This window comes from Epithele typhae, assembly GCF_022376455.1.
Source record: "Epithele typhae strain CBS 203.58 chromosome Unknown BXZ73scaffold_121, whole genome shotgun sequence".
Taxonomy (NCBI): Eukaryota; Fungi; Basidiomycota; class Agaricomycetes; order Polyporales; family Epitheliaceae; genus Epithele; species Epithele typhae.
This window is the reverse complement of record NW_025954312.1, coordinates 6,872-77,998: the sequence shown is the minus strand read 5'-3', so window position 1 is coordinate 77,998 and position 71,127 is coordinate 6,872. Positions and strand designations below refer to the sequence as shown.

The 71,127-nt window shown below is 58.5% G+C and overlaps 2 protein-coding genes and 1 non-coding gene across 3 annotated transcripts; 2 read left to right on the top strand and 1 right to left on the bottom strand.

Moving 5' to 3' along the window:
• Positions 1 to 21,138: 21,138 nt before the first annotated feature.
• On the top strand, positions 21,139 to 22,509 carry BXZ73DRAFT_82548 (uncharacterized protein; the record flags this gene model as incomplete). The annotated part of the gene is made up of 1 exon (XM_048023729.1): positions 21,139 to 22,509. One exon carries the CDS (start codon positions 21,139 to 21,141, stop codon positions 22,507 to 22,509), a length of 1,371 nt encoding a protein of 456 aa, XP_047871634.1.
• A 7,535-nt stretch (positions 22,510 to 30,044) lies between these two features.
• Positions 30,045 to 30,142, top strand: BXZ73DRAFT_t203. Its single transcript has one exon. It is a non-coding gene; the product is annotated as a tRNA-Cys (tRNA).
• A 17,015-nt stretch (positions 30,143 to 47,157) lies between these two features.
• On the bottom strand, positions 47,158 to 48,641 carry BXZ73DRAFT_107703 (uncharacterized protein; the record flags this gene model as incomplete). Its single annotated transcript, XM_048016984.1, has 5 exons — positions 47,158 to 47,469; positions 47,544 to 47,635; positions 47,791 to 47,819; positions 47,879 to 47,902; positions 48,412 to 48,641. 5 exons carry the CDS (start codon positions 48,639 to 48,641, stop codon positions 47,158 to 47,160), a joined length of 687 nt encoding a protein of 228 aa, XP_047871633.1.
• Positions 48,642 to 71,127: the final 22,486 nt, after the last annotated feature.

The window sequence follows — 71,127 nt, the reverse complement described above, 5'->3', positions numbered from 1 at the left end:
ATGTCCGATTCTCACCCTCGGGCGACGTCTTCGCTAGTGTCGGCTCGGACTCGAAGGTGTTCCTCTACGATGGAAAGACGGGCGACGTAGTCGCGGAGCTCACGGACAGCCCGCATACAGGCAGCATTGTAGGCCCGCATGCCTCATACTCCGCACCCGAGTTCTGATCTCGCCGGTAGATGGCGTGCGGCTGGAGCCCCGACAGCAAGTCGCTCGTCACCTCTTCCGCAGACTGCACAGTGAAGCTCTGTACGTCCCTCGTACTCTTTCTTCTCATTCTCAACTGACGTCTCAACCCACAGGGGACATCGACGCTAAGAAGGTCAAGACCACCTGGTCCCTCGGTCCTGGGGTGAGCAACCAGCAGGTCGGCAACACATGGACCCCCGGCGACGACATCGTCTCGCTCTCCATGTCCGGCGATCTCAACCTATTCGACGCCCGCACGGCCTCCGCGGCCCCCACTCGCGTCCTCCACGCCCCGCAGAAGGCGGTCACCGCGGGGCTCAGGGCGCCGGGCGGGAGCGCCACGTTCCTCGTTGGCACCGCCGACGGCCGCGTGCTCGCACACGACGGCGCCGAATACGCGTATGCGGGCGGCGAGGCGCACGCGAGCCTCGTCGCCGGGTTCGCCGCCGCCCCGGGCGGCACCGTGCACTCGGTCGGCGTGGACGACAAGCTGCGTGAGCTCGAGGGGACCACCTACACGTGAGTCTCGATCTGCGGCTGCTCGAGGTCGGTCTGACGAGCGGCGTCTCTGCGCTGCAGCCCCGCGTCGCTCTCGACGGGCGCGCAGCCGAAGGGGGTCGCTGTTGCAGGAGACGGCACCGTGCTCGTCGCGGAGGTCGCCGCGGTCGAGGCCGTGCGCTCGAACCAGAAGGTGTTCGAGCTGCCGACCAAGTTCGCACCGAGCGCGATTGCGGCGGTGGGCGACGTCGTGGCTGTCGGCGGCGAGGTGCGTGGCCGTGCGCTTCTCGGGGGGCTGCACTTCAGATGACCGAGCCGGGTCGTCTTTTTCTTTTCTCTCTGTAGGACCAGAAAGTGCGCCTGTACTCGTGGGATGGCAAGGTGCTTAAAGAGGAGGCGACGCTCGAGGGGAACAAGGGCCCCGTCAGCGCGCTCGCGTTCACGCCCGACGGGCAGCACCTCGCAGCTGGTGATGTACGTTCATTCCTCCCTTTATTTTTTTCCCCAAGAAGCGCGCACTCACGCCGCTTGCAGTCTACCGGCAAGATCGTCCTCTTCGACGCCCCGAAGCGGAGCATGGTCACCGGCCGCTGGTCGTTCCACACCGCACGCATCAACTCGCTCGCGTGGGCGCCCGACGGGCAGCACCTCGCCTCGGGCTCGCTCGACACGCATGTGTACGTCTGGTCCGTGCCGAAGCCGATGAAGAACATCGCGCTCAAGAACGCGGGCCCCGGCGGCGTGAACTCGGTGTGGTGGATGAGCACGACTGGCCTGGCGAGTGCCGGCGCGGACGGGTGCGTGCGCACTTGGGAGGTGACGTTCCACTGAGAAGCGGGAGATGGAAAACGGATGGATGGATGAACGGGAGACGAAACTGAGGCTCACGAAGGACAGCTGGTAGCTTGTACAATTAGGATGGACATTATAGCGCTTGGTTTTGAGACACGCACGAAAGAGAGGCAGCAAACATACAGCATTTGCGATCAATTTACAATGCGGTCGTTGGACAGTCGTATGCACGGGAAAGCAGGTACGTAGAATGGCAGGAGACGGCAGCAGGGCGGGTTCGGGTGGCAAGGGCGGATGCGGCGTTTGGTGGGTGCAAGGGGTACAACAGATACGGCGACTACAGATGCGGTCATCATGCATGCATCACAGCTCGGTGGGGGCGCGGGGAGGGGCGCTCAGTCAAGGTCGGGCTTCTTCTCCTCCTCCTCAGCCTTGGTCTCCTCCTCAGCCTTGGTCTCTTCCTCGGCCTTGGTCTCGGCGGGCTTGTCCTCGACGGCATCGAAGTTCTCAACGAGGTCGGGAACGTCGTCGTCGTCGTCGTCGTCGTCAGCATCACCGGTAGGTGGCCGCTGCTGGGACTGCTGGATGGCCTGGTAGGACTCGGCGAGCTTGCGCAGGGACGCGAGCGAGTCGGGACCGAGCTGGTTGAGAATGCCGGGGACGAGCTCGGTGAGCTCCTTGACGTGGCCGGCGCCGTAGACGGCGAAGGTGTTGGCGGAGACGGCGGCGTGCACTGCGGGGAAATGAGAACATGGTTCGCGAGAAGTGGGGAAGCATAGACGAGGGCAGCACTGAGGAACCGATGCCTTGGCGGACCCAAAGTACCGCGCCTCTCTCGCAGCGCTGCATAGTTGTCCGTCCAGAAGAGCCTGCAAACAAGTACGATGGACAATCGCCGATGCTTACAGTCCATCTGGACGTTCACGCGCCGCGCGAAAGCCTAATCCAAGGACGCTGGTTCTGAGGATAGGGGCCGCACGTGCGGAGGGCTCTGGTTCGCGCAGAGGATGGGGGGTGGAAGAGGATGATTATGGAGAGACGTACCTTTGGGTGCGCTGAAGTGGAGGACGTTGCCGTCCTCGCGGAACATATTGACCTCCTCGACGCCAGGGATGGGCTGCACGTTGAGCTTCTTAAGGGCGCCCTGGAGTTTTTTGTCGTCCTGCGCGCCCGAAGGCTTCGTCTTGCGGACGATCTTGCGGCGCATGGTGCCCTTGCCACCTGCGGGGGCACACACGCGTGAGCGGCGGCGGACGCGGGCAGAGAGAGGTGCGGGACGGCGGAGGAGGGTGCGGGGACGGCCATCGGGAGACGAGCGACGCACCGATCCTGTTGGCCGCGGCCTGGGCCTGCAGCTTGGCCAATTTTGCGGGGTCCATGGTGTTGATGGTCGGGGATCGGGGCGGTCGACTGGAGCTGAGGCGGCGCGGATGGGTTTCGTGCTCTGCTCGCCGTTTGGGTACGCGCAAATCATTAAGGTTTGCGCGTCAACACGCCCAAACAATGCCCCAGCCACGCCCGGCCAGCCGGCCCGGCGCCTGCACACCCCTCTCCCAAACTGGAACCTCGATGGCCTTCTTCCTCCGCCCGGCAACCGTCGCAGACGTCGTGAGTCCCCCGCCCCGATGCCCACGATGGCGCTCATCTGCCGCTGCAGGACGCGATCCTCAAGCTCGTCGTCGCTCTCGTGTGTGCTCTCTGTCCGCCATGCGGCGCACCCGCTCACCCGCTCGCGCTCTAGGCCGTGTATGAGAAAGAGCCAGATGCCGTGAAGGCCACTCCCGAACTTGTGCGCACATTTACCACTCTTGAGGCCAAAAATCTGACCCAACCGCAGTACAGGAAGAACCTGTTTGAGACGCCATACGCTCACACCATCCTCGCCGTCTCGGGGACCCCGGACTCGCCGGGAGAGGCCATTGGCCTGGCGATGTACTTCTTCAACTACTCGACATGGACCGGCAAGCCCGGGATATACGTGCGCATATCTGCGGCCAAAGCGTGCAGATTCTGATGCACACTACCTGGGTATGCAGCTCGAGGATCTCTTCGTCGATCCATCCTACAGAGGCAAGGGCGTCGGAAAGGCGCTCTTTGGCGAGCTCGGCAAGGTCGCGGAGGCAAAGGTTCATCCCCCTATTTTCGGCCCCTCTACGCGCGCTCATAGTTGTCCCAGGACTGTGCTCGCATCGATTGGCAAGTGCTCAAGGTGAGTCATTGGGCGGTGACTCGACCTTCGGCCATAACCAATTCATACTCATGTGACGACTGTCCGTTTGTAGTGGAATCAGCCGTCAATTGACTTCTATGAGAAGGCCCTCGGAGCTACAGCCATGTCCGAATGGATGGGGATGCGCCTAGAAGGGAACCAAATCCAGAACTTGCGGCAGTTTCAAGTATGATAAACCTTGAACCCCACACAAGATTGCATGTATCATAAATGTATTAGTGTCACCACTATTTGCAGATTACTTTTACTCTCCTTCGGACACCGGCCGCCCCCAGGTGCGCAGCCGACCTCCCTTCGCAGCCCGTCTCAGGAAGAGCCAGCTATGTATGAAGGACTATAGCCCATACGAGGGTGCCTAATTTGATCAGTCTCCAAAGGTAGTCCGTGAAGTTCACTATACTCGATGCAATGGCAGCAGATCTGGTGAGCTAGTCCATCTGTCATCTGCGCAGCATACTTCATCTATTGCAGTTCTTCCATAAAGAGGTGGGTTGTCTGTGAGGATGTTTGGATGTTGTTTGGATACTTGATGATTTTGATAATGATGATTCCGGCCCGAATTACCCGTCGTCTCCATGGCATCTTCGTACGTCCGTCTCCGTCTACTTCGACATCTTGGGACGACCAATCTGGATTTCTCCCACTCCTCCGGTCGCACCTTCCCGACATTCTCGTCCAGTGTACGAATTTCAGCCTCATCGTCAACGGCGCATCCGACTTCTATCGGCGGGAAATCCCCGCTCTGGTTTTCGAACGCTTTTCTCCGATACGCCGCGACGGCTCAGGGTGCGACGAAAGACTCCGTCGTGGTAGATCAAACCTCACGCCCTCGGAGGTATGATGACCGTACACGCTTCGTTTCCATAATGAGGAGATCGCCATATCTACCAGGTGAGGGAAGTTAGCGCTTTGGTTGCTCTATTCACCGGATATTCACGCCGATCTGTCATCCATACCTGTTGGATCCGTCAAGACGACGTCGTGGGCCTTCGCCGCCAACAAACTGGACGCCAGGTGGACCATTGAAATCGGCGCCTGTATTCAACACTATGCGACTTTGCGAGTGGAACGTCATAGGATGCCTATATGCATCGGAGATGGCTTGGCTCACCTGCAAGTCTTCGACGCCTCCCTCGCAAGGTTGAGAGTTCTCTTGCCTCAGGTATGTGTCTCTCGCAGTTGTTCTTTCTATTGGAGCCGTTTTTTACGCCAAACGAGCGGACGTGAAGCATTGGACATGGCTTTTGGCGGATCGATTCTCGTGAGACGAAAGCCGATGCTGTGTCAACCGGAAAAGCGTCTGGTATCAATGCCAATCGCCACTACGCTCGGTTGTCTGTGAAAGGCGTCGCCGTTCATGCGATGTCCAAGCTTGCATGTGAGCAGTACTGGGTCACCTTGCGTTGATGGAAGGACGAGCCCGAGGTTTTCGCCAACGCGGCCATGCATATAGGGGTGGCCTTTCTCACACGTCCTCATTTCAGAGCCCGCCCATCATGAAAGATGTCACTCGGAACATGACGCATCAAAATCAGCAATCCGTTGCGAGCTTCCGGGGCCACAAATCAAACCTCAGCTTCTCGGAGTCGCAAAGGCCCGGTGTCCATCGTGCCTATGGAGACGCCGGCGTATACACTACATGAGGTAAAGCGTGTGGACTAGCATCCCGGATGCTGTATTTCCTTGATTTTCACGCAGATCTGTCATCATAATCTGTCAAGACGATGGCGTTGGCTCTCAACCGCCGACGAATCGGGGCACCCTTGATCGGCCCGCGGATAGCTGTAGTCAATACTACGCTACTTTATCACTGGATGCGATAGCTGCGCTCATGTAACCACTCAAATATCGCCGACGCCTGCCAGAAACCACCGTTCCGGCCTTCACCTTCGTCCCCATCCCTTTTGTCTTCCTTTCTTCTTCGTCGCCATGTTTGCAGCTGCGCTGCTCATTGTTTCTCTTCTGCCCACGACCATCCTTGGGCTTCCGGCCTACAACCCTCATGTCAAAGTCGTCCGCCGACAGTTGACCGGCCCTCCATCCGGCTTCATCAAGAGCGGAGACACCAACAACGATGACCTCATTACACTCAGCCTTGCCCTGCCGCAGAGCAATGTATCTGGCCTCCACGCTGCCGTGCTTGCCGTCAGCGATCCATCCAGCGCGAACTACGGCAAGCACTACTCCAAGGCTGACGTACGTACTAGCTACATCTCTGCTGATCATCTATACTGAGTTTTCTGTAGGTAGACGCTCTGGTCGCCCCCAAGCCGGAGTCGGTCGCGGCCGTGACCAGCTGGTTGAACAAGAACGGTATCGCGGCCAACACGACCACGGGCGCGGGCGACGTCCTCCGCTTCACCATCCCAGTCTCTCAAGCGAACACACTACTCGATGCCCAGTTCAAGTCCTACGTCCACACGGAGACAAACACTACGACGATCCGCACGCTGTCCTATGCGCTCCCCGCGGCGCTGCAGGAGCATGTCGCCTACGTGTACCCCACTACGCAGTGAGTACAGTGGTTTTGCAGTCGTTCGACCACTCATCGCTTTGCAGCTTCCTCCCGCCAGTTTCCAAGTCTGCGTTCTCAATCAAGGGGGATAAGCTGAGGCGGAGCAGGCGTCAGTCGAAACAGTCTCCCCGGCTGAAGCGGCAGAACATTCCAGATTTTTGCGAGACCGAAGTCCACCCGGTGTGCCTGCAAGAGTTGTACAATGTTCCCACCGACCCGGCGACGCAGAGCAGCAACACGCTCTTTGTTGCTGGCTTCGGCGCCGAGATCGGCACTCAGCAAGACCTTGAGGTACGTGTTCTGGGTCTGTGACAATGCATGAAATCTGATCGTGTCATCTTGCAGACGTTCCTTTCGGCCGACCGCCCTGACATCGACCCAAACCAGCAGATACAGTTTCTGTCTGTGGACGGTGTCCAAAACTTCAACGGTGGAACTGCCGAAGGAGTACGTCCCTTGAGAGTATCCAGCGAGCATAATTTAACAGTCCGCCTCAGAGTCTTGATATTCAAACGGTGGTTGGCCTGGCGACGAACGTGCCCGTTACCTACATATCTATTGGGAGCCCCGACACCACCTTCTTCTCGTTCTTCGACATGGTCGCCTTCATGCTCCAGCAGGATATCACTCCGAGTGTCTTCTCGATGAGCTACGGTTCGAATGAGTCCCCCGACTCTGAGACCGTTGGTTTCTCAGAGGTTGCAGAGTAAGTCCTCCCCAACTGATCATCGCCGAGTCGGCGCTGATGAGTGGCAAACAGGACGATCTGTAACGCCTACGCCCAGCTCGGTCTGCGTGGCACCTCGGTCCTCGTCTCTTCGGGTGACGAAGGTGTCGCGGGTGCCCTGAGCGGCGAAGCGTCATGCCTTCCAGACGGGTCCTTCCGTCCGTCCTTCCCCTCCACCTGCCCATTGTGAGTCTCCTTCCTGACTTCCTTTCCTCTTGCTGAGCCGGCGACTTCAGCGTCACCTCCGTCGGGGCAGCCCAGAGCATCCCCGAAGTCGCCGCCCCGTACTCCTCCGGAGGGTTCTCCATCGTCTTCCCGCGCCCGTCCTACCAGGACGACGCCGTGACCGGCTACCTGAACGCGCTCGGGACGACGAACCAAGGCCTCTTCAACACCACCGGCCGCGCGTTCCCCGACATCTCCGCCCAGGGCACCAACTACAGCATCTCCATCAACGGCGTCACCCAGCTCGTCTCCGGCACCTCCGCCGCCGCCCCTGCCGTGGCCGCGATCGTGTCCCTGCTGAACGACCGGCTGCTCAGCGCGGGCCAGCCCCCGCTCGGCTTCCTCAACCCCCTCCTGTACGCGGCCGCGGCGCAGGGCGCGATAAACGACGTCGTGGGGGGCAGCAACCCGGGCGGGGACGACTCGAACGGGTGCGGGACGAACGGCTTCCCGGCGCTGCAGGGCTGGGACGCGGCGACGGGCTTGGGCACGCCGAACTTCGCGGCGCTGCTGCAGCTCGCGCTCGCGGACCCGACCCGGACGCCGCCGGACGTGCCGACGAGCTCGCTCGCGCCGATCGATACTGCGTCGTTCTTCGCGCAGCAGACGGCGGCGAGCGTGCCAGTGAGCCGGGTCACGCAGGTGGTGGGTCAGGCGATCGCGCAGGGCAAGTTCGTCGAGCTGCTGCTTGGGGTGTAAGGGAATGGACGTGATATTGTGCGGTCGCTAGTGGCGAGTCGTTTTTCAAGGAAGTTATCGTTGTGCTATCGTATTGGAACCCGGCTTTATGTAATGCCTAATGCAAACGCCTGTGTGATGTATGGCAGCCTGAGCAACTACAAATACACTATGAGGCCTGCTAAGGAGTTAAATGTCGGACAATGGGAACGTCCCGGCTATGGTGCACTCCGCCAACTGATGACGTCATGCTCGCGAGTGATGTCGATCTCAACAACTAAGGCCGAGGCCCTTTGCGAGTTCAACGCGGCCATGTCGACTCCAGGGTGGCGGATACCGCAGCGTCGTACGGCCGACGTAAGGCCTGTGGCTTGAGGTGTCATCGCGAGCTTGTTGCTTCTGGGAATTCTGCCATCAGGTGAGGAAGATCGCAAACTCGCAAATGGTCGACTAGATGATTGTGGATAGTAATTCCTCGAGATGCCTCCGAGGATGAGGAATGGCGGCCTGTAGGCGGTTGCTGTCCAAGTATTTTAATAACGTTACTGTAGCTTGGGTTGGACGGACACACTTACTAAGGGCTCTTATCCCGTATTGAGGGTCATGGGTTCTCGCCATCGGCAGGCGGCGATTCCGACATGGATCCAAATTCGACTCCAGGGCGGTAGGTGTGAAAGCGTCGGGTTGTCGATGTATCGCTTTCTTGGTCTGAGGGACTCGCGAGATCTTCATGAGACCGCGGACGTTCCGTAGTACGCTGTTCCTCCCGTTCCGTAGTGGGGACAGCCTCGTCTCGGGAGGCGCGATCAGAACGGGCCAAAAGCTCGCGTTCCTGTCGCGATATCGTTCGTCGGGCGCGCGACGCGAAGGACCAGGGCGACTCGTCGATGCGGTCCGAATCCGAGTCGACCTCCACAGAGTCCTCGGCAGAGGCGTCCGCAGAGATGTTGCCTTCTTCATCTTCGGAAACCTGAGCCGATTGGGTAACCGAGTCCGGATTGTCCGAGTCGACATCGTCATGTGCGATGGATTGCCCAACGTCGATGTCCATGACGAAGCACGAGACATCGCCCGCGTGCTCGTCGTCGCCTCGGATATCCGGCCCCCAGCTGTTGAACCGTATCTCGAGCCCGGGCCACGCACGGCTGCGTGTGCTGCCCTCTCCCGCCCATTCATCTACATTGATGCCTTCGCGCTTGGTGATGTCATCTACGCCACGCTTGACCTGCAGATCCGCTACGAAGCCTGCCACGTTCTCCGTAACGATCTCAACGACCAGAGGAGGCTTGTGAATCGACTCGCGTTTCCACGCGCTGGGGAGGATCGGGGGATTGGAAAGATGGAGCACGATTGCTAACGACCCGGCAGAGTCGCTGTGAAGTTGGAGAACCCGCCAGTCGCCTTCGGAGCTGAGTGTGATGGTGTCGCTGGGGATATCATGATGGAACCCTTCGGCGGTTAGGCGGTTCTGTGCCCAACGAGGTATTGTGATTTGACAAGGTCCAGTGAAGATTCGGGCGGTTATGTCGTCGCTGGTGAGAGCCATCCCTTCGTGTAGGAAATGGATAGACTGGGCAACAGCATCGAGGCGGCGGTACAGAACGTGGACGGGTTTGATGGAAGCTTCAATGTTTCTCAGGACGGAGCGCGGGAGGAGCAGAAGACGAGGATTGTAGACCATAACGCTTCCGTCGAATAACAAGGACGTCGTGAAACGATATCCACCGACGAGAAATTGACTAGGCCCTCTCGGAGACAAGATAAGGGCGATCCTGTGGCCTTGCGCAGTTTCGCATGCAAGTAGAGCCATTTGAACGACGACTTCGCGTTGAAAGGTGAGACTGAAAACGGGGAAAGTGGCGCGGAGACCGTAGCTCGTCAACGAGTACTGTGGCAGTTCTATGATCTCGTCGAGACGCTCCATCTCCGAGAGGGCAACGGGATGAAGTGTGGGTGTCTCTTCCGTGAACTCGTCCGGGTTGGAGGCGAAGAGGTACGAGGATCCGGCGCGTCGTCGTGACGTCTCGTGGAGCAGTTTTGCATCCAGCTGATTTAGGTGATTGTCCGAGATGCGTCGCGGGAGGGGAGAGCCCCACGCAAAAAGAGTCTGGTCCGGGATACGCCGTAGAATCTCTTCCTGAAGGCGGACGAACGCCTGTTCGCCTTCTCCGTAGATGGTGGGTAGGTGGATGCCGAAGATCCCGAGCAAAGAGTATGCGCGATCTTCCTCTCGCGTGGTTCGACGTCCCGCTGCCCAGGACATGCGCTGCGCAACACTCACTGAATGGAGTGGGGCTGAATGCGTCAAGACAGCCTTGCTGATGTGGGTGACTTCCGCGATGACATCTTGAAGGCTCGCTTTCGTGCCCAGGACCGTCCAATGACGGCTCAAGAAGACAACGTTGCGGGGCGCGACGAGCTCTTGGAGAGTCCATCCGCGCGTGAACCAGATGCTTTTGCGGAAAGATGTGCGGAGAGGAGAAGCGGGACTCGAAGGGTCTTGGTCGTCGTCAACGTCGGCCAAGAAAGCATAGCATATAGCCGCTTGTAAGTACCACTTGTACATCGAGTTGATGGCTTCGGAGAGCTCAGCGCTGCTGCTCTGGTCGATGCAGCAGGTGTCAATCCAGACGCGTCTGTAGCCGTTGTGGCGGGCAAACTTGCAAAGAGAGCGCAGCTTGGGGGTGACTTTGTGGTGGTGTGCGAGGTAGGCCTCTGCATGCGCAGGACTTTCGCGCGCGATATTATTGTGAAGTTGACGGATGGACTAGGAGGATTTACGCGCGATCCCGAACGCGAGGAGGCGTACGACTTACATGAAAAGAGTCCTCTTTCCCCAGATTCCAGACATGAGACAGAATGGCGTATCGTTCTTGCGTCGGATCGGACACTTGATTGAGTTCGAGGGAGGTGGTATCGAGAAGCCACATCTTAACGTGGAATGTATAGAGGACGATTCATGGACGGACGGAGTGCACAGCGGACAAGAGCTGCTGGGGGGATCCAGAGACTTATCTGGGTTCGATAAGCTGCAAATGGGCATACACTCCGAATCGCCCACACTTATCGCGCATAATGCGGTGACACGTCTCGCGCTGCGCACGACGCGTTCCTCACCACCTTCGCCGACGTCCACTATGGTCGCCGCGCTCTCCTGTCTCCTGTTCTCTCTTTTGGCCGTGGCGGCCCACGCTTCGGTCCTTACCCTTCAGTCCCCACGCTTCTCCATCTCCTCCTCCGATGCTGCCCAGCTGCGAGCAGAGCCGTATGTTGCAGCCACCGCTTGCCCATTTGCTTAGTTTGACGTATCGATCGTCTAGTCTCTCCACGACATACAAGCCGTCGCCTGCTCTGTCATTGGGACCCACCGACACCTTGAAGCTGACGTTCCAGGTCGTCGACGAGGCCGGCAAGGGTGTACAACCCCACCAGACGTTCATCCGGTTCTTCGACCCGGTCACAGGCGAGGAGGGCATTCAGCCTGTGAAAGTCACGTCGGGTGGCAAGGCCAAGTTTGAGCTGGTGAGTGCACATTCGCTGTTTGGTCGCATGGTGCTGACTATATGCGCGTCGTAGAACATGGCGAAACCTCCCGCCTCCCTCCCCCCTACCTCCGAGGACCCTCTGCGGGTGACTCTCTACGTTGGCTCTTTTGTTCACGCGCCGCTGGAGATGGACCTTTTCGACCTCATCGTACCAGCTTCGCAAACACCACCTCAACACCCCGATGACGTCTTCTTCCATCCCCGCCCAGAGATCTTCCACACCTTCCGTTCAGAGCCGAAGGTGCCCCCCAAGTTCGTCTCCGCTGTCTTCACCCTCTTCCTCGCAGGGCCCTGGGTCGTTCTCCTTGGTATGGTGCGTGTCACTTCTGCTGGCCACGTTGTCCATCGTGTCCTGACGCGTTGCTTGTGCAGTGGGCGCACATGGGTCCGCAAGTGCCCCACCTGTTTTCGCCGAGCATCCTGCCCTTCGTCGCGACGCTGGGCGCGTTCGAGGCGTTGCTCGTGTGGTACTGGGTCGAGCTGCGGCTCGGGCAGGTCTTGCTGTACGGTGCTGTTCTGAGCATCCCGACCGCGATTACCGGCAAGAGAGCACTCGCGGCTGTGGGTGACTGGAGACTGGGCAAAAGCACAAAATGAGGCCTTCATGTGAGGTCAGCACAAGCCTAATGTACTGTGTGCTATTTCCAGAATGCACTTGTCTTTGATATGCTTGTTGGACACTTCGCGACATCTACGAAACACCGACAGAAAGGGATGGATTGCTAGACGGTGCATTGCACCATCTGCGGAGATGAAGAACCCGTCCGTTTGTCTGGCCAGGAAACAGATGAGTTCGCCGAAGCAAGTGTACTACTCGGGGATGATGTCAGATGAGCGACTTCAGAGGCTGCTTATGCCATCGGACAGACCGGTCTGGTGGCGCATCCATCATGCATGAGCAGTTGATAGCTCAACGTGTCTGCTATGGTCAAACCACACTTCATGCCGGTAGTCACTGCTCACTACGCTGAAAGGGCATCGCACGTCTGTTGGCGTGTCCCAAAGCCCCATGGCTAGGCGTGGAGGACGGTATATGACCCTCCTGCAGCGAAGCAAAGTAACATATCATCCTTTGAATTCATAGGCAACTTCGGCTCTTGGCTGTGCTCGTCAACCCATACACGAATGTTGTCCAACGTTGTTCCCCAGGACCAGGTTCCTGCAACTTCGCCACTATCTCTAGCGCGCGGTCGACGTCGTCCAAGAGGCCCATCCGAACCATCATCTCCACCCAAACCCACCTTCAGCAGCGTGAGCCACCATACATTTGATATATGTATATGCTTGTGTGCACGCACGATCACTCGCAGGAAATTCGGTGAGGTTGCGGCCGCGTGGGCACCGCGCTCTCGCATTATCGCTCCGCCGCCGCCTGCAGCCAGTGCCGAAATGTACGATACGATGCTAAAAAATACGACGTCGACGTCCCTGCTCAGTTGTGGTGCTTCGACGCATTCCGGCCCTTCCCTGTGGCTGCGGCAGCCCCCGCGGTGACAGTCGCGGTGACCGTCAAGGTGACGGTCTTCGTATCAGCCGCAGTGGCGGTATCCGTGTTGGCAGCATCGGTGGAGGTCTCGGCCGCGCCCGCGGCGTCGGTGGAAGTCGCGGCCGCGGACGACGCGTCGGTGGAAGTCGCAGCCGCGCTCGACGCGTCGGTGGAAGTCGCGGCCGCGGACGACGCGTCGGTGGAAGTAGCAGCCGCGCTCGACGCGTCGGCGGGGGTCCCGGTCGCGGAAGCCGAGGAGGCGGCAGAGCCCGACGCAGCCGCGGAGCTCGACGCGGCCGCAGAGCTCGACGACGCGACGGTGCCGTTGCCGGACGAGACCGCGGAGCCGGTGACGAGCGCGAGGAGCTTGGTGAAGTCGGGGGTGCCGAAGCCGGTGACGGGGTCCCAGCCCGCGGCGGCGGGGAAGCCCTGGGTGCCGCAGCCGGGGTTCGAGCCGGTGGTGACGTCGTTGAGCGCGGCGGCGCCGGACTGGTAGATGAGCGGATTGAGGAAGCCGAGCGGGGACTTGCCCTGGTTGAGGAGCTCGTCGTTGAGGAGGGCGACGACGGCGGCGAAGACGGGGGAGGACGCGGAGGTGCCGGAGACGCCGGCGCCGCGGCCGGCGATGTCGATCACGAAGTTCACGCCCTGGGCGGAGACGTCGGGGTAGGCGCGGCCGGAGGTGTTGAAGAGGCCCGCGTTGGTCTTCCCGAGCGTGGTGAGGTAGCCGGACACCGCGTTGTCTTGGTAGCTCGGGCGCGCGAAGATGTTCGAGAAGCCGCCAGACGAGAAGTCCGCGGCGGTCTCCTTGATGTTCTGCGTGCTGCCGACGGAGGTCAGGCTGGAAAGAGCGGGCGTGAGCGGGGTGGCATGGCGACGTGTTCGAGACCACATACAACGGGCAGCCAGACGGGAAGGTGGCGAGGAACTCGCGGCCGTTGCAAGCGTTGCTGGCTTGCGAACCAGAAACACCACCGTCGCCGGAAGCAAACAGGATGGACGTGCCACGAGCACCAAGCTGCGCGTAGGCGTTGCACAGGTTGCTGCAGACGTCTGTTAATTCACGGCGCTCAGCATCGACCTGACGGGACTCACTTGGCAAGCTCGGGCTCCGCCTCGAAGGCAGCCTCGTTGAAGCCGAAGGAGGTGGTGAGAACAAGGGGAGGGCTATCGGCCTTGATGAGCGTGTTGATGACGTCGAGGAAGCCGCTCAAGTCGCCGTCTTGCGTCTTGTCACCGACGGAAAAGAACGTCGTGGGGACGCCGGTGGCAATGCCGACGGTGTACTGGATGTCGAGGGTAGCCTCCGTGGTACCAGTGGTGTTGACGTCGGAAATACCGTTGTCGATGGACACGACGTCGAAGGTGCCTGGCTTGGTGTCCGGGCGGAGCACCGTCATGAATTCCTGCGCACCACCCGTCAGTTTTTGGATGAATGAGGATGTACAACGCCGCGCACCGTCAGGTCAGCCTGGTTCGCGATCTCGTCAAGGAAGGACGCGACTCCGAGGCTGTTGCCAGTCGCCGAGGAGGCCGTCGTCGGGATGTTGTACATCGCGATCAGACACTCGGGCGTGATCTGCGTGTCGCACTCCGCAGGGACCGCCGCACGCTTCGAGCGGCCGGCGCGGCGACGCTTCGTGGTGCGCGGCAGGTCCGCGACCTCGAATATCGGTCCGGTGCGGTTGACGGGCGGGATGAACCTGCGTCCTGCAGCGTGAGCACTCGGTGTCGCACACGCCCGGAGCGCGCGACACTCACTGCGTCGTGGGGAAGATGAACTGGATGTGGTCCTTGACGGAGTCGGGGACGGAGTACGCGAGCGTGCGGACCGAGGTCGACGCGGAGCCGTCGTGCGTGTACTCGTTGAAGTCCGCGTTGAGGAGCGCGTTCGCCTGCGCGACGGGCACGGTGATCTTCATCCAGTCGCCCGCGTCCGAGGTCGTCTGCGCGGTGATGTTGTTCTTCGACAGCCACGCAGTGACCTTCTCCACGCTCTCCGCCGAGGGCGCGATCATCGCGTCCACCTGTCCCCGACCCCGTCAGTCCCGCCGCTCCGCCCCGCCGCGACCGCGCGCGAAAGATGAAGGGACGTACCTCAGCCTTGGAAAGGTGGTGGCCGTAGTTCTCGCTGTTGGGGTCGCTGACGTCGAACAGCGCATCCTGGAGCCCGGTGGTGTTGCTCTGGGTGAGCGCAAGGCGGAGGGTGAGTGTCTGCGTCTCCGCCGCCTTGGCCTTCCACGAGAAGCCGTTGGGGACGTCCGAGCGCGCCTTGAGCACGTGGAGCCGCTCAACGGTGGGGAGCGCGAGGACGAAGGGGAGGAGGGAGGAGAGAACGAGCAGACCGGCTGCGACCATGATGACCAGGTGGGGTGGCTGGGTGGGGGGTGCTTAAAACAAAGAAAAAGAAGGGGCGACGAACGAGCGAAACGAGCGAGAGAGAGCGAAAGCGGGACCACGACCACGGGCGACCTCCAGGGCGTACGGTAGTGAGCGCATTCCGCGCGCGAGGGTTATAAAACGGACAGAGATGCGCGCGGCCTCCGACGGTCGTCAGGCGGCATCAGGGCATATGATCGCCACCCTTCCGTCGAGTGTGCTTTGAGCACGGCCGGGCTTGGCAAGGACTGGGCAACCCGGAGGAGTGGGCGCCAAGTGCTCTGTGGCCGGGCAGTTTTATCTGAAGAAAAGAAACATGAGCGACAACCGTCGCGCGCATTCCACGGGGTGAACGCGCACCTATCCAAAGGCCGCGGAAGGTCTTGCAGGTGCTTGCGCGCGCACGCACGGCGCGAGCAGGCGACAGAGGCACGACCGCTGGAGGACGCCGCGCAGTCGCCGAGCGAGCCTTGGCGCACGCGCGCGCGGTGATCGTGGCCGCGGCCCGCTCCCCCGTCCGGGCGTCTGCGCGCGCTCCTCGACGCTTCTTCGACATCGCACGGCGGTCGTCATGGGGGTCCCCCGTCCTGCTCTTCTTGTCCGTCTCCCGCGCGCGGCCCAAGCGCACTTGGGAGGCGTTCCCGTGGACTGCACGGCTCCTCGTCGTGCAAATTCAATCGTCCCCCGAGCGCGGAGGCGGCGTGGTGGCGTTGTTCCTAGCGCGCGGGCCATGCCATGTTCTGTGCAGACTGTGCCGGACGGTTTCAGGTCCTCGAGTCTCGACAACCATCGGCCCGAGGCATGCACTTTGCGGCTGTTTGACGTCGATGGTCCACGGCATCGTGGCACTGGTGGGTGTGCTGGACCCAGCTTTCTCGGTGCAAGTGTTGTGCGACCTCCTGAATCAACATCAGGTCACTGCCCGTCCTCCGCTGCAGCGAGGCGCCGAGAGCAGGGTGAGACTGGCGGACCACAAGCAGACGGGACGGCGCACGATTGGCCACCACACGCGCTCTACCGGTGCACGTCAGCCTAGGATGACTAGATCCGGTGCTCATCCTACACGATCGCGATGGAAGACGCACCTTCCAGCTCACGCTCACGACGCCCACCGCAATTGGCCCCCGCTCCATCAGGTGTGCGGACGGAAACCCCTGCGGCCCGCAGGCCATCGAACACATTCCTGCGGGCCATCTCCATCGGCGACCTGCGGTCCATTGTAGCAGTACACAATTCAATAGGGAAGGCGATGCATGCCTACGCACCGGGTGAGACCACACAACGGCTCGCGCACAGAACACACCGCCCCGGCCGCGCACGCGGCCGGGGGATAGAGGGGGTAACAAAAGAGGTCACCGGTGGTATCCAGTTCAGCAGTAGTCAACGACACAGGTTACAATACACTGCCGCTAGCGCTCAGTCCGGAACTCCGAGAATGCGAAAGCTCAACACGTCGACAGCAACGAAACAACCTAGTTTTTTCCACTCCGCACGCTCATTGCTGCGTCTTGGCCTGCTTCGCGCCACCCTTCTTGCCGGCGCCCTTCTTGCCAGCACCCTTGGTCGCAGTCGAGTCGGAGGCGGTCACCGTCACCGTCACCGTCGCGGTCACTGTCGCGGCGCCGTCAGTCGCAGCGGCAGTGTCGGTCGCAGCAGCGGAATCGGTCGCGGCAGCGGAATCGGTCGCGGCAGCGGAGTCGGTCGCGGCGGCGGAGTCGGTCGCAGCAGCGGTGCTGTTGGCGGCGCTCGTACCCGAGGACGCCGAGTTGTCCGTGCTGGTCGAGTTGCTCCCGCTCGACGATGAGCTGCCCGTGCCGGTCGAGTTGCTGCCGCTCGACGACGAGCTGCCCGTGACGAGGGTGAGGAGCTTCTGGAAGTCGGGCGTGCCAAGGCCGGTAACCTGCGCAGCGCGAAGGGGTTGGTCAGTTACAGTTACGCGTCACGCGTCGCTCGCCCTATAACAGGACGGGGGAGGCGGGGGAGAAGGGGACACATACCGCGTCCCAGCCCTCGACGGCGGGGAAGCCCTGGGTGCCGCAGCCGGGGTTCGAGCCGGAGGTGATGTCGTTCAGCGCGGCGGCGCCCTGCGAGTAGAGCATCGGGTTGAGGAAGCCGAGCGGGGACTTGCCCTGGTTGAGGAGCCCGTCGTTGAGGAGGGCGACGACGGAGGCGAAGGTGGGGGACGAAGCAGAGGTTCCGTCGACACCCTGGAGCTGGCCCGCGACCTCGATCGCGAACTGCACACCCTGGGTAGACACGTCGGGGAAGGCGCGGCCGGAGCTGTTGAAGAGGCCGGCGTTGGTCTTGCCGAGCTTGGTGAGGTAGCCGTTGACCGCGTCGTCTTGGTAGCTCGGGCGCGCGAAGATGTTCGAGAAACCGCCGGAGGTGAAGGAGGCCGCAGTCTCGGGGTTGATGCCCGTGGTAGAGCCGACGGAGGTCAAGCTGTCGCAATACGATGAGCGAGAAAGCTGGGGAGAAAACCAGCGGTTGACTCACAAGGGGCAGCCAGAGGGGAAGGTGGGCGAGAAGGCACTACCGTCACAAGCGTTGTTGGCCTGAGGACCAGAGACGCCTCCATCACCAGACGCGAAAAGGACAGAGGTACCGCGGGCACCGAGCTGCATGTAGGCATTGCACAGGGTGTTCGCGAGATCAGGCTCCTGCACAAACCCAGCCTCATCGAAGCCAAAAGACGTGGTAAGGACGAGAGGGGGGTCGTCCTGCTTGAGGAGGGTGTTGATGATGTCGAGGAAGCCACCGAGGTCCCCATCCTGGTTGTTGTTGCCAACAGTAATGAAGGTCGTGGGGACGTTGGTTGCCACACCCACGGTATACTGAATGTCGAGGCTCTGAACCCGAAGGCTGAGTGAGTTTCGCGCGCTAACTCCGGGAAAGTCGCGGCACTTACGGCTTCGGTGGTACCCTGGCCGCTGTCGGAGCCGCCGTCAACGGCCTGGACGGTAAAGGTACCGTTAGTGATGTCAGGGCGAGCCTGCTTGAGGAAGTCCTGTGGGAGAGAAACATGACGGATCAATCACTCATCAAAGCTGTGGCAATCAGGGATCGGTGACATACCGAGAGGTCATCCTTGTTGGCAACCTCACCACCGAAGCCGCTCACACCGAGGCTGTTGCCGGAGGCGGTGGCGGCGGTGGCGGGAATGTTGTAGATCTCCTGCAGGCATTGGGGGCTGATTACCTGCGCACACTGGGCGTTGACGTTCGCGCGCCGAGAGCGCTCACGACGGCGGGAGAGCTTCATGCTGCCGAGTGCCTTGACAGACACTTTGTTCACCGCGGGCGCAATGAACCTTGAGGTCCATCAATCAGAGATTGGGGCGCAAGTGCGATGATCGCGCATCGATCACTCACTGTGTCGTGGGGTAGACAAATGCAACATGCGGCGAGACGGAGGCAGGGAGGGAGTACGCGAGCGTACGGACCAGGGTCGTGTTCGTGGGCTCGTGAACATAGGTGGTGAAGTTGGCGTTCAGGAGGGTGTTCGCTTGAGTCATGGGCATCTCAACGGTGAGCATGTCACCAGAGGCGGAAGTGGAGTTGGCCGAGACGCCGTTCTTGCTGAGCCAGTCGGTGACGGCCTGGAGGGTCTCGGCCGTAGGCGTAACATGGGCCTCAACCTGCAGGCCAAGCTGTGGCTGTGTGCGGACGAGCAAACGAATGACGACGTACCTCGGCTTTGGACAGATGGTGTCCGTAGTTGTCGCTCGTGGGGTCGCTGACATCGAGGAGGGCGGTCTGAAGGCCAGTGATGTTGCTCTGCTTCATAGCGACGGTGAAGCGGAACATGCCAGCAGGGCGGGGCTGTGAAAGCGGAAGCTGAGAGGGATAGTAGAGTGGACATTATGAGCAACAAGCTCGGAGTGGGTCGCGCTGGGCCGGCCGAGCGCGAGGGGGATGAGAGCAGAAAGAGCGAGCAGGCCTGCTGCAACCATGTTGAAAGAACGTTGAGAATGTGAACTGGAAGAAGGAAGGACCACGGTGACCTCGAGGGGAAAGGCGAGGTGCAGAAACGTTGTGTCGCGGGTTTATGAAGCGCGACAGATGATCGCCAGGCGCGCGCCGTGCTGGTCGTCAGGATCTCAAAATAGATTCTAGGGCGTGGTGCTCCCCGCGCATCAGCACCTAGCGCGCGCACGCTATTCGTGGCCATCGTCTGCCGTGGCCGTAGGTGCCTGTGCGAACTCCTGTGCAACGACGCTGAGGCTGAGCGCTGAGGCCTGAGGACGTGGGCTGCATGGATTGCAGTGGCGTCCTTCACCAGACACCGTGGGAGCGCGCGGTATGCCGACATGGTCGTGGTCGAAGCTTGCCGCACATGGCCTGCATGCCATGGCAGTCATCACAGACGGGAAGCAGCGTGCGGAAGACTCAACTTGGGTCGTCAAGGAAGCGAGAGGACAGCTGGAGCCACTGCCACCGGCGTTCACGGTGGTGTTCATCGCATGGAGGCGTGAGCGTGATGTCGACTCGGCGCAAAGTTCGCCTAATGAATCAATGCTTGTATCAGACAGACGCGGGGTTTGAGAGCGCATACATGCATATAGCCAAGGCGTTCGAGGACGACGCCATAGCATGTGGACAGCCCCAGCACCAGCCCCTCGGGTCCCGCCACAAGGATCAACACCCAACCGGCTGGTCAGCGCACCGTCGTCCAGCTCCGAAACGCGGAGGTGGACGTCGTCTGGCGAGAGTTCATCGTGCTGCGAGGAGGTGCGAGGTCGGACGAGGTGGAGGAGCATCGAGATGCGGGCGCGGCTCCAGCTTCTCCCCAGCTCCGATCCAACGTTTCGGGCTCCGCGCGGCGAAACAGAGCAGTGGGAGCGCGCCCTTGCTCGCCCGAGCACGACCACCATCTGCGACCATTGCAGCCCTGCACGCTCTTGCACGCTTCGCCGCCCTTTCCCCGCCTTGAAAGTGTGACCGGTGCCACCTTCTCCGCCTTCTGCCTCGCTCTCCCTGACTACGCTGTCACCCGCGCAACATTGCCATCCTCCGTCCGTGCACCGGAGATCGAACGTAAGAGCTAGTACGCGCCAGGATGGCCGCGTCTTCTCTTCGACCCAGAAAGCCTCCACCCAACAACGCGGTCACCTCTCCACGCCTGCGCATTCAGCCCGGTCTTGAGCTGTGGTCGCTGAATACGAGGATTGGTCTCTGGTCCGAGGGATCATGATGGCGAAGACTAGCCACCACCAGGGGATATCTTTTTTAAGTACAAACGCACGCAGTGACAGCCTTTTGGGGATCTCGGAGTCGCCAAAGCGCACATTGTTGTCGAAGACCGCGCCTGTTCGGTTTTCCCTCCCCAGTCTGACTAGCATGCAAACTCACCGAAAAGCTTTGCGAGCGGTTAATGTCGTGGCCATTTTCGTGCGGTTCTGGGACATAGGGCTGGATGGATGATGTCGATGAGCACACCAAGTTTTGGGTTGAAAGTCCACTGGATCTCGGCACTGCGCAGGCCGAACTAAATTGAGTTGGCATTGGGCCCATCGCCGCATTCCCCGAGCGCGGATCAAGGCCACCTGGTCAGAACTTCTGTTCCGTTAAAGACTTTCTCCCTTTACGTCTAGTGACCTCGATCTTGATGAGTTTCGTAGTTTACGCCTACTCTGAGGCTCTGCCCTCGGGGGCGTCAAACGAGGAAGACCAAAAAATCAACTGTACAGAGCGCAAGATATAATGTTTCTCGAGTCCACAAACACACCTTCAGACAGGCACGGATCGCCACGTGGCCGTATCGAGCGGAGCACGAAACCCGAAACTTTCCAAATTCCAACAGCTGCGACGCTTCACGTATTCGGGCTTCCCTTCTCCCCAAACTCTCCTCGAGGCGTTCAAAGCCTCCACCAGAATGTCGCCAATCACAGCGCGTCCACTCTCAGTTCAGGACTTTCCCCCAGAAATATTCAATGTCGTCCTCGACTGTCTCGATACACCCACCCTCAAATCATCCAGCTTAGTATGCAAGACATGGTGGTACATAGCGCGCCCACATCTCTACTCAAGTCTGATCGTCCGCGGGCAAGAGCGCCTTCCCTCATTTCAGAATCTTCGAGACCAGCGTCCATCGGAAGTCACGACATACACTCGTCGTCTGGTCATCGACTTCCTTAACCTCCGCAGGAAAACATTCACCAACATCGACACCATTGCACGTCTGGTTGACGCAGTCCCCATGATGGAGAAGCTGGAGCTTCGCCATCTAGCCCTCAACGGCCCCGAGCTCTTCACGCTCTCATCCACAAAGCCCCCAGCACCAGCACCAGCAAGCGATGCTCGACCCTTATCCCGCCGTCCTCTGCGCAAACTCGGGCTCAAGACATGTCATTCCCGACTTACCTGTCCCAGCGTGGACCCTCTCATCGGTCTGCTCGCGCTCTTCTCCAGCATAGACGATGCACGCCTCGACTTCGCCTCCCAGCCAGACAGCGAGTCCTCTCCAGGCCAGCGTTGGTCAGCCATAAGCCCAGTCCCGATGCTACGGATACGGAGTCTCGCGCTGGCACGTTGGAACGACACCGCCGCGACCCTCGCGCGACTGGCCCCCCTGCTGCCCTCGGGTCACCTCCGCGCGCTGCGGTGCCCGGTGAGGGACGAAAAACACGCAGAAGTTCTCGGGCGCTTCTTGCGCCAGCACGGACCCGGCCTCGAGCACCTCAGCCTGCGGACCGAGCTCAGGCGACGGTCAACCTTTGGGTGCCCCTGTACCCGCCCGCGCGTCAGTCGTTCGGGAATCGGAGCCGGTCCGGCTCTCCCTTCCGCAGCGAAGCTGACGAGGCACTACTCTCGCGCAGCCCTCGAAATGCTCCCGCTCGACGCGTGCACCTGTCTGGTGTCCTTCGCGACCTACCTCCCGCGTCGCCCACCCCGCTCCATGTTGTCTCACGGCGAGCAGTGGCTCACGTCCACGCGGCTCGCCGCGCTCGCCGCGCTCTTCCCGCGGCTCCCCTGGACGGTGCGCGAGGTGGAGGTGCACCTGACCGGGATCGAGGAGGCGTGGCCGACGGACCGGTCGGGGGTGCGGACGGACTTTGCGCCGCTCGACGACGCGATGGCCGTGGATGGGCGCGCGTGGCGCGTCGTCGTTCGCGTACCGGTGGGACGTGCGCGCGTGGAGGAGAGTAGGGAGCTGTGGAGCGTGGAGGCGTTCGAGGCGCAGTTTCCGAAGTTGAGGGATGAGGAAGCACTCGAGGTGAGACTCTATGACCCCAGTGATGTGTAGTGAGTGTTGCGCTTTGTGGAACGAGGCCGGACGTCGCTGACTGCTTGGACTTGGACTTGGACAGTAGTAGCTGAGCGATCAAGATCTCAAGGGGGTGCGCGGGAGGAGAGGCGACCGGTTTGAGGGAGAAGCTACGTTCATCGACGTTCCTGCATTAAATGGTACATCTGTATGTATGTGCGCCCACCGTCTTGATGCAGTACCGAGGTTCGACAACCCTCCCCTGAGTAATTTCCTTCGATCCGCGTCACCATACCGCCGTACCTTACGTGCTCCCGATCTCGGAAATTCCAATCGTGGCCTCTTACCAGCACTACTTCAACAAAGTCTAGCCGCGTCCGCAGTACGTCTTATCCCTCAGCTTGCCTTGAGTCTACCAACACTAACGAGAATGCCGTTGACCACAGTACTCAGCCTCCTCGAACACACTGGTCCATGGGCACGACTCTCTGGGCTCCAAGGGTTTTTGGAGAAGCATCCAGAAGTCGCAAAGTACACTCGTCGTCAGGTCATCCACGACATCACTACCGGACGCCTGGCTAGCGCAGCCCCTTCGTTGGACAATCACTTGTGCCTCCAACACTTCAACTTCACCCCCAGACGACGCACAGTTCCCCGCCCGCCGCCCGCTGCGCAAGTGGTGCCCAAGGCATGCTATTCCAGGAAGGCCCCGACCCCCTCATCGGTCTGCTCGCGCTGTTCTCCAGCACCGACGACGCGTGCATCAACCCCACCTCTGCCCCAAAAAGGCAGCCCTCGGACGACCGCCACCGGACCGCCCATCATCGTCCCCTGGGCCAGGTGCAGATCCGCCCCCTCGCGCTCGCGCGCTGGAACGACGACGCCGCCACGATCGATCCCAACGCCACGTACCCGCTTGCTCGCACGTCAGTCCCTTTCGTGTTGCATAGTCCGCGCTTCCGAGGCTGACGTACCTCTGCGCATAGCCTGCCCTGGAGGCCCCCCCGCTCGATGTCCTCCACGGCGGGCGTACTACATACCTCCCCCGTCGCACGCCGACTCGCAGCGGCTCTCGTCTCTGCTGCGCTCGACGTGCACTTGGGCAGACGTGGCCTACCGACCGCTTGGGACCAAGGTTCACTGGCGTATCGTTGTAGTGCACATCCCGGTGCGACGCGCGCGCAGTACCCGAGGATGAGAGGCGAGGGGAGGCTGGAGATCAAGCTTTATGATCCCAGCGATGTGCGCGGCAAGCGTCGCGCTTCGTCTTGTGGGCGTGGACGTCGCTAACTGCTTGGGCCGTCTGCAGTGGCAAATGGCCATCCGGGGGACAGGAGACGACGGGACTGAGGGAGGAACACACGGATCGCACACTCGGGGAACGAGGGTATCTGAGGTTTTGCGGGATCCACTATACACAAGTACATCCGAAGCACTGTACACTACAACCGCGAGGACTTCACGACGGGCGGCTAGTTGGGCTCCTTGACCGGGACCAAGGGTGCAAAGCTGACCGCAGGGAGCGGGCCCGAGACGAGCTTGAAGGGCTCGTTCGACTTGGGTGCCTTGCCAGAGCCGTACGACGGCTGTGCGGCGGGCGCGACGTACGGGTGCGCCTCGGTGTTGAACACGACTGCGAGCATGAGTCGCGTCAGCACAGACCCAAACGGAGACGGAGCCTGAACGCTCACAGTTGTCAAGCGAGATGGCGTTGGGGTCGTCGAACGTGAGGTAGAGGTACTTGAGCACCTCCGCGAACCAGAAGCTCTCCATGTCGTCGATGAAGTCGCTGTCCGTCGCATCGACGTCGTTAATCGGCGCGTACGCGACCGTCGGCGTCTTGAGGTAGGTCCCGAAGCTCTTGAGCGCGTCGACGGCGCGCTGGTAGTACTTGAGGTCGCCCGTCGAGCGGAAGGCGTAGAAGTTGCTTTCGAGCACCTCCGGGCGCATGTAGTAGTACTCGGACCCGGGAAGGATGAAGAACCCGTTGCGGTCGTAGAACGCGATGTCGCCCTCGGACGGGTTGGAGCCGGTGTAGTTGCCGTCAGAGGAGAAGTAGCCGAACGCCTCGGGGCCGATCCCGGTCGCCGTCGACGCGTACGTGTTCCAGCAGCCCTCGTTGAGGTCGAGGCCGATGTTGACGACCGTGTCGTTGTTCATCATCTTGCCGCCCATGATCCAGTTCCCCGCCATGAAGCACGCGAGGTGGGAGCCGATGTGCCGGATCGTGCCAGAGTCGTCGCGGTCGGCGAGGTACGACCAGCCGCCGACGGTAGACTTGCGGAGGAGGGTGTGGATCGAGGAGTCGACCGCGGTTGCCCAGGTGTCGGTGAAGACCTGATCGTCCGTGTTCGTCAAGCGGGCGTACTTGATCAGGTACTCGAGGTAGCTGTCAGAGCCTCCGCCCCACGTCTGCGCGCGCCGGTGGCGATAAGCGTCATGTTCGCCTCCAAACCCAGAACACAACGTACGACGTAGGCCCCCACAGGCTTTCCAGTCGAAGGGTCAATCCCTTGTGCCGGGAAGCCAGGTATAGGCGCCGGCTATTCCGGAGACGGCTGAGTTCACGTACACCGAAGAGTGTCCGGGAATGAGCTTACGTTGCTGATCATCTGGCGCACTGAGTTCTCGGCAAGGGCTCGGTAGGTATCATTGCCCGTGTGTTTGCTGCCGGCGGATCAGGAGACGGAAACGGCATGTGGACGACGGGACGACTTACGCAAGGCGGGACCATTCGAGCGTGAGCTGTGGACGGAGCATGCGCTCAGAAGGCTTCTCAAACTCGGTGCCGCGAGGACGCTACTCACAGTACCCGCTTCCGCGATGTTGGACTGCAGATAGAGGTGGTCTCAGTTGGGGTGCGAGGGAGAAAACGCACGGAAGCAGACGTACAGTCTGGATGGTGGGCGTGGTGCTGTTGATGTTGACCTGGCCGTAGGGGATAACGTTCCCCTGTCACATGACAGGCATCAGCGCCGCGCACCGACGTAAAGAACGACACAATGCTCTCACCTTCGACCACGCGGCGCTCAACTTGTTGGCGAGCACGACGGACTGGTTGATCAGCGCGGGGTACTTCTCGCCACTGAGCTCGTACGCGCTCAGCATCGCGCCGAGATAGCGAATCGTCGACTCGAACACGCTGGATCACGCCGCGCGACCGCAATCAGCGATGGGGGCGCGCGGAGGAGGCGTCGCGCCGGCGCACCTGGCGGTATCGCCCGTGTGCGAGATCGTGAAGTCGATCTTGCTCGTGAAGTCGACCGCCTCCTCGAACAGCTCAGTCTCGCCCATGACGAACTGGGGGTACCGCGTTAGCGCACGCGTCGATCAGAACCCGGACGCGTATCGAGGGCACACCATCGTCGTGAGCGCGTCGACGACCGACGCGCCCCAGCCGTTCCGGCCGTCCGTCCAGCTCTCGGAAATGGGGGTGAGGTCGTCGTGCGGGAACGCGAACTGCCTGGCGGGAAGCGAGGTGGTCGTCAGCATACATGCAGGGAGGGCAGGACGTGGGGCGCGTCCTTACTTGTATGCGTCCCAGCAGGTATTGAAGATGGCCTTCACGCCGTCCCGGTTCTTCCCCGCGTCGGGGGGGAGCGCAATGTGCGGCGTCTGAATGGCCGCGCCGAGCGTGCCGGACACGCACGCGAGCGCGACGACGGTGGTGCGCAGGCTGAGGGAGACCATTGTGATCGGCGAATGGAGGGAGAGGGCGGGGAGGAGGACGGGGAGCGGAGGGCTCGCGCGAGGTCAAGGGAGCCACGGCGGGAGGCGGGGGGTATTTAAGCAGACATCGACTGCATCTGCGTGCCCAGGGGCGGAATCGGGTTTGGAAACTGGGGGCGGGGGACGAGGCGCGAGTCGAGGGCGCGTCGCACGACGCAGGGAGAATGCGGGCCGCGCCTGATTGCACGCGAGCCCTCCCGCGCGCGCCGCCGCCGAGTCGCGTTCGCGTCCCTGGCGAAGCCTGGTTCCCAGCGCCGTCGCGCTCTGTCTCCGCGTCATTCAAGTCCTAGTCGCGCCCTGCCGTTCCATGCGCTCACCCGACCCCGCGTGCTCGCGCGATGGCCGCGCGCGGGCCTTGTCGGGCGTGCACAGCTGACCGCGTCCGACGGAGGGAGCATGATCATGTTCAGCATGGCCCAGCATGGCCCCTACGGCCACGGCGGCGCAAGGTCAGAACGCGCATGCGGAAGGCGAGCCGTCGTCATGTGCGGTGTGGTTCTGATGCCCCGCGCGACCGCTGCATCAGGCCGTCGGCGGACGCTTGTGGACGGCGCGCCCCGCCGTAGCCCGCCGTACGTCCGCCAAAGGCCCGCACACGGACAGGGTATTTTCGGACAGGAAGGTAGGAAGCCGTTCAGGCGTCGTGCTCCGTCCTCGGCGTGGACTGGGGTCGACCTATATTGAGACGGGCGCGGCGGACGGGCTTCGCACTCGTCCAGACTCGTCTGCACCTTGTGCCACGCGCGCACGGCATATCGACTGATGTCCGCCTGCAAGGAAGGACTCGTGATCCGCGACACGCGTGACACGCTGTCCCCAACTGCTTCGAATATGCGCATGTGTGTTGGGGCCTGTTATTACGCTCCAATGGCGAGTTTTTCTCGATCGTGCCGAGCAGGAGAACTGGGGGCCATCTGCCACTAACATTGCGCCAGCTCGGATCTTGTTCCACGTCGGAATTTGCGCGGTGAAGTGAGATTCGGACGGTGAGCCATCCACATGAGTCCATGGAGGGAAGATGGTAGCATTGACGGCGAGTGATAGTACATGCGGAAGAGCAAACAGCCAGTTGTCCAGACATTTACTGGGCGAGCGGAGCAACAGGAAAAGCGTGGGCTTCTGGGGCGGGATTAACGGAATGTTGACGTTATGCGGCGGCGTCGGCGACGGGCGCGCCTTTCTGACGGAAGAAGTCTTCGTCGGCAATTGGCGCGATAAGATGTCTGCAAACGGCGACGGGGCGGGGTGTCGTTCAGCGACTGGGGACGTCGTGGCACACGAATGGAAGGACAAAACGTACTTTTCTTTCAGGTGCGAGCGCATCCCGTTGAACGAGAACAGACGCGTTTCGTTCGCGCTGAGGCGTTCACAGTGACGGCAGATAAACACCTTCTCGTCGCATTCGGCTTTCGCGGCGGAGTCCTTGATAAGGCGCTGCGACAGCCCGTGCTCGAGCGGTGGGTTCGCCGTCGCACCAAATGCAAGTAGGATGAAGCTTCCGTCTACATGACGCTTGCAGTGGCGGCCCTAGCAGCGAAAGAATGTCGTAGTTCACATACATACGTTGATCACTGAGGCGGGAGGAACACCCACCACGCTAGCAACGTCCATAACGAGGTGGCAGGACTGGCACTGCAGACGGTCCCCGAACTCGCGCGCGATCTTGATCGAATCGATACTGTCTGGCTCGGTGTTGCACAACGACAACGCCTGCGAGATCGCATCGACGGCCTGCAAAAAGCGGATCATCCGCGATCAGCGACACCGGATCTTTACCCCCACGCACGCGCGAGGATTACAGAACAAGAACAGACATTGACCTTTTGATCGGCCACAAATCGTTCTGCACTCCAGCGGTCCTTCGCCAACTTCTTCTTCTTCCTCAGATGTGCGCACGTGTGCCCGCATGCCTCCGTGAAGTCCATCCCGCCGTCAGTTGTACCGATCGCATGTGCTGTCGTGGACGATGAAGAGGAAGAGGCCGAAGCTGTCTTCAGTTTGGTCGCTTTCGTTGCACGGCTATCATCGCAACGTCGGCACCGGAACCGAGCGGTGAGGCGATCCACTGGGTGCAACTTGCGCTTGCTCAAGTTGCGCCATGTTGGAAAACCGAGCACCGATGCGAGTGACGCGCGGGCACTCTGGCGCCACTGGTCAAGGTTCTCCTCGAGGACGGCGTTGACGAATGGGTCATCGAGCGTACGCGGGTTGCTAGGTTTGCTGGATTGACCGTCGTTGCTTGAGGGAGTTGGATGTGTGGTTTCGAATACCTTGATGATTGGCAGCCGTCGGAACTCGTTGACGCTGGGAAGGACGGGACGATCCTCGGGCTGAGACGATTGGATCTTCTTACGCTTCGTCTTGATCTGATTGTGACGCACTTGCTGAGCGACGTCAATGATGCGCTGTTCACTCTTCGCTTTGCCCACCGCGACTTCGGTTTCGACGATATCTCTGATCGGGGAAAGATCTTCTCGGGATTAGCTGGGCTCGAGAACCAAACAGGACCTATTACTCATACCTTCATCGGTGATGCGCTGGAGAGAACGGCATTTTGAGTCATGTAGAAGGCGGAAAGTCGCCGTGCGAATGACGTCATTTACATCTTCGTGAATTGATGAGGCGAAGCTTTGCGCTCTATAATAGCGTCAGTAGAAGTAACAGAGAGGAGCGGAAAACATAATACACGGTCCAGTTTTCGGCAACAACTCTGGCGCGGCAATGCTCATATTCCATGCCCCATGCCCGGATCTTTCGATAGAACTGGATGGAGACGTATACATGAAGCTTTGACGACGCGTGCTCGGTTGCTACTCACCTCGATTTTTGCTGGAAGGGCATCCGCCAAGATCTGTTTACTATGCAAATAAGCTTCAAAAGCGACATTTCCTAGCTCGAAAGCGGTCTTCATGGCCAACTGTGCCTTCCCCCACTCTGTTGTGCGCACGAGGGCCCCTCGAACGTTCAAGGGGTATTCTGCGGAAGCACCAATGTGAGTCTGGCACTAAACCGCGAAAGACACGGAAAGAATGCAGAGTGGTATGTGTGTGAAACGCACCATTGTCCGACTCCAGGCGAGGCATCCAATTCAGAAATTCTGTAGCAGATGTATCCTCTTGGATTCGAGTCAGGAGATGTTCCCTAGGCGGGCATAAGCTCTCTGGGGGGTAGAATGCGCATATAGGAAGCAAAGGAACGTACTTCCATGCGCCCTGACATGCTTGCTGCGTGTGCAAGGATTAACCTCCATGCATATATGCGCGATGTATATCAGATCACACCTTGCTACAAACCACGATTCGGAGCGAGAACGAGCGATACATGCCCCTCACTCGGTCGCCACAGACCTGGGCGCCATATGAGCAAGGCGATTCGGAAGTGAGAGTACACGTACGTCGCATGTTTTGTGGTCAAAGAGGAACGCAGCGAACGATGCCTCTGTGAAGTTAGACGGAAAATCGGGTATGGGCTTGGGTAAACAACGGGCGCGGGCTTGTCGCCAAATGAATGTTGTCGAAGGATTGTTCACCAGTGCCGCGCAGAAGTATTTGCAAGTGCGCGCAACGGCAAGTACGTCTCGTGGAGACACAGTGTAAGACAGCATTTCTGCCAGGATCTCCAGCGGAACAGAAGCGATGAAACATTCCGGAGTAGATTTCGAATGACCGTTGCAGTCTGCTGGTCGTGATCGCTTCGAGGGTGGCATCGGAAGGAGCAAGTGGTGGTAGTGGAAGAGCAAGCCGCAGCTGTAAGTGCGTGCCATGCCACAAGCTGCAACTGCGGCAACTTCGTATTCAGGGACTTTAAGGGCTAGTCATGTGTTTACGCCATATCTGTGGCTCTAAGGGCTTATAGCTCAGTGGTAGAGTATACGATTGCAGCTTGATTAGATACTCCTGATCAGCTTATCGTGTTGTCCCGTGTTCGAACCACGGTGGGCCCTGTTTTTTTGTCATCAAACTGATGTGGTCGCTTGGAGTGATCTGTAAAGGCAGCGACGTCTTCGTATTTTCGCCGAAGTGTCAGTGGGGCATTAATCAATCCTCGATGCAGAAAGACTTGATTTTCGACGGTCTCCAGCAAACTTTACGGGTGTGAATTTCGCCACTTGAGAACAACTAATACTATGAAGAAGATCTCGGATGTACATATTCTTCCTGCAGTGTTGCTTGACGAACATGGACGTAAAATTTCCCCCTCCCCCACGTACCAGTCGCCTCTCTCCCTTCGCTTCATCGTGAAACCCACGGAGATATTGGTTGATCATTTCCCACTGTAGAAGGACCCTAGACGCCAGCTATGCCCGGGCTCAAAACATAAAGCGTTACACTCACTACACCTAGAGCGGTCACCTCTAACCCCCTCGTCTTCGAGGACCGCGCCTCGGAAGCCTCCACGAGGCGCACGGCTGTGAACCATTGCTTGTTCCGGTTCGGCCCACACGGCTGACAACGCGGGAGGTAGGATGTGAAGGATGTGTGGGGGAGACAGACTCCGAGCGGGAGCTCTCGGACCACGGACAGGCACATAGCTAACTGACGGCGCGTAGAAGGCGATCCGGCGACCTAAGCCTCGATCCGGAGGCAGAAAACCGAGTGCTTGGCAGACCAAGGTTGGCTTTGAGAGAGCGAGTAGTCTTGTGGGGAAGCGAAGGAGGTGCGCGTCGTCAATGTCGGAGAAGAGTGCGATCGGAGGGGGTTGACTCTGGCGCTGTCCCCAAGATCTAACGAAAATGACATGCTTGGGCCCAATTTTTGCAGCAGGCGGCGTTCGAGGGTGTGTGCGCCTTCTGGAGGTGTCGGCGCGGCGGCCACGGACACTGGAGGCTCGGATGAGTGTGTGAAGAGCCCGGTGAGGCCGTTGAGGGTCACATGCCGGAAGTCCTACAGTCTGAGTATTGCGCCGACCATGTGCGCGACGGCGTCGACCTCAGTGGAGACACGCTTACTGCATTTGAGGAGGTTGATGACCAGTCGGCGCGTCTATTTCACGACTTCTGTTCGTTTGAGCTCTACTAGTATCTCTTGTCGGAATGCAGTGAGATGCCCGTGCCTCGAACGGATTAGATGCGGGCGTGTAGTACGTATGGCCATAATCGACATAAGACGATGGGCTACCTGAGGGCGGGGATGCCATTGAATAGGTCCTGTACTTTCTTCGTCGGCATTCTTGTCAGTTGCGGCGATAGTCTATGGCAAGGATGTTACAATGTCACATACACGTTCGGATTCAAGTCCAGCAATGAGGTTCACACTCCGCTTGGGAAAGCCGTTATCGCCGATGAAAGTTTTATGCTCCGAGTAAGGCTGGCCGGCGCACCGCCGGCAGTGCGGCTGCAGCGTGCTTACGGACATCGTTTCAAGCTCTCATGGAACACCTTCCGACAGAGCTTTTGATTTGCATTGCCGACTACCTCAACGACTCGACAGTCGCTCTCGCAACCCGTTCTCTGCTATGCCGTCGCTGGAGGCAGGTCGTCGGTCCCCGTCTCTTCTCCGCAATCGATGCACGCTCTCACAAGGATAAGTAACTTCAAGTCTCTCAAGACTTTCTTCGAGATCAATATCCATATCTCTCCTCATGTTCAAAGGCTTACTCTTGGTCCGAGTGTCTGGCCGAACACCGGTAGCCAATGCTTCATCACGACCGATCGTCTTCTCTACATTATCGGGTGCCTCCCAAGTCTTCGATATCTGCGTCTACAGAGGCTCTCCGTTGAACCTCCACGACAGGGTGATCGGATGCCAAGACCACCTTCGCCAGTTCGATGGCATCTTGAGGACTTCCTCATCCTGGATTGCGCGGTGGGGATGATCCCTTTGCTGTCTTTGCTCGCCGTCTTCCGTGTCGACCGTGCGGATGTACGTTGGACCCCAACAATGAAGTTGTACCCGAATGACTCGGACCTCGACGACCAACTGGTGCCAGAAGGGCCTCTCGAGCGCACTATACCCTCATACGACATCCGGGCCTTGAGCATCCAGCTGATTCATAGCGTACCCACAGTACCGCTACTATGCTACTCTCTTGCTCGACTTCTAACGTCCGCGACAACACGCTCCTTGACGTTCCAAGACGATGGAAACCTCTACATGCAGTCACTCCAATGGATGCTTGTGAATGTCGGCCCCAGCATCATCGACTTCGGGATCACTTGCTTCCGTAAGTGGATATTCCCGTGTCTTTACCAAGCACCCTGACGCGGTTGTTGACAGAGCACCACAATCCCTCCGACGTTCAAAGCGGCGCTGTACAGGCTCTGCCCAACCTGCACCGCTTCCGCTGCAAGTCCAACGTCGCTGTGCATGCTGATCAAGTGGATTTATCAATCAATCGTTTCATTCTCGGGATGTTCGCCAACGACGTGCTTCCCAGTGTCGCCTTCAACCTGGAGGAACTCGAATTCTACTTTCAAGCCGTGTCTGATGGTGACCGACTTTCGTTCGACATGCCCTGTTGGACTGACCTCGCGCAAGCGGTCGAGCGCTTCGCAAGTCTCAAGAAATTGGTCCTTCGTATTGTCGATAATCGCCCAGATGTGTCCACATCAACTTTGAAGGAGGTTGTTTCATTTTTTGTCGTTGTATTCCACCGACCTATGTCTAGAGTAATCTTTGCACTCAATATAGATTGAATCAGCCTTGAGGTGAGTCTTACCGTATAATGAGGTCCACAGTGTCCAGTCAGCTGATTATAGTAGGGCACGGATAACACCATCTGTGCCGATAGCGCAGGCGGAGCCAGTCTTTTCCAAAACTCTGCAAGCCTCTGCCCCCGCCAGTCAGCCGCCGGTCTTCTCGAGCATTGGAGTAGCCCTGCTTGCTGCTTTGCGCCAGCCATCCGCCTTCTCTATCAAGTTCTGTCGCTCTTCCGCCATTCAAGATGCCTCACGGCCCCTCCGTCCTCCTCTACGCCGCATCTGCCTGCGCGATCCTCGTCGGCGTGTCGCTCCTCGCCACGTTCGTCCTCCTCTGCCGCTGGCACACGCGCCGCAAGACACGCGCGGTAGACCACGGGATCAACCAGCTCGCGGCGGATTGTAGTAATACGGCGATCAGCTTCGCTCCCTCCCGTGACTACTCCTGGCACTCCTTCCACCCATCCACCTTCGCCTCCTCCGCCGACTCGCCCATCGTCACGTCCCCACAGCCCCTCGCCGTTGGAACTCGCCTCCGCCCGCGCGCGCGGAGCACAACGTGCGTGCGCGGTGCGGACCCGAGCGTCCCGTGCGGCTGCCCCTGCTGCACAGTCACCGCGCGCTCGAGCACCCCCGCGCGTGCCCTCGTCACGTCCTCGATCTCCTCCCCGCATTGCTCGCTCTCCATCACGATCTCGGTCCCCGGCTTCTCCCCTGACGTCGGCCTGGACGAGCGCGCGAGCCCGTCCTCCACCCGCGCGACGCACGGCAGTGTGCACCACACCGCACGCCTCACGCCCTTCGCGAGCGTGCGCGTCCCCCGCGCCGCGCACCGCGCCGCAGTTCCCGGGGCCGGGTCAGCCCCCAACGCCTCTCCCTCCCCTCCCCTCCCCGGGCCCTCCCCCACAGGCCGCTTCCACGCCTCGCGCCCTGCGCCCCGCGCGAATGCCGAGAACGCGCACCGCTCCCCACCCGTCGAGCGCCCGTCGCCTCAAGTGCGCACGCCCGCATCCCCGGAGATGTGGCACGCGTGGGTGCTGTACCAGAGCGAGGCGGCGGCGGCGGCGGCGGCGGCGGCGAGGACACGTCTGCCTGCGCCCGCACGGACGGGCTGTGGCATGGGGATCGGAATCGGGATTAACACGGGACTGGGCGCCTCGCTCGCGCCCGCGCCCGCAGGGAGCCCGCCTATGCTCTCGGACGACGCGGGCGCGACGCTCTTGGGTCCGTCGTCGCCCCCCGTTGGCGGCGCGGGGCTCGCCGCGCAGGCGGCCGGGGGCCCGCTCAACTCGCTGCAGCTCGCGGTCGCGCGCGGGAGACTGGGACCTCCGCTCGGTCCGCGCGAGCCGGTGCACCGGGACTCGCGCATGCCCGGCGCAGCCTATGGAGCGGTTCCGGAATCCGAGGTTGCGAATGCTGTGGAGGGCGATGGGTCCAGTCGGGCGCAGGGTTGGGACGCGCGCGGGGAAGATGACTCGGAACCAGAGTCGCGGCCGGAACCAGAGAGGGCGGAGAAGTGGTTTACCGACGTGGAATGGTATGGGGACGGTGGTCCGTAGTCGCCGTCGGCGTAGTATGGCCACCTCGAGGATACCGAGAGGACGCTTGACGTGCTGAGTAGCGCACGCTTGTTATGTTGTCCATTCTTGCTTTCCAATTACATGAGCGTTCTTCGTGTCAGAGTTGACAAGATGAAGCACTGGCTACGAGGTGTCTAGTTCAAGCGTTATTGCTCACGTTTAATCAGATATGCAATTGACCGCAGACATGGGATACGATAGTGAGGTGCTTCGACCCGTGCGAAGCCGAGACGTTGCGGTCATAGAGGACATCATGTCAAAAAGGCATTGTTTACAACTATGGGCGCAGGCCCACAACGTTGTGCAAACTATATCCAGAAAGCACAGAATGGTATTCGGTAATTGTTACATAAAGTACCCCGTCGGTCTGGGGTGCCTCTGGAGCCGAGCGGGAGCATGGTGGACCAAAAACATGATTCAAACGCACGTTGCTACTGGGCATGGACGCCTATCTCACGACCAAAGTCTAGACGATAAGCCGACAAGTCCCATGCGCACAAAACCTGCCTAGTAAGCGTGGCAACGGCGTGTTGACGGTCCGACAGCCGAGAGTATGTTCTACTACTGTCGCCTCCTCTCTTGAGGCGGCAGGCCCTGCGATGCCAGTGCAGTACCGTTCTGTTCGGCGGCGGTGCCGAGAACGTCCCTGGGTCCCGCCGCACCGCGCGACGACAAGCGGCTTCGGCGGTTTCCAGAATATCAAGCAGAGCTAGGTCACATTGTCACCCACGTCTCGCCGGCGTTTCAATGCCGGCGCAAGCAATGCCGATTGCATCCGATTGCGCCTCTCAACCCCACAGGCATGCAAGAGCACTCCAGATGGAGCCGTTCTGGACCGTGCGGGTGTGCAGAGAAGACGCGACTAGTCTGCTTCGCACCCTGTGCAGCGCGGCGTAACCTAGCTAACCCCCGCATCCAATGCAGTGGTTAGCCAGGTCACAGGTGACCCATTTCAGCGAGGCACTGTGCTGTTGCATAGCGAGAGGCCCTTGAATCTACACCGCCGTATCATCAAGGGCCCAAGGTCCAGACCGTACCCGTACCACCATGCAACTACTGACGAGGAGCATGCTGGACGGCGCCGATCTGGCTGTATGCGAAATACTCGGGAGCAACGTGGACATACCAGGACATCCGACCACCTTCGGTGTTGGCAGCAACCCTTGATCATACCACCATATGGACGACGACCGAGTAGTTTCTTATCTTCGATTGGTATGTGAGTTCCAAGGATGCTCGCTGTGCGGAAAGTTCACCGATGATCACATTAAGGTCCGACGTGGGGCAGGGAGAGAGGATTCCCGTGACGAGTTAGCATTCTGGAGGCCAAAGTGTGAGTTTTCGCCCTTGTCTCAGAAGGACACATCCCAAAGGCTGAACTTGGTCACGCCAGCCTCAGGCGTGTAGCTTGCTTGGGATGAATATCTCGCCCAAAGCACGGTGGACAAGTCACGGCCTGGGTACTACAAGATGCCAAGACTCACCCATCCACGAGAGCGTCCTGAGCGCTGAGCTTTGATGCAAGGATGCCGATAGCTCCTACAGGTGTCGTGGAGATAGTTGACCGGGTGATACTGCAGATCAAAAGGTGACGTAGTTGGTTGAATTGACGATGGCATACAGACCGTGTGCGTATGACTTTGTGGGTGCAACCAAAGCGGTTGAGCTAAAGCGAGGCGAGGAAGAAACAAGAGACGTCGCTGACGGCACGAGGGGGGAAGGGGAGAGGGGGAGGGGGAGGAGGAGAGTCGAGATGGTGGGCGGAATTCTGTCGACTACGACCACAGTGTCGCTCAGAGGCGTGGGAGACGCCCGACACATGCTCCTTGTTCGAATGCCCCGTGTTCTACTCCGTCGTTGCCCTAGCCATGAACACAACGACGACCCCGGGCACCAACAACCAGAGCTTGTTTTCTGACCGCTAGTTCGTTCCCAACTGATGTCATACGATAGATTGGAGGCGAGAGGCTCAAGGTGACCGCTCCATTTTGGTAAACACACTACCACATCTTGCTGAATCAGGAATCCTCGAGGCAACGTTGTTGAACGTTGAGGACTCTCGGCTGCCTTCCTTCTTGGTGCCGATATGCGTGTTCCGATGTCAATCAACAGAACAAATCAGACTCACCGTGGATGCCTCCAGTCGTCGTCTCTTCAGGCCTCTGCACGGTCCACTATGACTCAATGATGACACGTGTGAGGCATGGGTGTCTTCTAGCGACGTCTGCCCGGATACTCATATAACTGTTTTCAGATCTCTGGATCCACAATAGGGACAAAGGGCCAGTTCTTGATCCGGCGCAGTGGGAAAACCCCCCTCGAAGCGGCACCCATTCCACTAGTTCCAGAAGCTGGACGTCAATGGGCCACGCACCAGAGGGCTGTACTCCTACTATCGATGTGAGTTACGCAAATATTTTCCTCAAAGGACTGTCACAGTAAAAATTTCCTCCGCCACAGTGTGACAAAAAACGCCAATGCTTTCAGACAACATCCCCTCGCGGCGACAGGCGGATACGGTCTGCTTCACATCTCCATCTCCACGGGGCCACAAAGAGGAGAATGTCCACACATCTCTCTTTCCGGCTCTATGAGCTGCACAGGCCTGTGGGTTTCGACGCTCGGCAAGCTTCTCGCCGAACATACAAGAGCATTCCGTCACAAGGGATTTCATAAAGAAGGACTCAGCTGGCACATCGCCATTCTCTTCATGCCTGTGCTTGCCTGCTTCGCCGAGGAGGACGACATCGAGCACGCTCTTTTGGTGGGTGGCACTGTCATGTTGTTCTCGGACTCGATATTAGATGCTTCATCCCCACGGCGTTGCTTCTTCCCTTTGTTCTCTCTCTAGTCCTTTATTCGCTTCGAAGACGCTGATTCGGCCTTCGCACAGCGTATACACCGCCCTCATTCCCCTACGAAACGCAATCGGCCCTCATTCCGACGCCATTGGTCAACCAGGCTGCACTAACACGCCACTCACGCATGGAACGGTTCGGAAAGCAAATAATTGCTCCGTGAAACCAGTGTCCTAACAGCTTCTGCCGTCCAGGAGGGAAAGTTTTCGCTCCGTGGCACGGGTAGACGACCGATGTTCGGGCTCTCGGCCAGGATGCACGGCTAAACCAGTCTCCGCGGCGGCCGAACCAAGCCTCACTGCATACACGCGACTAACTCAACTGTGCAAATGTCAGAAGAGCATCCGCCTTTTCATACACCCTGACTCGGCAGGTGCGGATTTTACCATGCAAGTTTGACGTCGCTCATGACCGATCCTCGAACTGTTCATCTCATCGGAGCGCCCACTGCCGAGGCACCCACCGATGTATTCCGCACCGCCTCTCTCCAGCTACGGCCTGACCAGCTATGCAAGCCTTCACGGAACTTCAGTGAACTTTCACCCGTAATGCTCCAAGGCACCCAACGGACGCCAGCATCCTCCGTGCTGTGGAGTCTTGTGGGGTAGCGTCGAAGCGCCGGCGCTTCGTTTCTCCGGTGACCGGTCTTGTGAGTTCAAACCCATCTGCACAGCTCGTCGAATGCCCTACACCAGAATTTGGACCTTCATTTCGAGGCTCGCCCGGGAGGATCTCCCGCAGTGCAAAGCCGCAGATAATTGCAGAACCCGGTGCGCACTCGGCGTGTCTACGAATGTCTAGAAGTAGTATCTGGACGATCTCGGCCGGGGCTGCGCCTGCGGAGCCTGGGTGCAGGTGGGTTTCTGGCTATCCGGAACTCTGTGGTGTATACAGTATCTCCGCTCTTGTGTCCACACCGCGTATGGATTATGGATGTTATGGATATCTCGATATCCAAACCTACTGCGTATAAGAGATGAGTTATCGCGATGGGCGCTCCGCTCGAAATGGAGACACATTCATGCCACATACCCGCCGCTGCGTGCGGCCTCGTCCACATCCAGAGAGAACCTGGCCAGTTGTCGGAGATATGCCACATAATCGCGCAAGTGTGGCGGAGTGGGCTGTGACCGCAATACGTGACTCATGCCGAAACATCTGGCAAATAACGTAACGAAAGGTTGTGGTACGTACACCACGTGGCTGCAAATGTAAACTCCTTGACGCCGTCTGTCAACCAATTTTTGTGTGCATGCATGTCTGGTGATTCACACGAATTTTGACGGCAATGGACGCAACACGGAGATTGATCGTTGTGCCAGATACTCGCGAAACTTGTCATGATTGTTAGTAGTAGGGTAGTACATACAACCCACCGTTATCTCAGAGATATTCTATCGAGACGGGGAGAAAGCAAAACATATGGTCATACTGTACAGTGTCTTATAACCTGGTATCTGTCAGTCGTCACTGGTCCTAGTCCGTAAGTCACCTAAGAACAGAAGAAACTCGTCCGGGCTTTGGGCTCCGGAATCATTTTGCCGCACATACCAGCGACACTGTCACTGCCAGCCTTCCCGTGCTCCGCGTGCTGTCGGACCTAGGCAGGTGCCTCCCTGTCTCAACACCGCATACCCGGTCCGGCGAAGCCCCGCAGCACGCCTCCGAGTCTCACACCATTTCGCTCGGGCTCTTGATGTCCCCCGCCTCCTCCACCTCAGCCTCGGGCTTCGAAGTGAAGTTGGACCACCAAGCCCGAGCATCCAGGGCCCAGCGCACCCACGGGCGCGACGCGAGGAAGGCGAAGACGAGCACCCCCGCGAGCGCCTCGAGTCCGAACGCGCGCGCGACGAACAAGGGCGCCTGCAGGGTCGCGAGCGCAGCGGCCCAGAGGAAGGCGGCGCGGGGGAACGCCCACGCGATGGCAAGGCGGGCGTTGTCCTCTTGCGAGCTCGTCGCGCAGATGGGTTGCTATGGAAAGGGAAGGGCGGGGCGGGGTCAGTCGCGACGACGAACGCGGAACAAAAGCAGGACGCACAGCCTGGCCCGCAGTGTAGGTGCGCCGGTTGGTGTGGCGGGACATGAGCGCGAGGGCGGTCGCGATGGCGAGAGCACAGCAGAGGAGAGATGCGGCGGCGAGCTCGGGCGAGGCGCGCGGGCTAATGGTGAAGAGGACGTTGGCACTACAAGGGTGGTCAGCGGGACGCTCTGGAATGCTGAGATGCGGGGAACTCACGTGGTCATCCCAAGTGACTATACAAGACAAATGCGAAGGTAAGGATCCGAGCCGTCCGCAGGAGAAGAATAGGACGTACCCAGGTCAGGTGCTGAGCCCACTCATCGTACGTTTCGCACAGGAAGTCGCGGAAGACGTAGCCGTAGATGATCCCGTCTGTGTACATATGATCAAACTTCGCGGCGTATTGAGCGGGAATGTTGAACAGCAGGCGGGAGGCAGCGCCAAATAGCATGCCTCGTTGCGGATTCGGGGAGTCTTCGAGGATGCGTTGGTGACGATCGAGGCGTGCAGAGCACTGTCCGTACATCGTTTGGAATCTGTGGGTGGCTACGTGCATCTACCGTCAGATGTGTCGAAGGTTCGGAAACCTGTCGTTGCCCACCGATGTTGCACCACATCCGAGCGATGACCGTGAGGCCGGTGGTTTGCTGGGGGAAGGTGTTGGCGTTGCCCAGGATACGGATGAAGTGCTTGCACTGGTCGGAAGTGTAGGGGAAGCAAGAGGTCATTGAAGTGCGCTGATCTGCTTCGCCGTGCACAAAGACCGCGATGAGCTCGTCGATTGCCAAGTGCAGCCTCTCGATTCTGTGGGCACTGAACTGTTCGATGTGGCTCCAGTATTGGCTCTCAAGTCCCATCCCTGTCAGGTGCGTTAGCGCGTGGTCCGGTCGAAGGGAAGACCGAGGCAGGACGTACGAAGGTGAGACTCGGACACGATCCCCATGTCAAACAGAACAGTTTCGCTGTCGACTTCGTGCAGCCACCAAACGACGTGCGCGGCGTGATCGGCGAAGTAGTACTCGCACACTTCCTGAGCGCGGAAGTCATCGTCTTCAGGCGCGTCAGGCTTGATCCGGAGGCAGAGCTCCGCCGAGTCGGGAAGAGAGACATTCTGGATAGCCATCTCCTCCCGGACCGCGTCAATGGCGCGGAGGACTTTCCCGCGGATGTCGGGGTGAGCCACATCGTCCTCTGTGACCACCCTCGGAGATGTTTCGCAGGCGTAATACGGCTTGCCCTCTGCTTGAACATGCATTGTCCATCCCTCTGGAAGGTAGGGAGGTCTATGACAAAGTCAGCCCAGTATCAGCAGGCGGAGTGGCGTTGGATGCTTACTCTGCCTCTGTCACGAAGGAAAACAGCCCGGGCGTGATCTTGACGAAATCCGGGACTACTCTGCTCGATAGAGCAGTTTCAGCATCAATAGAGAACCCCAAGACAAACGAGCAAACCTCTGCAAAACCGGCTCGTAGCGGGTGGTCTCAGAAGGTGGAGAAGGGACAAGACGTGTGGGGAGGGCTGTCTTCGAGAGAAGTATAGAACGCTTGTGAGAATGGTTGACCTCAGAGGACGACATGGTATCGAGCAGTGCAGAGTACGGGAGGGAGTGTTGGGCAGGGCATCTCGACGTTCGCGCTCTTTATTAGTCTCATCCTGTATGCGATGGCGGGCGGCATAGATCTAGATCCGGACGAGACGTCACAGTCTGCGAAGATCAATCGGGTGTGAATATGTGACCGTGACCGGTGCTTACTACTCTCCGATCGAAGGCACAGGCTTCACGCATAGCCCCTCATAGCCCCTGCTTCGTGCACCTCCCCCATGTCTGCCTCCTCTTCAGAGCACTCTCAACACCTGGCTGCCGGTACGCCCGAGCTGTACGTATCTACCTGGCCGTCCCTCGTTATCCAGCTCTAGGCTCCGAACGTCCACCGCTCGCTTACTCTCTGCCTTCGCTTTGCGCCCTCCGTCCTCGACCTCGTAGCACGGCTTCTGCTGCGAGTGAGGGGCGGCCCACTTTGACTACGACTGCTGCTACTGCCGAACCTGATGCCGAGTGAGCCGAAGTCTTGTCTCGTCTCGCCACTGCATCTGTCTCATCGATCGCCTGCGCCCCCTCGACCACTCCCGATCGAAGTCCATCCGAGCTTTTGTCCCCCGTCAGGTACAGCTATGGTTCTGTTTCCACGTGGCCTGCCCACTCACGATCTACGACAGCGAGGATGATCTGGATGAGAAGTACGAGTGGAAGGGGAAAACGACACAGGCTGTAGCTGGAGGAGGGAAGAAGGGAGGGCGTCCTAGCTAAGGGCTTGATATCTGCGTGAAGACCCTGAAATCTACTTTCGCACCCATCTGTCGACGTCGACATTCTCGCGCTCACGAAGTAAGCACATTTGTTCGGAAACCATCTATCGCCCCTTGTTCTAGTCCAGGATATCACACTCGAACCAGTGCCCCCCGACCTTCCTTTCTTGTGTCCGGCTGTGAGGACGTCTGCGTGCCTCCAGGAACCCGCCATCCTTCTGCTGCACCGAAACGGTCCAAGGTTCCTTGAGGCATGATCAGATAATTGTTGCTCTCTACTAATCTATCTCTATAACAACTTTCCTCTTCCCAAACGTATACGGTCGTGGATATCCTCCCAGGCGAACCGCCAATATGATCTCGTGTCTCTTCGATCTGACCTCGATGCTGCGTGTCACGCAAACAACGCATCCGTTTATCCCAGTGCTGAGGTCTCCAGAAGTGTATCTCTCCCGCGAGAAACGAGAGTGTCAACTATGGTCTATACATGAGACTGCGCCGCACGAACAGCCACGGATCACACCCCGGAGCGTTCCAGGAGCCGCTTTCTCCAGTTATTGGACTGGACAAAGGGCTACCAACGCGACGTCGGAAGACCACACTGAGCTGCCATTGGGAGCACGGCCATAGCATGTGGTGTTTTCAACACAGGAATACCATACCCTACAACTTGGTGCTACTTGGAAGGTGGTGGTGGACGTCTTCCGGGAGAATCGGGTATAAGGCCTTGAGGTTGGGCTCAGAACGTTCTGACGGTTGTGGTCAACGCCGAATGACCAAATAGCGCTGCACACGGCAGACGCTCCGCGTGCTCACAGAGACAACATTAATTGCCGAACCCGAGGCCTCCGGATGTGAGTATGCCGTTGTGTGCATCCCACTCGAGTCTCCCACGACTTCGACCGGATTTACAACTCGAGATTCGCCTCCTCCGATGAACTTCCTTGTAGTCGGATGTCCTTGATCTGAGTCCCATTCAGTCACCCCCGAGTTCCTCGAGGCGCAAAGTTGTGCATCCATGGGCAGCATCAACACATACGCAGCACACCCTGGCCAACTAGTCTTGTGGGCCTGACCGCGCACACCCGTGCACGGCGCCCGTGCGTCCACTTCAACTCTGATCTCACGCATCGGCCTCAGCCCTCCCCCGACAGCTTACGCGGTGGCGCGGCGTTTCCAGATTGTGGTGGGGCGCGGTACGTCGGTCATGAGGGATTGAGTGCCGACGCCTTTTATGCGCACGTAGGAAGAGGACAGCCTCGCAGCAGCCCTGGCGTAGTCAGCGCCGTCGCCCTACTTATGTAAATGTACTCCGACAACGAGATAGTCGCCGTCTCCGTGCAATCGGCGGTGTCTTAAGCTTTGTTAGGCCACAGGTAAACATCCCGATAGATGTGTGTAGTTGAAGTGGGAGTAAACTTGTCGTCCATATGGTGCGCCATGGCTCTCCTATTCTTCCCACGTGCCCACAATATATAAGTACACACCACCTCCAGGGCGTCTCTCAACCACGAGTGCACCCTGGACCGCAGTGAGGTCCTCAGAACCCGTCGCCCAGATCCGGGCCATCGTCGTCCAAGTCGCCGCCCTCCTGGATCTCCTTCGCCAACTCCTTCTCACGCTCGCGTGCGCCTTCCGCGGCGGCGAGCTCCTTGCGATGAGCGTTGAGTGGGTATCGCATGGCCTGTGGGATGATGGTCAGTTCATTGGGGTCGTCCTGACAGAGGATCCATGGACAGAAGATGTGGGGCAACGGAAAAATGACATAACATATCAAACCGCGGGAAAGGAAATCTGAAGAGAAAGACTGAAGCCACTACGTCCGACGTAGACGGACGAAATGAGGGGACAGCGGCGAGGGCATTTGACAAGCCGCCAACATGGACGCGTCAAGTGGCGAGTTCGAGCCAACCACTCGTGGATCGTAGAGGGATAGTAGCGCGTTCGGCGTTCGCGTCTGCAGGTTCGTCACCTGGCAGATTGAACGGCATGGACAGCAACGGGAATGGAAGCTTGAAGGAAGACAGACGACAGAGCCTGATTGGATGCGTTTCCTGCGCTACCAATAGGCCGCTGTGTCCATCCTATGGAAGGTGGAATGCGGCGGTCGGGGTGCAGACAGCGTACGGAGCGCGGGAATACACCGGCAGCGCGAGGCAGAGGGAAGGCGAGGAAGGGCGCGAGCAATAACCACGCACTCACCTTGACACTCTGATTGTGCAACTCCAAGCAGTAGGCGATGCGGCGAGAGAACACGTCCGACACCTCAGGGCCATATCCGCTCTTCTGCCCACCGCACTCCATCCACCCCTTCTCGTGGACAATGCGGCCTTCGATGACGCCGTCGCGGATGGCCTTGCCCACAATGTACTCCGCATCCTCTTCCGAGTCGAGGTGGAGCTTGACGCAGATGTCCCTGAGCGAAATGCGCGAGTACGATAGCGAGAGTCGGCGTATACCGGTCTTGATGACGTTCTGACGCAGGCGGACGATGAGTGTGTAAGTCTTGTCTGATTCGAACTGGGCCGCGTATCGCGAGAGAGTGGCTTGGAATTGTGAAAGGGATCCATTGCGGACCGCTGTTCATAGGATTACGTCAAGACGAGACAGATGGAGCTGAGCGGGGAACAGACTAAACCTTTCACGATCTCAAAATACCCAGCCAGAGCCTTCACTAGAACGGGGTGTCGGAACAAACTACGTTCTGGAATGTCGCCCATGAGGAGTTCCACCACGATGGACAGCTTGTGGACGGCCTGGAAGAAACCAGGCGCAGTCTTGGCTGGTGGGGCCCGACGAATGGCCTGCTGAAGGTTTGTATGCGCTGCCGTGTAGTTGAGCTGGACCGCTTTGATGCGCCCGAGGTAGTAATGGTACCGCGCGTGCTGTGGGTTGCCGGCAGCTGCCGGGAACGATGTCTTTGACACGAGCTTGTCGGCTTGGTCGTACAGGCTGTACTGCAAGTAGCTCCGCAAGATCCTGTTGATGAGGGACGCCTCCGTTTCGTCATCGTGACGCAGGGCAGCCGTCCGTTGTGCCGCAAGGAACATACTATGTGGTGCATGCGTCAACATGTGTGCTCCAGTGGAGAACATATGTGGAACTCACGGACGAGCGTCTGCTAACTCCCCACCAAGCTCATATGTGCGTTCCACCGCGTACCACACCTTCGCCGCGATAGGGTCCATGCTTCGGCGGTTCAACGCTTGCATCTTCTCCACGGTCTCGTGGGCCAGCTTGGCGGCTTTTGCGTAGTTGTCGGATGAGGTGAGAAGATAGTGGATGATGAGCAGTCGGAAGTAAACTTCGACCTCGGGGACAGGTTCAGGCTGGGATTGTTTGGCAGTAGGTGCAGGGTCGATGTCCATGGAATGATCCGCAGCGCCGGGTGATAGCCATGACAGCAAAGCAGTCTTGGAGGCAGATTCTGAGGGCAGGATGTGGTCAGACCATGGGGTTGGGGCGCAGGGATGCTGGAGAGCAGACTTACCGTTGGTATATACTTCCAAAGTTGCATCCTTCAAAACCTTTTCATCCAGCTTCTTTCTGAGATGGGCCAGTGACCTCAGGACGCGATGCGTGAAGCGAGGTTCGAGCGTCGAAACCGCCCCCTCGATGAGCACGACGTTAGCCTTGATTTCAGCCACAGGCGTGAGCGGCACAGGCTTCTTCTCCTCTTCGGCTGGCTTCTCCTCCTTCTTCTCTTTCTTGCCGTCAGCAGCCTTCATTTCAACGTCGGCCATGGTTGGTTGTCGAGAGCGACAAGAGTTCGCGGAACGGAGTAGTGGAGGAGGATGGATGTGGAGAAGGACAGTGCTCACGGGATGACGCGTCTCGCCTCTCGACGCGCGTCGATCTCAAGCGCCTATCTACGCGTTTTGAATACGTCGTTTTCCAGGTTAGAGCTCATTTAAACTCCGAAAGGGTGGATAACAGATCGCCAGTCGTGGCGCTAATGTCCACTGCTTCGCCGGGGTGCGGGACAGTGACTTCGGACTAGCAGCACTCATGTCGTTCCTAGCCCGCCTCTTTCGTCGTGTCAAGGGCCCTGTACGTTCAAGTCCCTGGTGAATTTTCCCAAGAGCTTACGAGGTTGGCAGACTGGTTTTGTCGGCAGGGATCTTGAAGGTGCGTCCCAAGCATTATGACCCAGTTCTCTTCTCATGTGGCATTGGTTGTAGGGAATAGATACTTTGAGTACGCTAGCACCTCCGATGGTGAGCATCAGATAATCCCGTCTTCTATATGCGTAACCGACGGTATGCGTGGTAGACCCACGTAGAACAAAACGTGTTGTGAAGTATGCGAAGGGTGCTGACATGCTGGAATATGTCGGGGGAAACAGACGGTTGGCAGGTGCGTCGCTATTCCACTTCACGCGTTCAATCCTCACTCTATGCCAGTGCAATGGCTGTCATGGATGACCCATACCAGACCGCATCCACCTTCGCTGGAGGTATGTCGTGCGCTCTTTTGATACCCGTGGCAGCCACTGAAGCATCGCAGGAACTGCAAGCCGATGTCGAACGCCAACGACGGATTCTCAACAACGTGGCGATGATAGAAGCCCGTGAGAAGGCTCATGCGGCTCGAGTCGCCATTTCAGAAGCGCAACATACGCAAGCTCAGGCGCCTGCTTCATCACCCAGGCTCCCGGACCCTATGCATGAACGGGCAAACGAATGCAGCTCGAACGCCTCGGATACTGCCGCAGAACGCGTACCATTTGCCCCGCCAAGAAAGGAACCTCCTTCACCCTGGAAGCCACCACCGCCTGACGAACCTCAGAGCTGGACTCCTCGCAGTGCTGTTCGTCGAGGTGGATGATCATGACGGCAGTCAGGGATGCCATTGATATCGTGTATCGACGTTGCTACCTATCCTATGAATGCTAATGTTCATGTTTCTGGGAACTCCCCGTCAAACTCGGGATACATTGCTGTGCATAGACCTGTGAGACTTTCGAAAAACGGCGATAGCTAGAATCCGCGAGGAAGTAATACGGCCTGTGTAGCAAGACATACACTTTGCCTCCATCAGTGGATCGTCATTGGGCAAGGGGCACAGGATTGCTCCGGCAAACCAGTTCTGATCTCTGGGCGATGCATATGTAGTCAGTGTTGGAGAAGCGGCACCGGAGCGCCGGAAGCGGGCCTCAGGCCCAGTGAGAACGCCCCCTATCCGGAGCTATCTGGAGCTATCTCAACGACCCAGATTGCTGGGGATAGGTCGATATTGCTGAATGCCTCATTGCGTAGGTTTTCATAAATGTCCGCCTATCCCCATCTATCCGCAACGATTGACACGCCACTGACAATTATGGGGATAGATGCCACCTATTGCCATCTGTCCCTAGCTATCGACGGGCCTTTTCAACGAAACCACGTGCAACAAGGGCCCGATATATCTGCACATATCTGCACCAATTCATTGACGTTTGATATCGTACACGTGCGCCGTCCGACCACCTCCCTCGCGCCCTCGCCATCGCCCACACACCCTCGCCTTCTCTGCCCGCGCGTCCAACCTCCCCGTCCCGCTTCGCGCACTGGCACATCATGATTTGATGGGCGATGCCGTGCTCCCAACCAAGATGTACTTCTCTACGGCGCACCCGACGGCCTCGACCTCGCCTCGTTCCAGTCCGTCTCGGCGAACACGCGTCCTGAGGCATCGCCCGGGGTGAGCACTGGCGGCGCACGGCCTCATGACGACGACGCGCTGGAGGTGCAGGCCGGCGTGCGCAGCAGCGGAGGCTAGGATGCCGGTCATGCCGGCAACGGCGGGTGTGATAAGCTTCGCGAGGTCGTCGGCGTGGAAGTGGAAGGGGGAGGCGGTGTGGAGGACGGCGTCGTCGAACGCGCCCGGCTGGGTTGGTGTCGGCGTGGGTCTGGGGCGTGTCAGGGAGAGGGGCGACAGGGGGAGGGAGGCGGGGGACGCACGACGGTGATGTCCTCGACGACGACGAGCTCGAGCTTGTCGCCTGCGTCTGCGAAGACCATGTGGAGGAGAGCGCCCTTGCTCTCCGCGTGGACTGTGCAGCAAATGGCGTCGTTCCAGGATCAGCGGGGGGTGTCGCGGGCTCGACAAGTGGCGTTATGGGGTTAATGAGCCACTGGTGGGGGCGTTCCGGGCCCTCAGTTCCCTGCAGCTAGAAGGCAGCTAGAGGTACTAGCTAAAACGGCTCACCAGATTGAGGGCCTACAAGGTCTGATGTTCTGTCGAAAGATACGAAACTGAACGCGATGAGGGGCACATATAGTCGGCATAAACTCACCTGAGGTTGTCGTGCACCCAGTCCCTGTGAGAATTGCGACCAACCAGTCAGCGACCGAGGTGAGGACGAAAACAGGGGATAGAGGGAGCACGGGACTGTGAGTGCAAGACGGCTGGGTGCGGGCGCGAGCAACTAAGCGCGGTGCAATAGAGCGACAGGCCACGCGCGCGAGGACGTAGCGTGACCGCGCGATGTGGGGTGGAGATGTAGGGCAGCAACGAAAGGTGCGCGATAGCGGCTTCGAGATCGCAGGAGGGCAGTGACGGATGTAGGGGCGTAACGGACGGGATATTAATGGGCAAAGGAAGGGAGGACACCGAAATAAGAATGAAAAGCGTACTTAAAGAAACCGACTGACTCCGACGTCTCCAAGTGCGGGCTGTCTACGACCGCTCCATACCATAAATGAAAGCACTCACTGACAAATCCCAATCACTAAGCCTATGCACTAATAGTTGAAGGCCCTATGGTGCAATGAATCTGGAGATGCAGCAATACGTCAGAGAGTGAAATATTTGAGCGCATATACCCACTCAGGGACCGGCTTGACCGAAGGAATCTTGTTGACGCTTGGTAGGTAGAGGAAGAAGAAAGGGAAGAAGATACCATGGGTTATGAGAGGCAACGGTATGAAGGGGATGTCTCTGGTTGCATAGGGGGCCGGCAGAGGGAAGGTGGTGGATATGGGAGAAGAGAGAAATGTCGCGGCCTCCGCGCGGGCGGCGCGGTCCCAGTGGGCGTCACGTGCTCTGATGCGACACATCATGTCACGCCCTCCGATCTCCCGAGTCCCCGTTACAACTTACGCTCGTCGTACCTACACCACGGCAGGCACTCACAGCGCATGAGCGCAGTGAAGGCTGGGGGCGTCCAGCTCGCGCAGGAGCTCGCGGAGGCGTGAAAATCGAGTGCGTGCCACTGTTGATGCTGTAGTAAGTGTACTAACTCTTGCAATCAAGCACAGATGAGACGACAATGGCTCGTCCCTTCGGCTGAATAAAATCCATACAAATGGTGAGGATATCGGAGACGTTGTCGGGCAAGGGGCACTGCAACATGATACGCATTGGTGAGTCTCCAAGGAAGAATTCCGGCCGAGACACATCGAAAAAGATCATGTGACCGCGAGAGCCGCCCGCCTGGACGGCGGACAGACAAGAGAGAAATGTGCGAGCGCACAACAGCTCACTCCAAAATCACAATTCGCGAAGGCACGCTTGTGCTTTGTGAGAATTGTTCTACATGTCAATGCGTCAAACTCTCGAGAGCACTGGCGCTAAATGTCAGACCAATTGGTCAAGATAGGTGGGGATATCTACATATAGCTCCATATAGCTCCGGATAGGGAGCGTTCTCACTGGGCCTCAGGCCTCATGGCCTGAACGAAGACTGCCATGGCCTCCCTCCGGACATCGCGCACCGCTCTTGCGCTCTCTCCCCCTTCGCTCTCTCTCCGGGCCGATGCTTCGACCCACTGGCTGTGATGTCGTCTGTGCATCCCCGTTCTCTTGCCCTCATTCTGGCAGCTTGCAAGCACTGGTCCTCTCCACTCAAACGACTTCTACAACTTTGGCGTTACCTCAAACAGTTGTTGCGCGTCTGGAACTTCGTCGCCAGACTTCGTAGACCTCGTGGTGGTGGTGGTGGATCATGTGGTGGGGAGAATCAGGTCGCAGGGGTTGAGGACATTCCGGTGCAAGGTGCGTCCTCCTACAGTCCACACCGTCCAGTGTTTGATTCGTCCCTCGTAGGCACACGCTGCACGGAAGTTGTGAGGTTAGGATCTTCCGTCCCGCATCCAGAAGCCGTCACCATCTGCGAGAGTAGAAGACCGCTCTCGGCCCTCGACCTTCACCTCGATGTCCCCGGACATGCCCACTTCCTCCAACCAGGCGACCTCCCCAGTCGCCCACAGTCGCTCGTTCTCCCCGGCCGTCCTCCCGCCGCACGGAGCGAACTACTGCGTCCCTACTCCCACTCAACCGGTTCGGGCTCCAATATCTCAGTCAGCATAAGGTCTACCGGTTCTCCTGCCCGCAGAGGCAGGCACTTCGAAGTTGCTCATCCCCGGCCTGACGCCATCCCCAACTCTCGCGCCGCGGCTCGTGGAATAACGCGTGTAGCGTCTCGTGCGCCGTCAAGAGCAACTTCAGCCTCGAGACGCTCCAGAGCTGCTTCGCGTACGCCCGCGCGTTCTGTCATCGAACTTCCCATTCCATTGCCTCTGCCCGCATCCGCGCCAACGAAGTCGACCACTCCAAGTCTGCGTACTATGTCGGTTTCCGAGGCCCCTACACCCGAGATTATCATCGCCACCCCACCTATCCGCCAGGAGTTATACCCGGTTACGGAAATACCCCGCTATGATAGCTATGCAACTATCTCACCTGCTCGAGGTGACTGGGTTTTGACCCCCGTTACGACTGATTTTCCTATGTGGGTTTCTCGGTGTTATCGAGATCGTCCCAAGTCTCATGCATTTAGCAGAGACAACGTGCCCGCAGGGTGGAAAGCAGTGACCCACCCGGAGGGACGACTGTATTTCTATGATGACCGCCGAGTAAGTGCATACCTGCTGCATAATTGGCGTATTCTGATCAGAATTAGCGCATATTCACAGACAACGATGTTAGAGAGCCTGGTATTGCGGCCATGCTGGACACCTTCGCCCGGCAGCTCGATGAGATGATACTTGAGCAAAGCCTCGAGCTTCCTGCCAACCACGAGTTGGTGCTCTTTCTCGAACCGAGAAAGTCTGCGCCTGGGGTGTTCAACTGGTGCTACTACTTCGTGGACCACTCCACGAGAACCCTGTTTTGGATTCATGAATGCGACCCCGTCGAGACCTTGGACATCAGAGAGGTTATCGCCCTCAAGGCGCCGTATGACATTCGTGAGTGAGCTCTGATCAATTCGTTGACCCGGCTCACTTTAGGATGTAGGTCATGAGATTCAGTCAAAATACTGGTACGGATAGCAATTGCAATCTTCCTTCGATGGCTCACAAGGGCTTCACAGGATGCACATTGAAATGTACCCTCATCAACGTCATATTACTCCTGATGTCTACACCGAATTGACGGGCATGTTGACCTTCGCTAGCATGGGTATGTGCCCAGTAATCAAGTATATCGATTATTCTGACCATTCCGCATGTAGACAGTACCACGTCAATGACATCTACAGTTGCTTACCGCGGTGACGATGTTCATCGTATGATTACTTTGGTGAAGGTTGCTAAAAGTGGGCGAAGAGCCTTAGACTCGAAGGGATAAAACTGACGAAGACTTCTAGGTGTGGATGGAACCGACTACGCAACAGCTGTCATCGGCCGGCTTATGTGCACATGGAGTATGTCGTCAGCCTCCTCCCTGAAAACGGCGAGCTAATTCACGTCTGACAGCACACTACCGTTTCTTCAACTTCTATGGGCAAACCCACGCCCGTCTAAATCGCGATCAGAGTGTGTACCACGGGGTCAAGAAGCGGCGAACTCTCCTCATCAGATTCTTCGCTCCCTTTTTCTGGAATGCACCACACGTGCACTTGCGCAGCCTCGAGAAGATTTACATTGACGAAGTCATCACAATCATCCCATGGGGTGGTTTCATCAGCAAGCTTCAAAACGAGTGGCAGGAGTTCGTCCTCTACGTATGTCGTCCTCCGTCGACATGGATGACCTCGTCCGATGCTAAGCCTATACTTCTTTATAACTAGGCAACGGTGTTGCTTAACGCCAACGTCGCGTTCCTGGCCATCCCCAGTGTCGACACTGGCAGTCTCGATCACGTCACTCCGGCCCAGATTAGCAGTTTCCTGTCAATTGTCACAAGTGTCGGGAGCATCCTGCTCGGGCTGCTCCTTATCCGCCAACACCGCGTCAAGTCCAAGGACACGGCAGAGGAAGCACACCGGTTCCTCCGATCACGCAAGCACAAGGGTCTCGGTCTTGAGACACTCGCTATCATCTACAGCCTACCCTATGCGCTCCTCATGTGGGGGTACGTCTTCGTGTTGTTATGAGACAGTCACGCGACACTGACGCGCGTACAGGATGATCACCTTCCTCCTCGCCTTCTCCTTCGAATGCTTCAGCGTTCAAACACACTCCTCCCTCTTCCTCACAGGCGCCGGCTGGGTCATCATCGGCCTCCTCGTCTGTTGGACCATTATCACCGGCTGGGAGAGCGGCGAGACATCGCGTTGGGCGGTCTACAAGGAACGTTTCAGGATGTTCTTCTCCAAGGACGATGAGGACGAGGACGACGGCGCGTCGGAGAAAGAAGGCGGCTCGGCGGCACCAAGTGAAAAACGGAGCTCGGTGAGCGACAAGCGGCAGTGGTGGTCCCGTGTGCGGCGTTCCCTCCGGCACTCGCTGGACTTCGCGCGGTTGAACGACACACCGTTGCCGGCGGTGCGCTCAAGACCACCCTCGATGCACGTATAGGGTCCCGTCCTTGTACAGGTGAGCGACGGTGGCGGAGTTAAGGCGCAGCGTACTCGAGCTGATCAATTCGCCGTGTCATATCAGATTAAACGGTGTAGCTTTTTGGCGCTGTCCCCGCTAGTGTAGCCCTATGCCCTAGAATTCATGACTTCCATCTCGACTGCAGAATCCTTGCCAAAGCGCCAATGACCGCATTGCATACACGCCCAGGGTGCGTGTGGACCCGCGTCACAGCACGGGCCTTCGGGATTAGGAGGTCGACAAGCGCTGAAGTGGAAAACCCGGCTTCATCAACTCAATCTGCCAGTGGAAGCGCGCAAGTAAACCACCCAGTCTATGATAACAAGGCTAGCACGTTGGAGAGCAGCCTTTCATCCAGAAAATACACCAAGGCCCTCGGCTCTGGCGTTTTCAGGAAGGTGCACTCAGAAAGGGCTCGAGGGCGCTTGGACCTCGGGACAAGCCGGCGTCTCTCACCGCGTTCCCTGTGCGCGCCGCTTGCAGCAGCCTCCACGCCGCAGCAGTTCACAGGTGACCGGCGTGGCCATGCAATGTCTCGGCGAGGATCCTGGGCGTGACTGATCGGTCTTGTGCGGTTTAGACGCAGTATCCAGTGGTCTCCGTGTACCTGCATAGGACCGCATTGTCTGAGCTCCGCACATTGAGTGGCCGAGGCGGGTGCGCTGCGGGCTTCGAGCCAGTGAAGTGCACGGTTTCTTGGCCGAGGTAGCGGTGGTCGAGGTGGGTCGAAGAAACCCGCGTTAGGTTTCATTTCCAGGGAAGCCGAGAACTGCATGCCAGCTATGTGGGAGCGCCGCAGCACGGGCTCCCCTGTTCGCCGAAGCGGGTACAGCGGTGGCCGAGACGAGGACCTCCCATCTTCACGCGGCCATCGGAAATGTAGCTACGGGAATGTGCGCGGTGATTCTTCCGCCCGCCCTAGAAGGTCGCGGACTTCGTACTAATATCATGGGGATAAGCTTCGAAATTCGAGAGGAGGTGACCACACGGCTGAAACGTTGTGTCAGCGCAAGCACCCGACGGCCACGTCTATGCTATGCAGCAATGCGTCTGTCTGTGTACGTGTACTTCGCTGCCGGTGAACGATCACCGGAGGCACTGCGCTGGATCGGCTGCTACTTTGCCGAGGACGAATCCAGCTCAGGTAACTGGCGCATCGAGCCATTAGAGTCAACTATGGCGATTGTGCACGGCCACTGCGTTCTGCGGGTGCTGTAATATTACGAGGGACTTAGCGTCACCGCGCATCGAGGCACGAACGCGCAAGCGTGACATTGCTGAGGATATTTTACTGAATTGAAGCAGTGTCCGATTCGCGGAAACGTCTAGCATCCGTGTGCAAAACCTGACGCCATTCAGTCCGAGAGCGCGAGAAGCCGGGCGACTATAGTAGATTCCAGTGGAGGGCGATGCACTCAATGCCGAGGAACTTCTACCGCTGCGTAATCTGCGCGCTATTTGAAACGGGCGCAGCCAATGTGCTGTTGGAGAATAGACGAAGACTCCGCGCGCGGATAATGACGTCTCAAATGGCACATTGAGCGCACTGAAGCAGCGCTTCGCAGGCTTTTACCGCGGCGGAAGCTTATTGAGTAATTAATCTTGATCAACTGGGTGGGTGCAAATGTCAGTCGAATAGGTTGTTAGAGAGTTTTGGATGCGTACCTGGTAGAGAGCCCACACGCAAAAGTCACCAATTGAAATGACTGTGTGTGAATTTGGTGTGAATGCTGACAGCGAGGAAAAGGCTGTGCATGTTGGCTGTGACCCGGGACGAGAGTGCGACGAGAAGCAAAAGAGACGTTCACCACCGTCATCATCGGCGATCTTCACATACTCAAAAGTGCGCATAAACGAAGAACCTGTGTGGTATTTCCTGGACGAGAAAATTTTTCGTTACGAAGATTGTTCTTATAAATGACTCACTTTTGGCGCAAAAAAATCAAGGTCTGACGAAGATTCCGCGGTTGATCGGAGCCGATGTCAGACATTGACCCACTTGACCTGTGTGAAACGTCGGATGCTACGAAACCCATAGGAAATTGAGTCTCGGCATGGAGGCGGAACCTATGATGTCCCGTAAATCACAGCATCACCCTTCCAGAGCCCAGAGGACTCGCCTCGGCTCCCGTTCCTAGGACGCTGGGCCCTAGGCATCGCGGGTTGAACAATGGAAGAAATGGATCAGAATTCTGAAAGGCATAAGGGCGTCAAAAAGCATGGATACCTGAAATATAGAACAGACCAACAGTCTATTTCAGTCTCGCCCCCACCGCTCTACACAGATATGACGCGCATTCACGACTGCGGTTGTAGAGATCTCGGAATCCGAGGTGGGGCGCGATTGGACTGTGCTCCAAGTTTGAGAGGACGCGGTTCAGCAATCTGGCGCGGCTGGTTCCAGGCTGTGCATAGCGTCTCTATTTGGACACTTCAGTGGATCATCTGCTTCGACGATGCATGTGGAACGTATTCCTGAACCTAATGCATGTGGACGTTGAGGTTCTCTAGTTCTCATATCAGACAGGTCCCGAGGACACTGATGGATGTACTTCGTGGGCCATGGCAGGTATGACCTGGCAGCACGCGCTTGTGTTAATATCACAGTCATGAGAAAACTCACGAAATCCGGCGAGTAGGAAAGAACAGGCTTCATACCACGAAGGACAAACTGTGGCGAAAGTTAATACGGCGACTGAAAGTCGGATATAGCATTGAATCTGAAGACAAGGTGCTGCGTCAGAGGAATGGCGAGGAGCTTGCGACTGTAGCCTCACGATACACACGTATGCAAGAAGAAGAGGGTAAAGGGGGCGCGGCCCGGAGCTCACCTCGTATACAGTCACGGCAAAAAATAATGCCCGCCCTGGGTTGGGCGCCTACCGCGCTTCATAGCGGGCTCAAATCTCGTTCGTTTCGCGATATTCTTGTATGTACTTGTAGGCAATGTGAAGCAGAATATGTGGGGACTTGTTTGAGAAGAATCGGTGCAGTGTTGAGAGAATTAGGAGGCAAACATTGGGGTGAGCCTGTCACAGCCTGTCACATCTGCAGGCAGGAGGGCGAGCATGCATGTGTATAGAAGCACAAGAGTAAGGAATTGGAACTTTTTGTGGGTAAAATACTCTTGAGGGGTCCGATAGCTGATCTGTGTCAAATTTTGAAGGTGTATGGATTCCTGGTGGAGTCACAACTGAGCAAACATGGTGTGTGTGCTGCCAGAACGCAATTTCAGCCATTTGTTCGCACAAAAAGAACCTGGCTACCATTCTAACAATCTGGATACGTTTTAATACGCTCAGAAAGATCTTTGATTCCAAAAACCATATGTTTCTGGGTGGCTACAATATTTCAGAGGGCGCATTGAGGTTCTCATTGATGTCACACAGATCACAAATCGGTGTCTCAAGCAGGACAGAAGCTTCTGTGGGACACTCCAGTGGTTCCATTGCTTGACCTGGAGACAGGCTTTAAAATCAGTCACAAGAGGTTGGTAGCTGTGGCCTGGTTTCAGAGCTGCATGCGCGCGGAGCTGATCAGTGTGACATGAGTGATGTCATAACATCTTCCACCTCCCATCTTTACAGCATTTCTTGCTTTGCATGTATGGTGCCTACTAATATTAGCTTTAAACCGATGATAATAATCATCTGGGTCTTTATTTTGGCATAGAGGCAGCCATGAGAGGAAACCCTGGAGAGGGAGTAATTATTGAACATCTCCATAGCACATCAATCAACTTCAGGCGTGTACAGCTCCGAAACGACGCTGAAGCTGTCTACCTTTTTCATTATATCGTGTTTTTTTCCTGTTTATAAATCATCTCTAGCAGTTGTTTGTCCCACAGAAGCTTCTGTCCTGCTTGAGACACCGATTTGTGATCTGTGTGACATCAATGAGAACCTCAATGCGCCCTCTGAAATATTGTAGCCACCCAGAAACATATGGTTTTTGGAATCAAAGATCTTTCTGAGCGTATTAAAACGTATCCAGATTGTTAGAATGGTAGCCAGGTTCTTTTTGTGCGAACAAATGGCTGAAATTGCGTTCTGGCAGCACACACACCATGTTTGCTCAGTTGTGACTCCACCAGGAATCCATACACCTTCAAAATTTGACACAGATCAGCTATCGGACCCCTCAAGAGTATTTTACCCACAAAAAGTTCCAATTCCTTACTCTTGTGCTTCTATACACATGCATGCTCGCCCTCCTGCCTGCAGATGTGACAGGCTGTGACAGGCTCACCCCAATGTTTGCCTCCTAATTCTCTCAACACTGCACCGATTCTTCTCAAACAAGTCCCCACATATTCTGCTTCACATTGCCTACAAGTACATACAAGAATATCGCGAAACGAACGAGATTTGAGCCCGCTATGAAGCGCGGTAGGCGCCCAACCCAGGGCGGGCATTATTTTTTGCCGTGACTGTAGGTCTCGAACTCTCGCCTCCGGAACAGAAGGCACCCGGATCTCCCCGACCTCGGCAGATGCCGGCTCCGTCTCGACCATCGTCGTCCCAAGTAAGTACACGGTATCGAGTTTCTTTCCTGACCGGTCCTGCAAGTATACAGAAGTACGGTTTTCAATGCATGCATAGCATCTGAGGCGAAGAATGTGGTTGAAGGTCTGTCTTAGACTCGAATACTCATCTTCGTAAGTCATCCCTCAATCCTCCGTATCAGCTCATGCGTTGCCTGTTTTTGCAATGTGAATGTATCCGCTTGGCGACTGGTAGGCTTGTTGAGCGGTACACATCCGCGACTCGTCCCGCAGCTCATTCCGACGGGATGATCACGCGTGTACTTTACAGGTAATCTCAACTGGTCAGGTACGACCCGTCGTTTGGCCTTCACCCTGTCGAGATCCCGGTTCTGAAAGACATGGGCAGGCTTAAGATCACGGCTGACGGCTCCGTCTCGAAGAAGCGCAACAAGAGAGTCATCAAGGTCGAGCGCAACGGTGACGAGGATGCCATCAACAGATTCAACACGAAGGAGATGACGAATGGATACCAGACATGATTACACCAGCTGGGAAGAAATGCCAGAAAAGGATGGCAGCGGTAGCGGAGGTACTCACACTAGGGCCACAGCATACACGCCGCCCACGCTTCTCCAGGGTCGAGAAATACAGTCTTGTCCGCGTTGGAGGCTGAAGACGCCGGCATGAGACGACCGCCTATTGCCGGGAGGAGGTGATGTGACGTCATGTGTGGACGTTCGGATCGCGAGCATTGGGTTGAACGGAATGACATATTGGGCTCAAGCAAGCCGCCGCGGTGGTAGTCGACGCCGGTAGCACGGTGAGCCGGGAGGCATCGTCTCTAAATGCAGTGGGAATGAGTTCACGAAGACCGCTAGACCACCCCAGCAGCAGTCGCTCCCGGGGTTGGGGACCTCTGCTACATTTTCCCGGCGCTCGCACGGAAGAGTGCTTTGAGCGTATCGTTGTGGAAGACAAGCGGCTCTAAGGCGGTTCGTCGGAGCCTGGAGAACGCAGCCTGGCGGCCTCTGTTATGGCCTGCTCCGCCTGTCTGGTTACGAGCTTCGGCGCGCACCCGCTACGGACGCCCAGCATACGATCGTCCGCCACTGGTTACCTTGCATCACTTATATTCTCGCGCCCGCTTCACTGTATCGCTACGCGATTGCCTCCTGGCTCCTCCCCGTCGCCTCTCCTTCCCGTCTCCCCGCTACCGCGAGCCTCTCCGAGGTCAAGCGCGTCCTCTAATCCATCCCGCCTTTCCGCTCGTCTCCGACTCGCCCGACCTCCACGCTCCCGCGCTCCGCGACCGTAACACAATCGCGTGTCCCTACTCGGAGGGCAATCCGAGCACCCTGCACCGCGCTGTCCCTCGCGCTGGTGAGCCGACCATCCCGAACCCTCTCCCGCATTTCGCGCTCTGCCCCGGCGCCTGAGCATCAAGAGCGAAAACGCCCCGCGACCCGCGACCCACGACCCGCGACCCACGACCCACGACCTCGAAGCCTCGCCGCGAGCCGTTGCTCTGCACCGAGTGCCAAAGACCAGCCTGTGCGGACCCGCCCGCATTCGACCGCGCCCCGAGCCCGAACCCGAACTCCCTCGATCCGCCCCGACTCCACTCCCGATCCGCGTTCCGACCTGCGCGCTTCGGATCCCGCTGCCTCGTCCCCACTCCCCGTGACCCTCCCCGTGAGGCTGCTCGCGCGATCCCGCACCCGACCGATGACCGACCGACCGACCGACCGAACCGAACCGACCGAACCCGAGCCCGCCGGACTGCTGTTGCAGAAGCCCGCGATCCCGAGGACGATGACGACCCATGCCTCCCACCGCTCGCGCGACGCTGCATGATCGCTCGCGCTCGTCGCCGCGCGCCCGCCTCCTCCGCTGAACCCGACGCCGTCGTCGATGACGCGCGCGCTGCTGCACTTGTCCCCGCGTCGCCCTTAGTATGGGGGTGTCTCGCGCAGTGTACGCCTGCCGCTCTCGACCCGTTGCCTGCTCCGAACCCTCGTGCGCCCCAATGTTTTTGTATTCTCCCTATCCTGCGCGCTCTTCGATATTCTGACCGACCGTACGTTTGTTACCGTACCTTACTGCACCTTCTCCGCCTTCGTGTACTGCGCCTCGCTCGTGGGGGTGTGTTATGGCCTGCTCCGCCTGTCTGGTTACGAGCTTCGGCGTGCACCCGCTACGGACGCCCAGCATACGATCGTCCGCCACTGGTTACCTTGCATCACTTATATTCTCGCGCCCGCTTCACTGTATCGCTACGCGATTGCCTCCTGGCTCCTCCCCGTCGCCTCTCCTTCCCGTCTCCCCGCTACCGCGAGCCTCTCCGAGGTCAAGCGCGTCCTCTAATCCATCCCGCCTTTCCGCTCGTCTCCGACTCGCCCGACCTCCGCGCTCCCGCGCTCCGTGACCGTAACAGCCTCGTCCGGATTTTCCAGGGAGCCGGGCCCGGGCGGGCTTTGGGTCGAGGGATGACTCAGGGCGGCGGCCAGACGAGCTGCCGTCGTGGCAACGGCATCCAACCGTATCACCGTCGTCATCAGCACATATCAACAGACATGCTTCTACGTCCTTCAGGTCGAGTTGGGCTGTAAGTGCTCGCTCTTCAAATAGGTTGATCGTGGTGTCGATAAGCTTGCGCTTGCTGTCACCGTACGTCGATTCCACTCGTTTGTGCAGTAGTTCCGATAGAGCTCCTCCGTTATTCATGGCGCGTAGATATCTGCATGGTACTGGCCTTGCATCGAAAGTAGACTGAGCCCTCGGGGTAGGCATACGACCTCGGGAGCCCCCGATCATCGCCGAGTCGGGGAGAAAGGACAAACACGCGAGAGTTTCTGGAATCAATTCAACTTGGCGTACCGCGGTTCAAGGCCATTCATCCACCTAATATCGGGCTGCACCTTTGCGGCACCGCTGAACAGCGTATTTCAGCAATCCGATCATGCAGCCATTCACGGCGAATCCACTCACTACACTTACATCCAGTGCCACTGTTCCCGGGCGTATCGATGAAGTTAGGACACGAATCCAGAGGGTGCGGCGGCCAAGATCGCTGCGAAGACAAATTATTCCTGGGAGCTGAAGGTAGGCTCTTCGGCAGCTTTTTTGCGCTCTCCTCGATAGAAACCGGATATGTATACATATGAGCGGACAGATGAGCGACGTCGAGCCCGAACAAGCGCCCTATCCTGAGCACGGATCAGCGCCCAGCCCATCTAATCTAATCCTTTCGTCGTGCCCCCGAGTCCCTCGGGCCCTCCTTGAAACTCGCCACCAACTTCCTCAGCAGTACTCCCGCGCTCTCCCACACACGGGAAACATACCTCCTCTCAGACAGGTCATGGCTTCACCCGAAAACTCTCGGCCGTCTGAACACTGCCCTGCTGCGTCTGCCTCCATCTTGGAATCAACCACAGATCCACTACAAGCGACGTTCCCCACGTTTGATCACCATGGGAAAGTCGTCTCTCTATTTGAAGACGACTCGAAGCAGGATGAGACATTCGTAGAACGTGCGCATATCTCCATCTTCCTCGACGGCCATGTTGCTGACACGCTGTATGCGGTGCCACATAGAGCTCAATAACATGCTTCTTGCTCTTGTGCTCGAATTCCACGCATGGGCCGCAGCTCGTCCTCAAGTTAAGACCGAAAGTTGCTCTGATGAACTGGAGAAGGAGATTAAGGAGTTACTAGCCATGGAAAAGGAACAAGGCACGTTTCTGCACGCTCTCCGCCGTTTGCCCTCGCTCTCCCCCGTCCATGACCCTGCCTCTCCGCCTATTGCCACCCATGCCTCTCATTCGGCTTTCATTGGTACGCTTGCTACCTATGTACTGAGTAATGCTGATTTGTGCCGACATGCGCAGAAAAAACTAGGAAGCGCCTTGCAGAATTCATTATCCATATCAAACAGGCGATCGCCACACTCACTGGATTGGTGTCTTGACTGGCTCGTCAGAATACAACTGCTTGGGGTTCGCTGCGCTCTTGCGACGTCCTAGTCGGTGAACTTGAACTCCGCAACGTTCCCAACCTGCCTATATGCTACTTGGTACCCTCCTCCATGACGACATGGATGTGACATGCCTCTACCACCGCATTGGAGACGTCGCATACAAGATTCCTCTTGTCTCCCTATATTGCCAAGACCAAGATTGAAGCCCATCGAGACGTTTGCAGGGAGGACGCGTAATAGCACTGTTGTAGATGAGAATCAGGCATGAGAGACGACCTTCGGCGCTGTTTTGTAGCACAGGCTCATGTGGGAGCAGATCAGGTACATCGAATGATGAGAGCTTCTAGTTATTTTGGAAATTTAAAAGATAGTTAGACCTATTCGAGCCATCACAACACGATATTGATCATGAACGTGAACGGTCGACGGGCGCTTGCCAGCCACGCACAGCTTCTCTCCGCCCACCACTGCAACCCCCCAGTTCTCCCCAGGACTTCCCGCGGGCGCGGTGTGACCTGTGTTATTTTAGGGCCGAGGACTAGGCCATGTTCATTCTTCAGGTATGGGCTGACATGTCGATTTCTGTGGATAGACAACGGACCATTGACTGACCAGTGCCGTGTACTCCAGCAAGCGACTCTCATCCGGAATGCGACTCTTGGATACCAACACCGCCGGATTCAGAGACATTGACGACCCAAACGATGCACGTTACGCTATACTTTCACATGTCTGGGACCATACCGACGGCGAGCAGTCTCTGCAGGTGTGTGTCAATCGTTGGCGACGCACAATATTTGCTAATGAATACTGCCAACAGGATATCTTGGAGACTCACGAGTACACGCAAAGGAACCCTCGAGCCATTTCTCTCGACCTCGACGAAGCCTGCCCCGCATCTCTTACGGTTCTCTCTGCGAAGAACCGCGAGTGCTGCGTATTCGCCCGAATGAACGGCTACCGCTACGTTTGGATCGACACTTGCTGCATTGACCGCCTCAGTAGTGCCGAGCTCTCTGAAGCGATCAACTCAATGTACGAATGGTACTCCAGGGCGACGGTTTGCTACGCCTTTCTTGCTGACGTGGACGACCTGGAGGATCCGCGCTCGCCTACCTCCCTCTTCCGCCGCAGCAAGTGGTTCACTCGAGGGTGGACGCTCCAGGAACTTATCGCCCCGGCCGAGGTCTTCTTCCTGTCTCGCGACTGGCGTATCATCGGGACGAGAGAGACACTTGCGAACGTCATCGAGGAGATCACCGGCATCGATGCAGACATCCTTACCCATCGCCGCACACTGGACTCCGTCAGCATCGCTCGCCGGATGTCGTGGGCGTCGAAGCGGCGCACCTCCCGAGTGGAAGACGAGGCGTACTCGCTCATGGGAATATTCGGGGTGCACATGCCCACCATCTACGGAGAGGGTCGCAACGCGTTCTTCCGCCTCCAAAGGGAGATTATCGAGCACTGCGCGGATCAGAGCATCTTCGCCTGGGGACATATATTCCCGACTGTGCCTTAATCAACTCGGACTCGGGGCTGCAAGTCTTCAACCAACTTCCCTCTCTCGCCAACCTTCTTCCATTCGACTCTCCCGCTCGTGAAAGCCTCAGGTCCCCCGCGCTCCAGGACTCTTGTTTGTTCGCCTCGTCCCCCGCCGCCTTCGCAGAATCCGGTGACATTGTCGCTATCCCTCTCGACGTCCTATCCCAGCGAGTGCGTTGCACTCTTTTCCTCTCTCACTACGCCATCACAAGCTACGGAGTCCACGTCTACTTTCCAGTCCTCGTCAACCACGACAACGGTGCATCGTGCACCCTCGCGGTTCTTGCATGTCAAGATTCGTCCGGCCACCTCGTTACACTCATGATGCACCCCGTCATTGGCACGAATCAGCATATCATTGGTAGTTACTTCGCTTACAAAGAAGAAGATAGCGACGAGGATGACGACGACGACGACGACGACGGCGACGACTACACCAGCGTTGTAAAGCGGCCTCTGGGACACACACGCAGCATCGCGGGGACCGAAGACGGCCAGCTCCCCGATTCCCGCCCCGACAAAAATTACATGCAGTACGAGGGTCTGTACTATCGATGCACTACCATCCATCCCGAGGCTATGCACCACGTCCGACACGGGGTGACTTATCCTATCGGTCCTGTCACGCCTACCGTCGACTCAACCTTCGCCGGACCTCATTTCACTTGCCGTGGGTTTTACATCCCCGCGCACCGCGGGCGCTCTTCCTCCCTGTGGTCCGGAGACCTTGCGCCAAAATCTGCCGAGGACATCCCTTCCATCCCCAAGAGCTTTAGCTTCGCAGGCCCATGCAACATCACCCTGCCACGCTGGCTTCCTAACCAACTAGCCGAATCAGGGTTCGCTCTTTCGCCCTCCCAGCCCCGCTTCCAAGCCCGCCCGGCACGAAACCCGTCCCGCCACGGGTCGGCTTCCACGAGCACGTCGGCACCCGCGATCGTGCTCGACTGGGAAGTGGACGACCGGCACGTGGGCTCGTGGTACGGCGTCCTGACGCTCACCTCCCCCAGCGAGACGATCGACATCCACCTCATGCTTTGTCCTCACGACGCGTCCGAGCACCCGCCCGTGCACGTCGCCGTCGTCTTCCGCGATGGCCCGCCGGCGTTCTTTCCCCCTTCGGCCCACTCGTCCTTCGCATCCACCGCCACGCTGGTGGCGTCCAGTCAAGATCGCGCCGACTTGACCGCCCGCGGCGCGCCCGGCGTCCACCTGGGCGCGTTCCGCGCCGCGCCCACATGCCCCCGCGAGCACGTCGACGCATGGCCGAACGCGTCCCACCTCTTCGCGTCCGCGCCGGTGCGAGGGCGCGCGCGCACCGTCCGGCTCACGTTCGCGCGCCTCCCCGCCTCCCCGCCCGCCGCGCCTCCTTCCGTGTCGCACGTGCACTGGGCGGACGAGAGCGAGACGCAATCGAGCGAGTCGAGCGCGGCGTTTGGCGGGGCGCGGGAGGCGCGGGCGGAGTACAGCCTGCTCGTGGACGTCGGCGCGCTGGGCCCGGAGGCGCGGCGGGAGCGGGCGGGCATTCAGGGCGGGTCGGGCGTGCTGCTGGAGCGCGAGTGGGCGTGGACGGGCGAGGGGTTCTGGGGAGAGGATCCGGAGTGGAAGAGAATCAGTGGGGACGGGGGCGAGGGGGAGAGTGACAACGAGACCGACGGGGAGGGCGGGGAGGCGGACATGCTTGAGGAGCACCCGGTGAACTTCGTTGCGGTGAAGTTTGTTCCCAGGGGAGGATGAAGCTGGCCAGACCCTGTCTATCTGCGGCGTTGTCGCATAATCATAGGGCCCATCCCGGAGGAGTGCCACCATGGTGTCTCGTGGCGGACTTATGTGATCAGTGCATAGGCCGAGGCAACGAACAGAGATTCTCGTCTGTAGTCATTCGGTGACAGATACTTGACAGATGCACCGGTGCGACGCTTCCTGCGCTTTCATTCAAAGCTTGTGCTGATTGCCGCTACTCTGTATGCGCACGAGCGTAGGAAGTCCAGGAAGGACGCGGATGCGCCAAGTGGGTAGGTGGTAACGCGCAACGCTCCCTGCATCGCCTTCGTCTCTGCATTCTCTCTCTCTCCCACACCAGTGGCGTGGCGTGGCGTGGTCGATCGCTCTGGCGCGGCCCCAGGACGACGACGCCTGCCTATGGAGAGTTGATTAGGGTCTGATTGGCCACCCAGTCGGGGATCGCACCCATTTGGGTCCTCCCCGTTCCCAGATATACTGGTGGGAGGCGTGTCCGATTCCTCACGCGCCCGACGCCGAGCGTCAGGATCTAGTGAGTCATGCCCCCGTATCCCTATGTTGTACCTATCCTCACACCCCGGTAGATACTCGGTCTCTCCAAGCCAGTCGCAGCTATGGCTATGGGTAGTCAACCGAGGTATGTATATGTTTATGGTACCGCGAGAGGTTAGCGTGCTCACGTACGCGAGCCAGTCTTCAGAATAAATGGGCGGTGGTCGGAGCCCTCGGTGGGTGGTACACTTGGAGTACGAATCTGAATTTTCTGACGCCTTCTCTCGTTTCCAGCCCTCATGAGCTACGACCACGTCATCGCAATTGGTCGCGAGGTTCAGTACGTCTGGAGGAAGAAGATCGCGAGTGCAGGCGTGATCTATATCGCCATACGTTACTCCTCATTGACCTCCAATATACTCATGATCGTCAATTTCTTCCCCTGGTCGGGAAAATCATCACCAGTGAGAGCCTTCCCAACAAGTGCTAGATGCCTCTGACCCCCTTGACCCGGCAGAAGTACGCACCCGGCTGCGCCTTTACGCGCCTCAGCTCTTTTGTAATGCACTCACTAATGTGTGCTACTGCCCCGCAGGTGTGACGGGATCACAGTGGCTTTCGATGTAATGGGTGCCATCATTATCTTGGGCGCCGCGTGTAAGTTCTAGAGTCGAAAGCTGAGCTCTGTCAACGACTAATCACAATATGCCGTAGCGTTCTCGTCGCTGCGAGCGTACGCGCTGTGCCGACGCAAATACGTCGCCTTCTTAGTTTTAATGCTAGGGTGCATGAACGCCATGCCCTCGATTGTGAGCACTCCCATCCTTTCTCCTACTCGATCGTCTCAAATTCAACCTGAGCTTCGCTTAGTTCGCGGCGATCAGGAACAAGGCCTCCTACAACCCAGGACCGAACAATCTCCGCACCGCCTGCGATGTGGATTTCTCGCAATTTATACCCCTCCGCAAGTAAGTGAGCGACATTTATCGTGAATCAAGCCCTGGCTAATCACCTCCTTTCACAGCGGTCCGTTATCGTCTTCTCCTCGGTAGACGTCTCTTGACGTGATAACAAACAGCGATCATCGTCGGGCGTTCCTGCGGGGTCGTCTCCGACTTCATGGTTCTAATTTTGACATGGAAGCATGCAGGACCGCGTAAAGGCACACAACGGAGGTTTAGCCTTACAACGGCCCTTTTTCAGAACGGTAACTACCTTATTTTGGGTCATCGAGTCTGTACATTGACGCATCCGCCGCATTGTAGGTCTTGCATACTTTGCGTGAGCCATACGTCCCTTCCGCGTGTGTTGTCGTCGTTCACACTTTATGCTTCCAGTGCACTTTGCTTTGTCAACCTCTTGAACCTTGCTTTCGTCAACCACGTCGAGGTAAAACTGCGCCTCATGCGCTTGATGACTCCATCAAAGCTCAAAGCTGATCCTACCTTTCCAGCTCTTGTACAATCTCCTCGGCATTATTAGCACGTGCGTTCCCCCGCCATTCTGCTCCTTCATCTCTGCTGATGACCTGGGCCCGGCGCAGCACGACGGTGATCTTGACCTGCCGCTTTATCCTCGACTTGTTCGAAGCGAGTGACGGCACGCGCATGGACGTTGGCGGGCAGACCGTGCCTAATGTGGGACCGTCGCCCGCGGCCGTGCTCCGAAACGTTGGCGGTGTCGGCGCGGCTGGTCCTTCTCACCGAGTTTCCGACGCGGATGTCACCTGGCGCAGCGCAGAAGACATTGTCTTCAGTAACAAGCACGACTACGGCTACGAGCTCCAGGTGAACCCGGGTCGGAAGTATGAAGACCTGGAGCGGACGCGCACCTTCTCACACCGAAAGTAATGAGCCTGTGATATTTGCGGTTCTTTGTCGCCACATTGAGGCGATGCACGCTTGCTTGGCTTACACCTTCTGTCCCCACGCTCCTTGTTTTGGTTTCTCCCATTCCGCACTCGCCCTCCTATCTGACGCTGCAGTTCACTCATTGTGACTCGCTTACTCATATATACGTAGCTCAGATACCCCTAGTGCTCACCTGAACCCAGACGTTACACCTGCTCTTCCCCCATCTGTGGAGTCGCACCACCGGCTCTCTCCGATCGTAATGCAATACACAGGTTCGCTCAACTGAACATACATCCGAAGGTGAGGTGGACGGGGCTTGATCAAGCCAGCACTTCCGTATGCGCAGCGGTATCTCCTGCCCAGCCAGCTTCAGGAATGGCGAACATGACAGTACCACCCTGTCCGGTAGCTTGCACTTCGCGCTCGATACGGTTTGAGTCGTTCGAGAGTTCAATCCATACTTCGGGTCCACAGCCTCGTCTCCCGCCTGCTCACCAGTCGCGCTGCCGCCTTCCCACCCCGGACACCGACTCCGGGGACTGGGTGCGGGGCCTATGAGCGCGACGGCCGGTCGGAGCTCTGGAAGGACCCTGCGGAGGGACACCGAGCGGACGATTCGCAAACTTCTCAACAAGAGTCGTCGAGCATGACGGGATCCTCCTCCACTAGTACATTCTGAGAAATCCGGCCCCCAGGGCATCGTGGACACGCCGCGCGACTCGAAGACCCCGCGCAGGAGCGCCGCGACGCCGGCTTGTTGTACTATCGAGACTGGGGAAGGTCGAGGTACAAGTTCTTCGCTTCGTCGTGTGGGTCTATCGTCGCCGAAGTCTTGGAGCCGGTGTTGGAGACCGTGGGGGGCGGCGAAGGAAAGCAAGCGTCAGCGTTCATGGTTGGGGAGCCTAAGGAGCGGAGTAGCAAAAGAGTCCGTCGGAGCATGCCCGCCGCACGCGAGGCTGATGTATGCACCACTGCTGGTGCAGCGGCATAGGTCCGAGAATTGTGTTGGACTTGTGGAACGAGCCCGTGTTGAGGACCATTGACGCAAGAGGTCGATTTGAAAACTCACCATATTGTTCTATCCTCCACCCGAGCCCGAGGTCGTCCCCAGTAGTCGCGCAAATAAACGTCGAAACTTGATGTAGTATTCTGGCTGCACAACGGCCCGGTCTATGAGCCGTCAAGCCCGGCGAGTGACGGGACTCACTTGGTTCTAGGTGCACATCCTTCGGGTTCTAGTGTATGCCCTCAAAGGAGGTTGCGACGGGGACGCGAAGAGTTCGCAAGTTGTAAGACTGATGTTTGTTGATTGAGTTGCAGAGAATAGCACCGGTATGTTCTTGCCGAGTGTTCGGAACTCCGATCGGACACTCGTCTTGACCCCCGATATGTCAAGGGTTGGCTGGACGGAATCGAGCGGTGAAGTGCGCCTTCGTGATAGCGCAGGTTACATCGCACCTGTCGAGCCTCAGTAAGTCGCTCGGAAACCCTTGGGTTGATCGATGAGCCGCGGTGCTCACGAGAGTCTCATGCAGAAAACAGAGGCGTCCGAGCGCCGAATCAATGGATACATACTAGCGTGTGGCGAGTTGACAGTAGATGAGCAAACGGTAGATCCGACCTATGATACATAAACGTCCTTCTCTACACCCCCAGGCGAAGCCCTCAGCAGTCGCTCAGATAATCGTAGATGTCGTATTCCCGGCTGCACAAACACCGTGATAAGCCTCCTCTCCCGCCCAAGGCCGACCAAACGACGCGACGCACCATTCGAGCTCCCACACCACGACGCTCACCCGGAACGCCGCGTGCGCGTGCGCCTTCGGGAAGCACTTGGCCGCCTCCGCCGTCGCGCGCCCGACGTCCCCCTCGGGCACCGCCGGCACGCAGAGCGTGAGCCACCTCAACCACTTCAGACGCTCCATCGTCGGTGCGTCCGCGCCCCACATCGGCATCGTCGCCTCCCCCGGGACGAGCGCGCCGTCCGCGCCCGCCGCGGTTCGCGCGGCCCCCGCCCCGTGCGACGGTCCGTGCGAGTGCGAGCGCGGGTGCGGCACGCCCTCGTCGTCCGACCACTGCACGTAGAGGACGAGCTCCTGGAGGTCCGCGGGGAGGAGCGGGAGGAAGTCGCGGAAGAAGGGCGCGAACTGCATCCGCTGCGCGTGCATCTCCGACGGCGGGGCGAGGAGGGAGACGCCGGCGCTGTAGCGGAATGTTTGGAGGTGCGGGAGGTGCGGGAGGGCGAGGTGCGCGTCTCGTTCGCCTGGGGGACGCGTCAGTCACGGATCGCCGGCATCGGGAGTCTGGGGGAGATAGACGCGTGGAGGCACGGGGCGTTTGGGGGAGTGGTGCGGACCCGGGGGCGGGAGGTAGACTCACTTGGTCCTAGATGCACATCCACCAGGTTCTGGCCGATGCCCTGGAGGAAGGCCGCGACAGGGACTTGAGGATCCGAGAGTTGGGACGTGGGCCATCGGAACGACATGAACGTCTCCGGGGGTGTGACCTGCCTCATCGCAGCGACGACGACGTGCGGATTGGGAGTGACCGGGATAAGACAGACCGAGCGCGCGAGGAGAGTGTGCGGCCCCGCGCGGATCGTCGCGGGGTCGGTGTCGGGGAATATGGGACAGAAATCGAGATGGTCGTACTGGAAGTGCGCGAGGAACTCGAATGTGGGCGCGATCTCGCCGTAGCACTTTTCGTACTCCATGTGGTCGAGGCGCCGCCGCGGGGGAGGATTGGGGAGAGGGGGCAGAGGCTTCCCGCCTGGAGCGGCGATGCGCACCTGGCGCATGCGCACGTTCTGAAGCCCCGGGAGCGCGCGGGATATGCGGGCGAAGACGTCGAGGTCGATGGTCGGCATGAGGGGGACGTTGAAAGGGAAGCTGAACAGTCGCGCTTCGAGCTGGAGTGTGCGGACGCAGGCGGCATGCACTGGGTGCGCGTCGAGGAAGTCGACGAGATCCTGGAAGGACTCATCGGCGCCGCGGAGAACATGGAGCTCGGCGAAGAGGTGCTGTCTGCTGACGTTCAGCCAGTCGCGGCAGACAAGGGTGCATGCGGAGAGAGTCTCGTGGGCATCACAGCCTAGATGATCGAGGATGTGGCGGAAGAGGTCGGTCGGCAGGTCGCGGACCGTCAGAGGTGGTTTGGAAGGTGGGGACATGAAGCAACTGTGGGATCGAGCGTGGAAGGAGGCTTGCCTATTTCCCGCTCACCGGCCAGATCTCGCGCCCGTCGCAGATTTGACCTCGCGCGCGGTACGCTGAACGACGGAGGTGCGCGACGACGACGCGGAGGGGCGAGAGAGGAGGCAGGCGCAGTCGCGGCCGCGCGCTCAGTCCCGCTCGTCGTTTTCTTGCCTGGCGCTTTCCCCGCGCACGTGCACGTTGGCGAGCAGATCCCCCGTCTCCCGGCCTTTCAAAGTTTCACTGCACCTCCTCCGTCGATGTCGGATCTACAGAATATTCTCTCGTTCGCGCTTCCCCCTCTTCGCCCACTAGCCGCGAGGCTTACCCGCCTCATTCCCTCTTCAATTCTCACACTCGCCGGTGGCAGAGCGGGCCATCCCCCACAGACTACGGCCCCTGGGGGTTAAATGGACGTCTTCATCGCTCGCTGTTCTCGGAAAGCAGTGCAAATTGACCCAGGATCAGGTGTGTATTCCATCCGGCTACCCCCATACCACGACACAGCTTAGACCCGGGCCCAGGGCTATCGCCTACTTCGCAAGGACGATATCGTGAAGTGGTGCGTCACAATCTGCGAAGGATTTGCAACGAGGACTCGGTATGATACTCCCTCGGACTTCTTCCAGTCTCATATCCCCATATAGACGGTCATACCGCGTCTTGTTCCTTCGGCCATCTCTCTCTCCACTCCAATATGGCTCTCAGGGAACGCCGAGCTTCCGAGCGTACGCAGCGCCCCAGCAACTTGCTACAATGCTAGCGCTCCCCCTTCCGATATCGGGGTTGTGTCCGTGGACAAATCGGCTTAGGTCCCGAGTAATGAATACAGTAAGTGTCGCATTATTCACGGAAATTGCTCTTGGGACCAACAAGTGCACAGCGGGTAGTCGATTCAGAGTCCTCCAAACTCGCATCCTCGTGCTTTCTGCAGTGAAGAACGAACAGAATCCACCAGAACACACGAGACACGCAGCTGACTCTCGCTGGGCCATTTCATCGCATACTCATCCATCATAGTTGCTTCGTCAGGCCATTCATAGAACCGCGTGAGATTCAGTCTCCTATCGCACTGGGAATAGCATTGATGGTCTGTTGCGCCCGAACAGCAGATGTATTAGATATGCCGTGTTAACGGCGTTTGAATTGCGATGGTGACTCGACGACCATGCCGTCTTGAGAAGTCTGCCTCCCACGCTTCTCGATCGCAGCCTGTTGACTCTCGGTGACCGTCGACCACCCTCGACGACACCTTCATGCGCCTTAAGGCCCAAGCTATCGGCAAACATACCTCCGGAAGCCTAGGCAGCGAATTCGAATCGCCGCACTCACCGGATCGGACCGACGGCCCAACTTGCAGTCACAGGCTGTCTCTCGCTTACGTCCCGCGATGCCAGCTCCCGGCATCGTCTGCAAGAAAGCGTGCGCAGATCCCCCGCATCGAGGCAGACCGAGGTCCGCTTTCCACGAGCCACCCGGGGATGAAACCCACGCA